Source organism: Haliotis asinina, chromosome 3, assembly GCF_037392515.1.
Source record: "Haliotis asinina isolate JCU_RB_2024 chromosome 3, JCU_Hal_asi_v2, whole genome shotgun sequence".
Lineage (NCBI taxonomy): Eukaryota > Metazoa > Mollusca > Gastropoda > Lepetellida > Haliotidae > Haliotis > Haliotis asinina.
Genome location: NC_090282.1, coordinates 38,458,513 through 38,528,927, shown reverse-complemented (window position 1 = coordinate 38,528,927; position 70,415 = coordinate 38,458,513). Strand labels below are relative to the sequence as shown.

The window sequence follows — 70,415 nt, the reverse complement described above, 5'->3', positions numbered from 1 at the left end:
TTACAAGTACTTGGCCTTCTCTTTGAAAGTTTAATCATAAAACTCCAGTTTTAAAGACTCGTGAATGTCCGGGTTAGAACACCCCATGCAGTAACACATGCTTGTCGTAAGAGGCGACTAACGGGATCGTTGACTTGTTGATACATGTCAAAGGTTCCCATTTGCGACCATCGATGCTCATGATGTTGAACACTGGCTTGTCTGGTCCATATTCAATTATTTACAGACCACTGCCACAAAGCTGGAATGCTGCTGCGTACGGCCTAAAACTGAACTCACTCACTTAGTTTCAAGGATCATTTGCGACTACTTTAAAAACTTTATAGATTTCACTAACAATGAACACATTATTTCAACTGGGCGAAATTTCGGGTTTGATCCACGGCTGCAGAAGGAATATGACGAGAAAAACATGTTTCCTAAAATTCAATTTGAAGGAAAACAAGAAAATGCACATGTATGTTTTACATCAGAATTGAGTGTTTAGAATATATACAAACTGAAATCTACAGAGTCATGCCAATGACGACAGACGGGAGAGGTGCCGATTATCAAAGGGGAGCTACTCTTGTGTTTCCAGAACGACGCTCAACTGAGAGAAACCAGTTTTTTCGGATTTTTGTCGGCTAAACCCAGACATTTTAGAGGCGAAAAACGACACCGGGACACAGATATCTATACAAAAAGGCATTAAAATTACATAAGATGCATTATGTATATACCTCATACAATGCCATTTTATAAGATATAGAGAAACAAACATTAATGGAATGAGAGCGCTTTATCATGTACCCGTGAAGATCTGGGTTAGCGTCTTGATCTGCAGTAACACGTGCTTGCCGTACACGTGAGGGTACTGACGGGATCGGGTGGTCAGATTCGATGACTTGGTTGCCACATGTCATCGGTTCCCATGTGCGTAGCTCGATGCACGTCATGTTGATCACTGGATTATCTGGTCCAGTCTCGATTATTTACAGAACGCCGCCATATAGCTGTCATATTGCTGAGGGAGTCGTAAAACCCGTAAAACTACGATCCCTCACTCACTCACTGTATCAGGACACGGATCGTATGCGTATCATATCATGACCTGATCGTATTGTTATACCTGTTTCAAAAACTTTAATATATCGACTGATAAAGAATATTTTGTCCCGACTGTAATCTGAATCAGATCATTAGATCCACTGGTGTCAAGAGGCAGCAGTGAGTAGTAGGTTAATGGATTCATAATTATCGAGAAGTAGTCCAGACTTTCCGGAAAAGCAAGTGAGTTTGGTTTTAGGCCGCTTTTAGCAATATTCCAGCAACATTACAGCGGCGGGGGACACCGGAAATGGATTTCACACATTGTACCCATGTCTTAGCCCAAGCATGTCTTTAGTTGCTGGTTTGTTGTTCAGTGTTGCATAGAGAATAATCCGGCTATAGTGTGGATCTGTAAATAATTGAATCTGCCTCCCCGCAAACAATGTGGTTATAGAATACATTAGACAGCTGTAAAACCAACCTAAAGGATATCATCAGCATGGGGATGATATCACACACTGCATCGTAACACAAAAAAACCACAATGCTGCAGATCTCCTCAGTGTTTTAATCCCAAACTTCTTCACCAACATCCTTGACATCTTCGACACTTGCTCGCCATTCTATCGTTTTCATCCTGTGTGTGTTTGCGCGCATGCGTGCGCGCGCGAGCGTGTGTGTGTGAACATATTTAAACATAGTAACTACTACATATTAACTACTGTTAGACATAAGCAAATGCACCAGGTGCGCCTGCACTGGAAATGTCGAACCACATTTCCCACAAACAATATATCAAATTATACAATACATTAGTCTGTTGTAAAGTACAGTCACTATCTTAACTAAAGTAAGAGGACAAAGGCACGAACTCTAGATATATTTTGTACATTTACGTGCTCATATATTAGAACACATATTTCATGTATTACTTTAGGGACTGACAGTCTGTCGATGTCCTGACGTTACAGCATATTTATAACAGCCACGTACTGCGCACATATAACAGTGAGAAATACTCATAAATAGACAAGTATCAAGCGTTAGATATAAATATTTACAAAGGCAGCTTTGGAGCGATGCGTATGCCAAGTCTATTGTACACTGTCAGGCAATACCGGTTATACATTGGCAGTCCATTCATCGTCTTTAGGAGAACGTCAGCGGCCTACAAAGAGGGGAGCTTGGAAGGTAGTTCTTGCCCGAACAGTTTGGCGATACTGATTACGAAGAAACGACCGATAAGACACATCGGTCCCTCTTTCCTTGTTCCGCGATAATTCTCGTTGATTCAGTTGATGAATTATCTGTAGTAGATGTCCAGTTGTACCCCGTTTATCAGCGTAGTTGGAGAATTCAGGGAAGGTGTCACTGCTGAACAGTTCCTGATCAAACGATGATACGTCATCGCCAAAGCCATGATGTGGAGCGCTGTTGACCAGTCCTTGCTGTAGTACAGAGCCAAGTAGCAGAATGAAAACGGGTGAAAACACGGTGCGCATCTCTTGCCTTCCTTGCCACCGAATGAATGCTGGAGAGAGAGAAAGGAAAGGATAGGTTATGATACTGGGCGTAACTGCAATTGCTACTGTAACAGTTTAGGGGCGGTGCGGTAGCCAAGGGTTAAAGCGTTCACTCGTCACACCGAAGACCCGGGTTTGATTTCGGACATGGGTACAATGTGTGAATCCCATTTCTGATGTCCCCTGTCGTGACATTCCTGGAATATTGATAAAAGCGTCATAAACCTAACCTCATTCACTAGAACAGTTTACTTTGCGGGCAAAAATACTTTCTTCCATGGAAATGTTAATATTGTACTTTTATCCACTCTGCTATTCCACAAGAATAATGCTTTATAAATCACACAGACGGCGTTATGTATGATAACAAATACCTTCCTGCATGTTATTATTTATATCACTGTGTAATTAGGTATTAGGATGTACAAATCTGTGACGGAATGAGTGGGTACGGTTTTACGCTGCTCATAGCAATATGCCAGCAAAATCACGGCGGGGATATCATAAATTGGATTCACATGTTGTACCCATGTAGGGAATTTAACCCAGATTGAACGTTAACGACAAAAGTACTCCTCCGTCCCCATCTGTTACAGACCAATCTTGATGTTACTATATTGAAAGTATTTATCTTATTAATTAGGCATTCCGTCTTTAGTATTCACAACATAACTCAGCCCATAGAATGGTTCTGTTCTGCTTTCCTTTAACACAACGAGCACCGTTAATCCAGCAAAGATATTTCTCAAACATCAATAATAAATAATACAGTACCTTTATGAAAGAGTATCGCTGCTTCTTAGTGGGCAAGAATCTGTGTTATGCTGCTTGTGGTGTATGTTGCTCTTTACCAGGGACAGTCATATACGTAGTGCTTGTGATAGGTACATCTGTTTGTTGACGTATTAATACAGTGATTCATGTCGCTTGGACAGTACAATTCACAGATAACATGACAAACTGTGACTGACACTTGGAAACTGAGAATTACAAACTGCGAAGTTGACACGTCATGCTGTTGGTCACTGGAATATTGCATAGTTCAGGGTTAAGCAATACTCAGTCTCCAGCCGGGATTAAATTTTACAGATGCCCATGATCTTTTTGCTGGATTGTATTACCGATATCCCTGTCTGACATATTTGTGTTCTCTGATTACCCACTGCATTGAAAAAACACGTCGATTCTGGTTCCATCAGACCATCGATGGCCGAAGTCACTGTCATATGCCTGACTGTACCATCGATGGCCGAAGTCACTGTCATATGCCTGACTGTACCATCGATGGCCGAAGTCACTGTCATATGCCTGACTGTACCATCGATGGCCGAAGTCACTGTCATATGCCTGACTGTACCATCAATGGCCGAAGTCACTGTCATATGCCTGACTGTACCTATGTGTACATGGAATTGCTCATGGCAGCCTGGGTGAACAAAAACAAAAAGAAAAAAACCCCACAAAAACAAGAAAAAAAGCAAAAATAACCTGTGAGGTAACTTTAGAAGTCTATAGGAGAGCATTTGGTCTTGTGTAACCTCACAACACCAGCTTAAGGTAGGTGCATCCGTCATTAAGTACAGAGAGTAACGCTTCTTTCGGCGTTTAGTGTACATGTGCCCGTGAATCAGTGCGGGTCCACATTGGTGATCATACCAGGTGCAGATGTTCGCGTACCGGTGGCACTTGCCATAAACGTATGCTAATTTCAGTCATTTGTTTACCTGAAACAATTCGGGAAAGTACGGTATGAGTCAAATTCTTTGTCTTTGCATCGAATTTGGAAGTTTCCTCCGCATGTCTACCATATAACGTCCTCAAATCTTAAAAAAATTAAAACTTCTTAAAACTGCCCCGTTACTAAATTACGCTCAAACTCTTTCTCTAATAAAGTTTCTCTAAATCACTTAAGAAATCATTGAATATATCACCAAGAAAGATACAGCACTGACATAGACATGAAACGCTTCCGACAGATGGACTCAAACATGTTGCCATGGTTTCAAATGTTATTGTCGACAGATCAGAACTCACACCTTTCGGGACACATCTATTAATTATAATTTCACAGTCGAATCCCTGGAGTACAATAGTATTTATTAGATATATTATCGGTATATATTCTGTGTCTAATGGAGCTCGATAATTGTCTCCGTCAGCTTGACGAGGTAAGGATGTCATCAACGGGACGACTCAACTCCCAGCTACATTTTCAAAACTCTGAGGGAAGTCAAACATTTAACGCCAGCAAAGTAGAACGCCTAACTTCATGAAGTTAAGAAGTTAAGTTTTAGTACAGACATATTTGGGCAGCCGTCAAGTGGAATTGACCATACGCGTCCTAATCATGGATAGGGGTGGTAGGGTAGTGGTTAAAGCGTTCGCTCATCACGCCGAAGACCTGGGTTCGATTCTCCACATGGGTATTATGTGTAAAGTCAATTTCTGGGGTCTCCCGCCGTGATATTGCTGGAATATTGCTAGAAGTGGCGTAAACCTAAACTCAGAGCTTAAACTCTTCAAAAATATTTGTAAACCTGGCATGGTATGCTTTACTGTCTAAAGTGAAATATGTAACACAGACTTATGTTTCAGTTTCGTTTTTAATTGTTCAGTGTTCATCATCAGTACGTGCAATTACTGCTGGCAAACATGTTGGCGACAATCATCTGGAAATCAAACAGGCAGCACAAGTAAAGTAAGTCCAAAATATCCAAAATGTCTAGTAGATTCTTTTATACCTAAATTGTGATACTCATATTCTTTTTCTTGTAGCTCTTTATTTACATAGTTAGAAAAATAACCTATGTGCTTCCTCTCAATATGGCTGCAGTATTAGGGATGCAAAACCCATGTGTTTGCCGGCTCATGGAACAGTCTTTGCCTGCATCTTCAAAGATGATAATAAATGTTTCATCTATTTTTTCTCTTTAGTCTCTTGGTGATAGTAGTGAACAGTGACCCATGTACTTATAAATTCCTAATAAATTCCCGTAGGTGTACTCAGATGCTTGGCTTGAGTGAAGTTTATTATTTATGTCGGCTAAACCCAAATATTTTAAGTCAATGAATGACACCTGGATACCTGGCTTGTTATTTATGTACCTTGTACCGAGCTTTATATAAGGTAGAGAAAATAAACAAATGCAATAAAAATGATGTTTCAGGTACCCGTGAAGATCCGGGTCAGATCTTCAGTGACCCATGCTTGTCGTAAGAGGCGACTAGCGGGATCGGGTGGTCAGACTCGGTTACAAATGTCGTAGATCGATGCTCATGTTGTTGATCACTGGATTTTCTGGTTCAGACTCTATTATTTACAGACTGCCGCCATATAGGTGGAATATTGCGGAGTTCGGCGTAAAACTAAACTTACTCACTTGCAGAATGATGTCTGTAAACACACCAGAAAGTGACACGACTGATAATTCTCTGATTTGGGGGAAAGTAGACATGGTGTGTTTGCTTTTGAAATACGTCTGATGTGTGTGGAAAATCACCTGCCTTTTGATTGGGTAATATGTTGAAGAAGTGTTATCAATTTGCTTCAAAGAATGGGAAGTTTTATCGTCTTGGTCCAAACATGTCTTTAGTTATTGGTCTGCGGCACCAAGAATATTCTATCTAAATGGTGGCGATCTGCAATAATCGAATCTGGACCAGACACTTCAGTGATCAACTTCAGTTCTCAGCAACATGGATACGATGACATGTGTCAACCAAGTCAGCGAGTCTGACACCCGATCCATTTTGTCGCCCCTTACGACAAGAATGTGTTGCTGGAGATCAGTTCTAGCTCAATGTATTGCATGGGCCCTTCGATAGACATTACAATCTATCTCCACTGGCTAAACCGACAGACGAGGATTGAATCCGGAAGCAGTGACAGTTGAGATGTGTTATATCCCACGGCGTCGGTGACTACACCCTATTCCGAGGTAGTTCTTTTTCTCAGAAGTGAAGGATTGAGGTATTCAGCACTTGGATCCTAAGGGCGTCGCTAAAGGACTTTTGATTCGAGTTCGTCAAACGCATACCGGTTTCAGAGTATATGGTTGAAGTAGTAGTTTTCTGCCAACAATAGACTGCGAGGGACCTGGCTCAAATTTCAAACTGGCCTGAGAATGATACAACTCTTATCTTCTATCCCCGATTTGTTTACTAACCTTGAGTTTAATATTGAATTCCGTTCATTTCGGGAAATGTATTTTGTTGTTGTCCAGTTTAAATCAAAACTCAGACTGGTGTTGCTGCACGAAATGAGGACCTGGTATGGCATTGTTGCATGCATCGACATTTGCAATGACACTTGACTATACCTGACCACCAGATCCACCTATAAAATCCATGTTAAATACCAGTTCTGTGTTATAAACAGTATACTGTTAAATCAAGGCATTAATGTTTCTCTGATGCTTGGTGTCACACCCGATCTCCATTCTATTGTTTTCATCTTGTATGTATGTTAATTACTATTACACTTCAATCCACACGTTGGACCTGTGAATGATATTGCCCCCCAAACAATATCAAATTATACAATACATTAGACTGCTGCAAAACCAACCTAAAGGATGTCAGTAGCATGGGGATGATATCACACGTTGCATCGTAATGTCAAAAACATAATACTGCAGATCTCTTCAGTGCTTTAATCCCATGCTTCTTCATCAACATCAACATCAACATCAACATCTCCAGGATGTACGTTACGGAAACGTATTATACCCTGATGCATATATGGCTGGGTCTGAGAATTACCTCCGCATTCTCCTAGTAGCCATTCAACTGAGTCGCCGTTACAACCAAATTTGCCAGTGTCAACAAAGATAACCGTCGCAATTGGGAAGGTTTGTTCGCAGGGTGACTCAGATTTAGGGTGAAATCATAAAGGCAAACTGACAGGTCTGAAACTTTGAAAAAGTACACGCAGGAACTCCTTCTATGTCTTTCAGAGAACCCATTCATCAATTAAGCTACCAAGTTCATAGTATATTTAAGAAGACAAAGTGAGTTGTGATTGGTAAGCTCAATCTCTGACTGGATAAAAGCCAACCAAGGGAGGTAATACAATCATCAGGCCGAGCAACTGATGCATCAAGGGTATAGTGGAGAGTTATCGGAAAGTATAGCTTGGACATTCTGGAGGATGTTTCATCAATAGATAGTGATATAAATGTCATACATGTTTATGTTAATACTAAAGACAAACATGTCTATATTGATAACAGGATTAAAATTTAATAACTGGGTGAACACTGGTTTCAGTCGAGCGTTTGATTTGCCAGTTGTATTGTATACTGTGAGTCAGTACTGGCTATACAATTGCAGACCATTCATCGTCTTAAGGAGAACGTCAACGGCCTACAAAGTTGGGAGCTTGGAAGGTAGTTCTTGCCCGAACGGTCTGGCGATACTGCTTACGAAGAAAGGACCGATGGCCCCCTCCCCTTTCGTTGTTCCGCGATAATTCACGTTGAATCAGTTGTAGAATTATCTGTAGTAGATAGCCAGTTGTACCCCGTTTATCAGGCTTGCTGCGGTCTTCAGTGAACGCTTCGCTGCCAAACAGTCGCCTGAGTCCCTGGTCAAACGATGATACGTCATCGCCAAAGCCATGATGCGGAGCGCTGCTGACCAGTCCTTTGTGTAGTTCAGAGCCAAGTAACAGAATGAAAACGGTTGAAAACACGGTGCGCATCTCTTGCCTTTCTTGCAAACTGAATGAATCCTGCAGCGAGAAAGATAAAGAAGTCCTGAGATAAGAGTAATATCATATATGCATCACATTCTCGTGGAATTAAGTGAAGACGATTACATTTAGTGTATACCACTTTCCATCACAATGTGCTTGTCAGTTTTACAAGTTATATTGCAGTCACATCCTACTGGTTAAGGGCGATCTTCCGGATGTTCACAGATGTGATCAATGTTGTTATGGGAACTAACTTCATAGTCAACTGGAACACTGTATATAGTTTCTCTTTCTCTTCCATGTTAGTTTTTCTTTGTTATTAGTTTGATTATTTATTTTCTAAACTCTCCCAAGTATCTGAAGTATATATACCCTCAGGGTCTGTTTTTAGTGGACGTTACTACAAGTACTATTAGAACAATTTAGGAGCGCTGGGGTAGTCTAGTTGTTAAAGCGTTCGCTCGTCACGCCGGAGACCCGGGTTTGATTCCAGACATGGGTACCATGCTTGAAGCCCGTTTCTGGTGTCCCCTGTCGTTCGTGATATTCCTGGAATATTGCTAAAAGCGGCGTAAAACTAACCTCACTCACTAGAACAGTTTACTTTAGGTGTAAAAATCCTTTCTTTCACGTAAGTGTTTATATTGCACTTTTATCCATTGTGAGATTCCACAAGAATAATGCTGTATATATCACACAAATAGTGTCATGTGTGATAACAAATACTTTCATGCATCTTATTTTCTATATCAATGTGCAATATGGAATTAAGATGTACAAATGTCATATGTGACGGAATGAGTGCTTACAGTTTTACACCGCTTTTAGCAATATTCCAACAATATCACAGCGGGGGACATCACAAATTGGATTCACACGTTGTACCCATGTAGGGAATCGAACCCGGATGCTCGACGTGACGACCGAACGCTTTAACGACTAAGTTACCCCACTGTTACAGGCCAACCACGATGTTACTAACTCAGAGTATATGGAAAGAATTAATTTTATTTTAGTGTTCAGGTATAAATTCATAGCAAAAAGTCACTCATAGAATCGTTCTGTTCTGCTTTGCTTTTACACGATGATCACCGTTAATGCGTCAAAGATATTTCTCAAATCTAAAAAAAAATATGTAATAAAGTACATTTATATCACTCACCGTTACCCCTGCAGAGATATTTGTCGAACATCAATATCAAATAAATAAATACAGTACCTTTATGAACGGCTGTCGCTGCTTCCTGATGGACACGAATCTGTCTAATGCTGCTTGTGGTCTGGCGCCACTGGGAACACTGATGTTGCTCTTTACATAGGACGGTTATACACGTCGTGGTCGTGATAAGTGCGTCTGTTTGTTGACGTGTGAATACTGTGATTCATGTAACTATGACAGTATTGTTTATACAGTGTAAAATGTGACAGACACATGAAACTATGAATTACAAACTGTGAATGCAGGGATAAAACACAGTACATACAAACACTCCCAAATGTTCAATTTCAATAACATGTCTAGTGTTTTCAGCAGCATACCCTCGCTCACGCGGATTAACAAACATCAGAGACATGCGTCACGTCACACCCGTGGAGACTCGGTTGATATTTTGCTACCATGACTTCAGTAAATATTGGATTGTGATTCGGGATGGTGCAGGTGGGGTGGACATACAATGCTGTTGCCAACGCCCTCGGATGCCATGGTACCATGGTTACATGAGTGTGACTTTAGTTTTACGCCGCACTCAGCAATATTCCAGTCGAGTCTGGACCAGGAAATCCAGTGATCAACTACATGAGCATCGATCTGCGCAACTGGGGACCGATGACATGTGTAAACCAAGTCATCGTGCCTGACCCGATCCCGTTTGTCGCCTCTTACGACAAGCATTGTTTGCTGGTTCTACACCGGGACCTTCACGGGTCATCACGGTTACAAGACTTCCTCAGCGGTACAGAGACACTAAAGTCAACGTAGACAGGCAAAGAAGAGGACGCCCACGCATCAATGTTCCAGTACACGATATTAGAATCACATGCTCCCAGAGCGGACACCTTATACTAACAACAGACGAGACAGACTTGTGACAGCTGTGACTGGATGACATAGATGTTTATGGTTTTGAAAAACACTTGCATCCAGTAATTAAAACTGACCACAATTTTAAGTATTTAGTGCTGTCATTTTTATTACCAAGACTTAAGCTGTTTCAAGTAGATGACGTGAGTCACGAAACTGGGTTTGATGTGTTCAGCTTCCGGTGCTTAGAAAATTCACCAGAAATTGTGTTTTATTGTAGTGAAAAGGCCTGACTGTACCCGTGTGTATGGAATTGCTGTTGACAGCCTGGATGAATTTCAAAAAAAATTATAAGGTTAGAAGTCTACGGCAAAACATTTAGTGTTGTGTAACCTCACGACACCAGTTTAAGCTAGGTACATCCGCCATTAAGTAAAGGGAGTAATGCTTCTTTTGGCGTTATGTATACATGTACCTGAGTATCAGTGCGGGTCCACATTAGTGATCATTCCAGCTGCAGGTGTTCGCGAAAAGGTGAGCCTGTCTAGATCCCCCGTGGCACACGTCATAAACGTATGCTGAATTTAGTCATTTGTTCACCTGTAGTAAGTCGGGAACGCATGGTATGAGTCATAATAGGGAATTGCATCGTGTTTGTCACTGATGTATTAAATTTAGAATTTTCCACATGCCTTGAAAGCTTTACGCCTAAAATTATCCCGCTGCGTGTATCAATAGATTACGTTCTGTCATAGAGTTTAAACGCTCTAAGAGAATTCTGTTATTGTATCACCAAGAATAATACAGCACCGAAATAGATACGAAACTTTTCAATTTTAACTGCTGAATTCAAACATGTTGCCATGATTTCAAGTGGTACTATCAACAGACCTTTCAGGATCATGAATACTAGTCATAATTCCAGAGCTGAACATTGAAACATTGAAGTACAGCACCAATCTGGCATACTGACAGTCTATGTTATTCTCTGATTCCATTTCTTGTCTAAAAGCGTTAATTGTCTCTACTCAGCATGACGTGTAAAGGATGTCATCAAGGGGATGACTTCCAGCTACATTTTCAAAGAGTCTAAGTAAACTTCGTCTCAGTGTATTTCGTTACACTCCACCACTGAGTCTAACAAAACCTTATGGGAGGTCAGTGGTGGAGTGTAACGAAAAGTACTGAGGATAAGTTTACTTAGACTGCATTTTCAAAACTCCAGGCTACATGAAACACGTAACGCCAACCAGGCAGAACGTCTAACGTCATGAAGTTAACTTTTAGTACAGACATACCTGGGTAGCCAACAAATAGAAGTCATACTTGGTCATACGTGTCTTAATCATGGACAGGGGTTGTAGGGTAGTGGTTAAAGCGTTCGCTCATCACGTAGAAGACCTGGGTTCGATTCCCAACATGAGTACAATGTGTAAAGCACATTCCTGGTGTGATATTGCTGGAATACTACCAGAAGCGGCGTAAAACTAAACTCAGAGAATTAAAGTGGTCTAAAATAATTGTAAACCTGTCATGCTATGCGTTTGTTCAGTGTTTATCACCAGTACGTGCAACTACTGCTGGCAAACATGTTGGCTCAAATCTGCTGAAAATCAAACAGGAAGCACAAGTACAGTGCGTCCAAAATATCCACTGTGGATATAGATCCTTCCATTCCTAAATTATGATATTCGTTTTCTTTTTCTTATTGTCCTTTATTTACAGATCTCGATCTGGCTGCAGTATTACGGGTGCAAAATGAATTTATTTGCCAGCTCATGAAACAGTTTTTATCTACTTCTTCAAAGGCGAGAGTAAATACTCTGACACTTTTCCCTGTGCCTTCCCTACAATAAACTTGGAGTTGAATATGAAGAAACTCCAATGAGTGGTTCTTGAGATATCTCGCTGGGTAAAAGGTTAAAGTCCCCTTTTGACCTTGAAATGAAGGTGAAGGTCACCAAATCTGACAGCGGCCTGTTTTTTTACTACGGTGAACCTAGGTACCAAATATGATCAGAATCCAGTGAATGGTTCTTAAGATATTCCGTACGGAAGGACGGACGGAGCCTAATACTATATCCCCCGATAAACGCGCGGCGAGGGATAATAAATTCAGCTAGGTGTACATGTTTTTCGAAACATGATAATTTACCGATTTGGCTCGTTATTTACACACAGCAGGAATATTGCATAGAACGCGACATACCGCTCTGTTCAAAGACTAACAATGAACGTACACAAAAGATAGCAGCAACGTTTAATTCAACAGCTTTTACATCATTTATGTGGTCTCCTTTATTGAACAGAGCCATGTACGGCATGCACAAAATGAAGTCGCCAGGAGCAGCCTCTTTACGACACAAATATATTAAAGGTGTAGGAATTAGAAACATTGAAGATTTCCTCTCCCAATTTGTCGATGACACAACTATTATTCTGTATGGAACTGAGGAATCTGTATATACAAATAAACAATACAAACAAACAATACAAATAAACAATTAATATACAATACAAATAAACCATTTTGGAGTAATGTACTTACTTTGACATTTTCTTTATGGATTAACTGAACATTGTAGATAAAACACCTTTTACACTCGGATCGGTACAAGAACGGAATAAGGATAATATTTACTGGATAGTGATTGAAAATATTTTGACTCCAATGAATTCGTAGCTATTTACAGTGCAATACCAACCTCCTATCTTATCAAAGTGTGATCATTATTTAAAAAAATAGGTTCTGGTGAGGGTAGCAAATTATTTTATATATACATGCACAAAAGTTAAGCGCCACTATTTTGATAGTGACTTGATTTCACCATTGATGAAATACAAAATATAAATGTTTATGACTGAATTAGCCTTCCGTAGATTCTTGAACCTAAGATTGTCAAGATATGACAAGGAAAACGTTCTGCCCTTGCAACTCCATTTCCCTACCATCTGAATCTTGAAAATCAAGTTTCACACACTTGGTTTCACCGGTCTGTTGTGAAATTTACCTTTCACTTTAGAGTTAGAAAATCATCCATGGTGAGGAGAAAATGAACTACCGCTGAGAGATGGCAGGTGATAGGCATGTCATGCAGGGCCATAGCAAGGCAAATGGGTCGTCATCACAGCGTCATCACCCGTTTAGTTGCCAAACATAATCAAACCAGTGATGTCAATGTACATAATTAAGATGGCTCCAAGTGAAACGTATTAGCAATGCTTTAGGCTCAAATGATACTTACATAAAATTAAACTCAGTGACTCATCACTGCGAAGCTATTGTATTTCGACATGGGTAATTAATATATTCACCAACTGGACATATTTTAATATGCTAGAGGTGAATAATACTAGGTTTATAAATAACGTTTTCGATATATGACAAAGAGACGGCCTACTTATAAGATATGATATTCGTCTTCAGCATCGTTAATACAGTAATGACAATGTGAGTGAGTGGGTGAGTTGAATTTTACGCCACATTCAGCAGTATTCCAGCTGTAGCAGTCCGTAAATAACTAGACTGGACTAGACAATCCAGTGATCAACCAAAGGGGCATCGCTCTGTGTGATTGGGAACCGATGGCATGTGTCAGCCAAGTCAACGAGCATGACCACCCGATCCCGATAGTCGCCTCTTACGAGAAACAAAGGGTTACTGAAGTCCAGTATTTTAATCCAGACCTTCACGGGTAAATAATGAGAAAGTCACTATCAAGGTGAAGTTTCATATTGCTCCATTGTTGTCTCTGTTATAATCATAAACATGTGAACTTAGTGAAAGCTTGACAGCGCAAGTCTTTATTTAGTAAACTCAACAATAATAACATATGTTTCGAAATGCGAATCCTTCATATAGAGATAGTTTAACACCTAGTTTCACTGATACTGGAGAGATTTGCTTTTAACATCTGTGTCTTTCTGTAAGCAGAGACTGTAGATCAATATACATAGATGTTCATATCTGTGCAGACTGTGTTTATGTACTTAATATAATTCATATTCTTTCTTGCTGTACACGAAAGAATGCAATTTCCAACCTTTTGTTGATTATATGCAACATGGTATCTGTCCTCTGAAAAAATTCACAAAATAACAAATATAGCATATTATAGAGCATGAATGAGGCATGTGCTACGACAGAAATATGATTGTTAAATAATGGAAACTGAATGTAACATGTTTGTATTTCCACAGGTGTCGCCGTTCCCGTGGCAATTAACGGGAAAGGAAAAGTGGACTTTGACTGTACCTTGGTGAACCAAGAACTCTCATATACAGTTGCGCAAGCATGTAACAAATGGTAAAGTATTTTGTGTTTCTGGAATTCTGTCACTAATATCGGCGTGCAGCTTCATCTGACATGAATATATACTGAAGGAAACAATTAAGGGAACACCACATTATGACAGTCTTAGATGGTTCTTTTTAGATTTCCTCCGGAGGCACTATTCGGGAACTTTTAAAGAAACATTTGAATTTTTATGTGTTCCTTCGTTTGTTTCTATTAGGATATTTACACACATACACATACACATATACATACACATACACATATACACACACACACACACATACACACACACACATACACACAAGACCACCCCACCTCACCCACACAGAATATAATCTGCACCTATGTATCTGATTTGGGTGTAGTAAGTATGGCGAGATGTTTCTTATATTACTGGTCCAAATATACCCCTCCATCATTGTGTTGGAAGTCTGTTTTCCGCTTTCCCATTTTTGACTTCTTCAGTCGCCTGAAACCAAACATTTACATATAACTATTTACATTTACACTGACAATACGAAGGCGTACACTTGTACATGTATGCACACATATTGCACATTTTGCCAACAGATTAACCACATCGGCTAATGTGATTAATACTATTTTAAAACAATATGTCGCCCCTTAAATTATCTTATGACCTTAATGTATTATTTGCCTGGAAAGACAAACAGATCAAAGAGGTGCCATGAACAGTAAAAGAAAGTAATAAGTTTCGAAAAAAATGAAACATCATCCAAAAAAAGCGTTCATGTTTATGTTTTCTATTTAAACGTTGACAAAAATGAGAGTTGCGTGTCTTTGGCTGTTCAGTATATATGTTTATTTGAGCAAATGGACTAAAATTGCACTAAATACTACTGGTCTCAGGATACTAGGAATATATATGCTTAATTTCCGTGAGTTATTTCTAGAACATCGTGATGCTACTTTTAAGCAGATAGAGAAAAAAAGTTAAACATAGTGTGGAGTTGATAGCACGTCTTTATCAAACTGCAGCAGACCAGTTAAAGAGAGCTTATAGAAAGCCAGGTACTAGTTCTATGGATATACATCAGCCACTTTTATGGGATAATGAGTTAGAGGAGATAAAGCACAAAATATACTCAGCCCTGAGATCTCATAGGGCAGTTGTTGCTAATACTGATACTTACATATATTACAAAGGGCATTAACACTAATTCCACTTACAGGAAGAATATTATTTTCAAACTTAAAGGAAAAGACTCAGTGAATCAAGGACTGATCCTAAGTTTTGGAAAGTGTTAAAATCATGTAAGGTGAATCTTTCAGCTTCTCCGGGCATATCTGTAGATAAATGGTTTAAGCATTTTAATTAACTTTCCGTTGGACCAAAGTAGATACCGACGCTGATATAGAGGATGAAGATTTATCTGCACTAAATTATCCTTTTTCAGAAAAGGAAGTATTTCTAAGCTTGAGAAATCTTAAAAATAGTAAATCACCAGGCCCGGGGGGATTACATGGGAAATTCTTTAAAGCTACTAATATCTTATCTCACCTATTTTAACTGAACTGTTTAGCAAACTGAATGATTGTTTAGTTTTTCTAGAATGTTGGGAGGAAAGCATCATATGCCCTTTGCCTAAATCTGTTGATAAAACAGATCCAAATAACTAGAGAGGAATTTCATTGATAAACTCCTTATGCAGATTGTTTTATATTCATAAACAAACATGCTTAAATGCTAGAAAAACAAGGTGGAACAGGTGTCTTCATATCAACTCATACTCCTGATGCATTTTCTCTATTATTTGCTGATGATGTATCAACTGTGTCAGAAACTGCCCCACAGCTCCAAAAGAAAATTAATAATGTTCAAGGTTCTGTGCAGACACAGGAATGAAAGTCAACCTGAACAAAACCAAAATTATTGTTTTAAGAAATGGTGGTCGTCTCCGTTCTTATGAGAAATGTTTTTAAGAGGTGGACAGACAGAAGTTGTGAATATGTACAGATATCTTGGGATTGTGTTCTCTCCTAAGCCACGGTGGACAGTATAGCAGCTCAAACAATTAAAGCTATATTCTCCCCCTGTAATTACCAAAATAATATATTTGGATGTATGCTCTCCCGATAATGAAACGCACATAGGATTTTCAAGAGTATTTTTATGTTTATTGTGAAACATCTTGAAGGCTTTACGAGCCAATAAAATACCGCGAAATTGAACACTGGGAATGCAGGCTTATCCGTCTTTTGCACTAACTCGAGGAAAGTCAGTCTGAGTGTCACATGGAGACGTGCGGTGGCGCTGAAGTTCTTCACAACCCGACAGACCCACCCTCGACAATTGAAACCTTTGTGCGACTATTTAATTACCCGTGACAACATGAATTATCTAGAAACATTAGCCACATTCCTATCCTCTGTATTAAAACTAAGAAGTAAAACCTCTACTACATCTAACTGACCCTGTATTTTAATCGTAACCTACACCCAGCATTTATGGATTCTATACATTTGCATTATGTTGTGTTATGGAGAGTGACCTACATCACTGAATAAAATGTCTGTCTGTCTGTTTATTGGAATGTTGATTAGAAAGTCCAAACAATATGATTCTATGTGGTGGTTATTGAACCACATAGCACATATATGCTTTAAATGAACATTTTCTAAAAGGAAAATAGACATTAGGGAGTTTTATTGAATCTTTTCATTTGAGTAATACAAGACACTATTACGTCGTGTTAAAAGAATTAAAGAAGTTGTCATCCATGATAGTGTCTTGTATTACCTCACCAACTTCTAAATGCCTTAGAAGAATTTTCATTTGAGGTCGCGAATCACGGTATTTTTAGACTATCAGTGTAAAATGAGGAAATGCCTGTGCCGTTTAAGTCAGTTTTATGGGTACACAACACAGAAAACCAGATGGTTCTGTTCTCACCATATCATTGTACACACAACTGTTCCGATTAGGACAAGTACGGTGAACACAACCGCCAGTACAATGACCAGAACAGAGGGAGTTCCGTCAACGGACGCTGAAAGAGTATAAGAAACACAACATGACAATGGCTTTATAAACACCCGCTTGCTGTTGCTGAGTGAGCACTCATGCACCCTACAACAGGAAATGATACAATCAGTGAAATAACACATAAACAATGAGATTGAGAAATTCCATGTGCCGAGAAAACCGAAATCAATATGTTTTGTGGCATTTGTTTTACAAATGTTTGTTCGTTGACGAACTGTTGTTATATTTACCCATGCTTTGTAAGCAAATAGCAAGTAAAAAAGAAAGATTTTACCTGCAGTCGTGTCAGCATTCTGTTGGACTGCTGTCGTGGACTGCTTATCGTTTCGTGGGACTGCATTCAAGGAAAAACAACACGTTAGGGTGAATTGTCGATTTATAAAATGGAAATATTTTAAAGTTGGTTATGGGAAGGGTAATCATCATCATCATCATCACCAGCAGCAGCAGCAGCAGCAGCAGCAACAACAACAGCATCGTCAGTCCCATCACCACTGGCTGCTTCGACTACACCACATAATGCTGATGAAATAGTGACATACGTTTATACACATTTTCTATCAGTTATAAAAGACTATCATTATCACCCTCATTGTGTTGTGTCCAGAGAAGGTCCCAGGGTAGAATAGGCCTTCAGCAACCCATCCTTGTAGTAAGAGGCGACTAACGGGATCGGGTGGTCAGGCTCGCTGACTTGGTTGACACGTCATCGGTTCCCAATCGCGCAGACCGATGCTCATGTTGTTTGTCACTGGGTTGTCTGGTCCAGACTCGATTATTTACAGACCGCCGCCATTTAGCTGGAATATTGCTGAATGCGGCGTTAAACTAAACTCACTCACTTACTCATCATGTTGTATATATTTAGACTACACTGCAATATGTTGAACAATTGCTACAAGACTATTCCTTGTTGGTAAAAGTTTCTTAGGGAAGGGAATATAGACAGTACACGAGGAAAACAGTGAATTTTGTAGCAGATGCTGTGCATGAACATCGTTATGACCGTATTGATACGTGCACTTATAATTCATTACGGTACCATGCACATTACCACTTTTGTGGTAATATTTAAATTCCATGTGACAGATCTGTGCTGATATTTACATTTTATGTGACGAATGTGTGGTAACATTTACATGTTATATGACAAAATTGTGGCGACATTTACAATAAACGTTACAGATTTGTGGTGACATTTCCATTTAATATGACAAGATTTGTTGCGAAATTTAGAATTAGAAATGCAAGTTTTTTCAACACTTTATACATTGAGACACATTTATAACGACATTTAAATTTAATGATACATTAGTGGCAACTTTTACGTTTTTACAGTGTAACAATATCTGGTTACATTTACGTTTAATAGGACAAAATAGTGGTGACGTTTACATTTAGTGTGACAGATTTTTTTACCTTGCAAGGAACAAGGATCTATCGTTCATGTGCACCAACCTTTCACCTTACAAGAGCAAGGAACTATCACTCATGTGGACCAACCTCTTACCTTAAAAAGAGCAAGGATTACATTGCTGTTACAAGGAACATGGATCTATGGCTAATGTGATCCAACTCCTTACCTTGTAACAAGGACCTGTCACTTATGTAGACCAATCTTTTACCTTACTACGAACAAGGACCTATGACTCATGTGGACCAACATTTTACCTTGCAAAGAACAAGGAACTATCACCCATGTGGACCAACCTCTTACCTTAAAAAGACAAGGATTTATAGCTCATATAAACCAGCCTTTAACGTTACAAGGAACAATGACCTATCACGCATGTGATCCAACGCTTTACCTTACTAGGAGCAAGGACCTATTACTCATGAGGGCCAACATTTTACCCTGCAAAGAACAAGGAGCTATCACTCATTTGGACCAACATTTTTAGTGAGTGAACATAGTTTTACTCCGCTTTTTCAGTATTCCAGCAGCATCATTGGAGGTTGGGGAGGGGGAGACACTAGACATAGGCCTTCAGCATTGTGTGACGAGTGAACGCTTCAACCACTAGGCTACCCCACCGCCCCTTCTAACCTTACAACTAACAAGCACCGACCTTTGAATCGGCTTGTTATTGCAGTTGGATAGTTGGGTGTGATAATACTCCAGCGTTGTGTAATGTGGAGTGAAACAAAATGAATATGAAACGGAATGTACCTGTCTTCGGGATTTCCGAGAGACAACATGCTCGTGTGATAGTATTTCATACTGCACTCATCGACTTTTACATTGTTTTGATATTGGGAAATAAAAGGCACTCACCCGTCACAATCAAACTGACGTCATGGAAGTCAGACGAGACCTCGTTCTTTCCAATACATCGATATATTCCTGTGTCCTTCTCAGACACGTTCTTGATAGTTACGGTGGTATAAGATATTTTCACACGAGTGGTGTCAGTTACTGGCTTGTTTCCACGGTACCAGGTGACAACTGGAACGGGTCTGTCAAATAATTACTAGACATATACTAACTTCAAGCTGAGGGGTTATTGAACAACAGTTGGAGGTGTACATCATTCAGCGCTGATCACTTACATGTAGTTAGTTACATGTAGTTAGAGAGCTGATCACATAGCTGATTACCATTCATGTACCCCCTCAGCCGATAGGGTGGTAGGGTAGCCTAATAGTTAAAGAGTACGCTCGTCACGCTGAAAACGCGGGTTCGACTCCCTGTATAATTTTAGGTTCAGTGTGTGAAGCTGATGTCCCTCGCCCTGATTTCCTCTAACAATATATGTCCGCGTCTTTCTGCAGTTGAATTACTTACATTCCAGTTGAATTACTTACATTCCAGTTGAATTATTTACTTTCCTTGGTATGTGTTTGTCACTCTTTGATAATGATTCAGAAAGTCATGTTTATGATGTAGTTTTGACGCTGCAAATAGGGGAATATCTTAGCAATATGGAAATAATTTATTTACATTTATTATTTTACCATCAGGACGAAAGTTTGAGTTATACAACCACTACATAAATGGGTTTTCTCTCAGAATCCTTGGATCTATAAATAAATTCATACCTTCCTCTGAAGATACACTGCTGTGTGACGTCATCACCAAGAGAAACATTTGTTGCCTCGGTCGAGTAGATGAGTTTGGGACTAGTTTTGTTGACGCGACCTGCAGACAGAACACCGTGGATAGCGTAGTATTACTATGGCCGCAATTGTGTAACATATTCTCCAGTCTTATTGGTTAACAAAGCAATAGAAAAAGTTAGACGTGACATACCATAAACATGTTAACGATGATGAACCTGAACTCACCTGAATTTGAATAAATCAATTTGTAGAAGGATTCGCACTTATTGTAAATGAACTTCTGATGTTACCTTTTATGGTGAATACCTTCGTAACTTAGACCTATCGTGAGAGAAGATCCTGATTCAAAGAAAGATACGAAGATCATAAAACTGAAACACGTTTTCGGGGTCCATTTCACTTCCTCGATCCACCAACCACATCAATGAATGCATTTCAGCTTTAATAATCCGATCCAATCCATCCCAAACTAGATATCACCACCGAAAAAAGTGAAATAACAGATTTCAAAAGGTCACATGCCACCCCTAAAGAGAGAGGTCGCTCACTAAACCCCAGGGTGTTCAATGGTCAGTCATGAATTACGTACCTTCCATGACGTTCAACTTGACAGGGTGGACAAGTTTCACCTCGCCGGTGCTGGCAATCCCGCATCTATACACAGCGGTATCCGACACATTCACGTACGCAAAGTGAAGATACCCTACAAAAATTAAGCAAACCTTTAGAAGTGATTACATACTCAATGAGGGTATACATGAGAGGTAATTGGTTGTAGTCAAAAAGACCGATAGACAAAAGGACCGAAAACAAAGTAAAAAAAGGCCGAGGATACAAGTCAAATGGGCCGAAAATGAAAACTCAAAAAGGCCGAAAAATAAACAAACATTATTTTCATGGCTGTGAAGAGCACTCCAGTTATACCACACCATGCCAGCTTGATCTGGGGGAAGCCACGAATCATTATCACTGTAGTGACACGGAAAAGATTCTGACATAACTAGAGACATGATCTGGACGAACCGGCATTCGGACCGTGGCCACGTTCACACGATTCTGCATTTGCAAGGGGACGTAACTCTAGCCAATCTTCAAGCATGTCCATTACTATCCCAAGGGACTTCAGTAGAAGATGGTTCGAACAGATTATTTCGGTAACTTGTTGGTAAAACGACAGACAGGGCGTTTGCATGTGTTTCTAACACTTTCCGTCGGTGTAGTAGTCTACTGTGAATGTATTCGCTCGTTCGCCGATGACACGGCTTCTATGCCACAATTCCGGTGTCCCTCGTCGTGATATTGCTGAAATATTGCCCAAATCGGCACAAAACTTAACACATTCACACATTCTTACGTTATGGAGAATATGTTCACAGTTTGCTCACCATGTTTGTCTATTTCTCTTCTCCCGTCAGCAGAGATCTGCTTACCGCCTATATACCAGCTGTGTCTACCTGGCACGCCACAAGACAGTGATACAGACAGACCATCTGTTACATTCTGTATCCTCTGTGAAGATGGATCTGCCACTACTGCTGAGATAATTGGGAAAAAGATAATACTCGTGGCATGAATTGGAGCATACAAGTTTAGACTAAATTATGTATTAGCTTTTCTACTGTGACAAGGATCCACCTTCTACACAGTCCTGGGTTATAGAGGGATGCTCTTGGTCACTGCGCCTGGAGAATGTCATTCGTCAGTGGCGGATCTGTGGGGTGGGTTCGGGGTGGAGGTGGGCATAGGTCGTGGTGTGTGTGTGTTGGGAGGGTGGTGTGGGGTGGGGTGGGGGGAGTAGTGGTGATGGTGAGTGAGTGTGTACTTTTTTCATAATGGCTAAAGATCACAATCACATAGAAGTTAATGTTAATATGTTATGCAACCATCGGGTTCGCAGGGGATCCCCGCCCGCGTTCAAAATTCCTTGATCTGCCTAGGTTCGTGGGACTGTATAAATATTGACATTTTCGTTCACATTTTATTCCAATATGGTATTTGTCCACTCAGTTCGTTTATGAACGCTCAAATTCCAAACTAAGTGTCATTTTTTTGTCTTGACTGCTTTTGATAAAAACTGATTTGAATCTGTTATTGTTCATGGCTCAATAGTGCCTTGCAAAGTAAACATGTACGCCGATCACTCTGAGGTCCACGTTCATTTACTCTGTGTCAACAGTGGAACAGCTAATTTTGAAACTCTGAAGACGTTAAAACCATCTCACCAACAAGATGTCCGGTCATTATTGTCAAAACAGTCCGGATCAGCATTGTTCCTCGCATTCTATAAAATACGAAATGTTATTCATACTGTATATCCATTTATGACCGATGGGTAATTACACATACACACATTATTTTATTCAAACTCCTGAAACCTTAATTTCGATTTCCAGTAGATTTGCAAGCTTTAGACAGTACACTCAGAGATAGATAGTCAGATAGATAGTTAGATAGACAGATAGAGACGAGAGAGAGGTAGAGAGGTAGAAAGAGAGTCAGGGGTAGAGAGAGAAGATAGAGCGAACAGAGAGAGAGAGGTAGAAAGAGAGGAGAGAGAGAGGTAGAAAGAGAGTTAGAGAGGTAGAGAGAGAGTGGGAGAGAGAGCGACTTACCAGCATAAACACGCTGTCACGCACAGACGCCTCTCCTCCGTTCACTGCTCCCCCACCCCTTACATACACGCATACGCACACATATACAGACTTACAGACAGACAAAACTGGATACTTACTTGATCTCTTGTAAGTTACGTTGGTCTAGTGTCACTAGGTTCACTCGCGGTCCATTACGCATGGAGGAGCTCGTGAGAAGTGATCGAAATCTTGAAATCTGGTTAAAGTTTCTGAGTGTTATCTCAATAGCACAAGTACAAGGAAACGTAACGTAAACAATGAAGTGACTGACACAGCCAGGCTTCCACTCACCCGCACTTGTTAAGTTAAGTAGTTTCATAGCATGTGCCTTGTCACCTCTGCCGAAATGAAACTATACCCTTTGAAATGCCAAATATCTGTCAACATTGCTATCCAGTGCCCTGTAAATACCTGCGTGTAAATGAGTGAGGACTGCCCGGTAAAGACTCGGTTATTTACAGACCAAAAAGCTAGAATATAACTGAGAAGATCTAAGAAACTAACATGGAAACAAGCTGAAGTTGATTCTAGTCTAGTTTGTCCATGCAAGGGCAATAACAAATTGATGTTACTATTTCGTTTCCTTGTGACCCGTGAAGGTCAAGGGGTAGAATAGGCCTTCAGCAACCCATGCTTGCCATAAAAGGCGACTATGCCTGTCGTAAGAGGCTACTAACGGGATCAGGTGGTCAGGCTGGCTGACTTGGTTGACACATGTCATCGGTTCCCAATTGCGCAGGTTGATGTTCATGTTGTTGATCACTGAATTGTCTGGTCGCGACTCGATTATTTACAGACCGCCACCATATAGCTGGAATACTGCTGAGTGCGGGGTAAAACTCAGTCACTCGCTGGTTTTCTTGTGTGACAACATGTATCCTCTGTATGTATGGTTGTCCTCTTTTAGCAATATCATGTCGGGGGACAACAGAAATGGGCTGTACCCGTGTGAGGAATCAAACCCGGGAACTGGTGTGCCGAGCGAACGATTCAATCACTAGGCTACCTCACTGGCCCCGAATATCTTCAAGGTACGCTCGAGCTAATAGTGTTGTAATAAGGATTTGTAAACTGAGTCGGTTGTTCATGTTACAACATGGTAATTTACAAATGATGTTAATCCAGACTAGATTAAACAGACACACGTGTGTGTCGTCTTTGCGTGCATGCGTGCGTGAGTACGATGGGTGAGTATGTGTGTACGATGTCTTCAGAAGAATACGTTACGGTTTGCTTCCGTAAAATACTGGTCCGACATGGAAATATTTGGCGTGATTAAAACTCGACATTTGCGGCATGAAACGCCTTGCATATAGAACATTCAAATGTTATCGTGCGCGCTGGAAATGAAACTTCCTACCTGTGGCATATTTGATCATGATTCTACCTTCTTGGAAGAAATACACCGACTGCTGGCGACACATTGTCCTCACAATCATACCATATTTAAGTACTGTAGGCGGCATATTTTTTTCTGAATGTCACGACAGTTTATGTAAGCTTGTTCAAGAGAAGAACAACTCCAGATAGGACCAAAGGACATATTTTGATCACAATACAAGGGTAAACACATTTCACCGTCTTCCAAACTGCGCAGATGGTCATGCTGTTGATCACTTGGCTGTCTCGTCCACCTAGATTATTTATTTAGTTGTATAGCTGAATATTGTTGTGTGCCGTGTTAAATAGCAAAGAAGGAAAGAAAGAAGATACAGCTTTAAGTCCATGATCAAAGAGATCAATGTTTTAACGAGAGAGGCGCATCGTGAGTGTATTGAAAATGCATATGTATAGGGTTGGAAGGTTATCTATCACACCAATAATAATCTTCAGTTGGCACCTTTGCTCTGAGAGAGAGAGAGAGAGAGAGACAGAGACCGAGAGAGACAGAGAGAGAGAGATTAGTTTTACATCGGTTATATCAATATTTGCAACAACATTCCATCAGCTCTTTAACCACTAAACAGGCTGTCTAAACTCATCCCAAAGGACCCATGGTACAAGTCTAATTTTGGAAGTGCATCGGACGTAATTTTTCCCATTGGCCCTTCAAATGTGGAACTGGGCACTAAACAACTTTTCAAAGCAGCCATGGAACCTTGATTGTTATAATCAGGATGGAACAGCTTTTGAACAAGATTCCCATGACATTCTTTGAAATCTTCACGGGAAGACCATGTTCGATTCTTACCCGAACAATTGTGAAATATGGACACCAAACTCGGGATTAGCTGGAATATTGCTGGACAAAGGGCCGGTTACCCATTGGACATTAAAAATCACCCACCTTACAAAAAGATTTTAGTTAGATTTAAGCATAAATATTTCAGTAATGTGCAATTATTCTCTGGGATGCGAGGTAATGTACGGGTCCGACACAGTATGGTTTAAATACGCCTTAATAGTATATCGGCAAGTAGAAACTAACAGATGATATGTCAGCATCTCTTTATATAACTGTCCAACGTTCTGCATTAAAGTTACATATTACATTACATTACATATTAGCTATATGTACATGTACCCATCATTATACTGGCAATATAAGACCATAACAGCTCCGTATACCGTTCACAACCCTTATCGTACCTCAAACATATTAAACGACGATGAATTTCCACAGCAGTAATTCAGTTCCAACTTATGTGAAAGTCCGCCTTAGGTGAGTGTCTAACTTGCACCCAGCCAAGCTTTCAACACCTAACGGAAACAGATCGAAACACATCCAGCCAAGACCCGTGAAGACCTGGGTAGAATTAGGCAATAAATTAAGTAACCCACGCTTGTCTTACGGAGTCAGGTGGCCAGACTCGATTATTTACAGAGAGGCGCCATCTAGATGGATTATTGCTGAGTAAACAACAAACCAACCAAAAATATCAGGTTACTATTGCCTTCAACAATCTCACTCACAGACTTGGTTGATCCATATGATCGTATCATGATAGTGTGGACAGATGCTCGAGATATCGGCCTTTGGAGTGTCTGGTCCCGACTAGATTCTTTACAGACAACCATCATATAGATGGGACATAACTCAAAGCACAAACGACCAGAGATAAAATGAATGTCACTTGTCAAAAGATTACAATATGCAATCCTGCATTTGCTAATTTGCTACCTAACGTCATTAAACAGTGTGATGAAATTTGGACTTGTATTGTGCGAACTATACAGATGCCTGTATTACTACTCTTGTAATTACATAGGATTGCTTTTCCTCTGTCCAAATTATGATACATCCTAACACGATTCCCCAAGCGTGACTGGTATGTTACCATCTAATGGAGATTCAATCACAGTCGGATCATGCAGACTGCCACCGAGTAATTCAGGAACATCTGTGTCAGGTTCCGAAAAGATAGTCACCCTTCTTGTGGAAGTCAGTGCAGGAATATAACCATTTCCCTGCACTAAAAAAATGACAAGTATTTCACGTTGTACTCGAAGCTTTGGTATACCTCGGTATCTGTTGGAAGTCATTGCAGGAATTTAACCATTTCCAGGCACTCCAAAACTGACACATATTTCATGCTGTACTCAGAGCTTTTGTATTTCTGAAAACCTCGGTGCCTGGTGGAAGTTATTGCTGGAATATAACCATTTCCCTTCAAAATGCAAAGCCCACACACTCAACATAAATATGCCTCGTGATGTCAAAAACGCTAGATGAATTTTTGCTCTTCTTAGCTTTTCTGTTGCCCCAGTCTCCATATTAAGCTGTCTCCGTGTTCCCCTCTCTCTGCATTAAACGTATCACCATGCATAATTATATATTTTCAAAGGTGCCAACCATGGTTATATATACAATAATTATTCTATAGATAATGCCAACCGACAGTTATCCTGTTTATTGTGCGAACAAACACGATGGATAACACCTTTTGTTGTGAGTGCGACGTTCGATACAATTTCCTGTACAGTTGTCAAGCAGAAATCATTCCTGTTTCATAAGCCTCTTTTCAAAAGTATAAATTTGATGAGAATATGAAACTACGTTTTATGCTTCATACATGGTATCAACGTTGCAAATGCATAAATATTAGTTTAAGTGACGGCGGATACATGTTTTCGAATATGGTGTCGGGATCTGGCCCACCTGTGACCGAGTGTAAAAGCCTTGTAGTCAACTTTGTGTGCAGACTCTTTCCGTGTTGTCACAACCCCTAGTGTGCAGTACACAACCCTGTGCACTTGAATACGTGCATACACCCAGTTTGCGGGTACAGAAACGTGCAGTAAACTTGGACAAAGTACTGTGACTATGTGCTCCAGTCCACCCAGCTGTGAATTGGGAACCTCGTCAGGATGAGAGAGCCACAATAAACTCGGTGCCCCTAGTGGCAGCAAGAGCTGTATACTCCCGAGGGAGTTGAGATTGATAATACGATGTGACGCTGAGACTGCCATCCAATGATCGAGCTGCATGGATATTGCGCTATATAAATATCCAGTGACAAAGAGGCGACTAACGGGATCGGGTGGTCAGGCTGACTGACGTGATTGGCACATGGCATCGGTTTCCAGTTGGGCAGATCGATGTTCATGCTGTTGATCACTGGATTGTCTGGTCCAGACTCGATTATTTACAGACCGCCGCCATATAGCTGGAATATTGCTGAGTGCGGGGTAAAACTAAACTCACTCATTCACTACTATTTCTGTTATGTCACATGGTATTGTCGTAACAGGGATTTGGGTGTTAGTAAACCTTCTTACCAGTTACCTGTTACGATGACCGTTCTGCCTTATTGGGGGTGCTGACATCTCTGGTGGCATACTCGCTTGGTCCGTCCGGGTTGCTACATCTAGGAATAAAAAAAAAGACCGGGATTTCTAACTAATACATAGCATTCATGTACTGGTACCGAGGCATACAATGAATAACTCAACACAAGTTTCTATGCTCACATCGGTTTACTCGATCCCTCTCTTCATAACAATTGGCCTTGGTCTGGACAGGGTAAGGCAAGCTCTCGGTATGTGAACGGTCTACTGTCTCTTCAACCCGCACCGCACCTCGCACCTTTTAAGTGCTGACGGTATCTTTTTAAGGCCTTCGAGCCTGCTCCACCCTTATCACATGGCCCTCTACAATCTCTCTGATTCGTTGGAAGTTACATCATTCCCTGGTCTCATGTCGTACCTCGTGATTGGAAATCTCCCTTAATTCTAATAAGTGACTCAGCTTTAATAGCTACTTGACGAATCTATTCTGTTCTGTTGTTTGACATTTATTCCCCTTTTCCATCCCTTAATATATTATCCAATAGTAATAGCATTGGTGCTATGCCGAACTAACCGCAAATCTCAGTGAAAGATGTATAAATCGTTTCTTGTATACGAATGCAATTTTCACCTTATAACAGTATCCCCGATCAGCATGGCAACGTCAAAATCTGTACGCTGTAATTGTGCACGACTTCATTACAGCCAACGATGTTGGGATGTTACCACGGCCTGCACGCTCCCTTAACACGTTCCTCATGTAACTCCTCTACAACGTTGTGCATCGTAGTGATCTTACAGGAAATCAACCGCCTCACCCGAGTAATCATTGACCTCCTTAGTCAGACACCAATGAAACCAGGCTTCGTGACAAACTCTGCCAGATTAACAATATACCTATTGTTCGTAGAATTACGTTTCAGGAAATATCCCATGAAAATAATGATCTCTTCATACTGCTTGCAAACCCAAATGACTTGTTTTTTAACCTCAGAGTCACCTGCTCCCCGAGCAGACATCCATATTTCAGGAAAGTCAAGCTCTTCTCCGGTTTCAGTTTTGTAGATTGCTGAAAGACCGGACACATAACATCCTTGTCGCAAAGTTTCAAATCACATTGTAAATACCTCTCTCTCAGTATGTTTGTCACCATTGTTAATGTTGGCTATCCAGTTTTCACTGCACCCCAAGCCACCGGATTTGTCAAAGGATTCATGTAATAAAATGTTCAAAATATTTGCCGAAGAGAATATTATTCATTGCAAGGGTAACTTAATTTATTTTATGTAATATACATGGGCGACTCGTTTAATGATATATATGTGCCAGAAGGTAATGTAAAACACGACAGATGTTGATATGTTTCATGCAAACTTTATTGTTCAACATTGTAAGATATATTTTAAACAATGGAAAGGTTACATTCAGTGTGTGTACGAATACATAGTCTACTTGTTCAATCATGGACACGTTTTACTTTTTTTAATTAAAGTGTACATTCAAAACATAAAACAAACAATCAAGTATAAACATATTGCAGAGATTATTGAATTAAACGTTACTCATGTCATGTCGTCTTGTCGACAGTGCTAACCTATCTGAAACCATAACTTGTGTATTCCATAAATGTAGGGGATAATCCATTTTGCGAGCATACCACAAACCAATGTTAATGCCTATGAGAAAAGGTAATATATACCAATATCAATACATATTGGGAATAATTACCAAATGATGAAAAACATTCTCCCATTTTCTCTCAACTTCTCGTCATCATCTGTTTCTTCAGTCTTGTAAATCAAATATCGAGTACCTAAATGAATGGTGTATAAAATCATAGACAATGGTAGACATTCTCTTCTTTTAAATACAAAAGTTATCCAGGTCTTAGAAACATGAATACATAATAAAGATAGGTTAAACGAAAAGTAACATTCAATATCTAAGAAGCGCACAACCCTACATAGTTCAGTATATACAATGAATCATTTATTTTACAATGAAAGTCGTCACGAAACTTAAAGCAATATGCAAAAAATGCAATGTTCCTTATATACATGGGGCAATATCAGAAATGATGGCAAACACGCACAAAGCTTCAGTTACGGGTTCCTGAAGGCAATCTACAAGGCCAATGAGTATTACATTGTTCATTTCATTGTTTTGTACAGCCGCGAAAGTTATAGTCGTACCTTAACAAGCCCAAACGATTCACTTTAAGTTTGGATCTGAATAGACTAGTGGTCAAAGCGTTGGCTCATCTAGCTGAAGACCCGAGTTCGAATCCGCACGTGGGTACAATGTCTGATGTTCCCCGTCGTGATGTTGCTGGAATATTGGTAAAGGCGGCGTAAAACTAAACTCACTCAGTCAGTTAGTACCGAGCGTAATATTAGCAACACTCTAACCATTTCAGAGGATCCAAAGGATGGCAGTTACAGCGGCGACCACACTTGTTCCTGATACCGTGCCACTCCCAGCCAACGCCACTTCCATCCCTGAAACGTTAACACAGTTAGTATTGTTTCAAACGGTCACATTTATATTTTAATAATGCTATTTAGTAATTCAGATAATGTTAGTTCGTGTTCACAATATTTAGTAACTGGCAACTTTTTTTTTCTCTTTTTTTGTTTTGTTTTTTTTCTTTGCATATGAGTTTCAATTGTAGAGAAGCTCGTGCATAACGAAACAAAATATCACTTTCCTAGAGACGTTTTCTCTCATGAATTTTATTTGTCAGATGTAAATGTCAGTTCTTTCAAACCGGCATAATTATAACCCCAGTCTGTCTGCATAATCACATTAAAATCATACCCTTGCCTGGATTGGGTTTCGCCGTCTCCATGTCGGTCTTCACTACTGCACGCGTTGTCTGCTTTGTGTCCCGGTAACCTATGAGGAAACAGAAACAAAATTCATACATGAATATTTTTCAGAAAAACTAACGAAGTGATACGTCTTTCGATTATGTTTGCTGTAGACAGCTTTCCTCCCTTAAATTAAGTAGCAGAGATCTCAGAGGAGGAATGTTAAGCGCAAAACGTCTTTCGTTATTCAACGTTTTAAAAGCGATTCCGTATTGAACAGAATAACCATACGTTAACATTAACGAGTTTAAATATTCTTCAGTGAAATTTTTCTATTATGGTTAATTATTGCAAATTTAAACCTACCTCTGGTTGAAGGTGGTACTTTATTTGGATCTGCGGAATATACACGTGCAGAACTTTTACTTATTTATCATAAGATGGCTAAGACGAGATTTAATGTAATGTACAAAGATGTTTAACTTCTACACTCTGAATACGATTACAAATCAACTATATGATTGATCTTTTAAGAATTTGTAAGAATAGGTGACCTGTGAAAATCCGGGTAAGAATAGGTCTTCAGCAACCAATGTTTGTCGTATTAGACCAGTAACGGGATCGGATGGTCTGGCTCAAGTTACTCAACAAGTAAACCTAAAGTATGCGTAACTTGGATATCTACGGTAACTAAGAAACTGTTGCTTACCTATGACATTCAAATTCATAGTTGCATACTCTTCTCCTCCACTGTTTTTTCCGGTGCAGTTACTCAACAAGTAAACCTAAAGTATGCGTAACTTGGATATCTACGGTAACTAAGAAACTGTTGCTTACCTATGACATTCAAATTCATAGTTGCATACTCTTCTCCTCCACTGTTTTTTCCGGTGCAGCTGTATATACCTGTATCTTTCGCAGACACCTGTTTTATTAAAATTAAGCCACCTGAGATGGTCACATTATCGGCGCTAGTCAGCTTTCTGTTATCGCGAAACCATGAAACAACCGGGACTGGCCTGTCAATGAGAGAAAATAATCAAAATAAGAGACTCGGTGTAAAAAAACTCTAAATGGCATATTCTATGTTGGAAGCGAGGTAGGGGTCGAGCGATCCTATATATTATATGCTACAGGTTTCCACAAAACTCGCTTCGCACTAACAAACATAACCCATTTAGCAGGGGTCCTGCGGGGTCCAGCCAGCTGACTTGCTTGACACATGTCATCCATGTCCAACTGCGCAGATCGATCCTCAAGTTGTTGATCACTAGATTGCCTGGTCCAGACTCGATTATTTACATACCGCCGCCATATGGCTGGAATATTTTTGCGTGCGGCGTAAAACTAAATTCACTCGCTCACTATAACGCACATTTTCACACAGGCACGGTGCCATCCACCTTACGTGGTATTCTCCACTGCAACTTCAACCGTCGTTCAGGAATTGATCGTGTTATATTTAGCAGCGAAAACAAGTTTACAATTCCACTGTATATTCATTACAGAATCACTACGTTTTTTGCATAGAGTGGTGGAATTTGGTTTTTCGTCACCTTCTGCAGTATTACAGAAATGTAACATACCAATATATGGAATCAAACCCAGTCCTTTCCCATTTTGAACAAACTCCGTAACCACTAAACTACCCAGTATCCCTTAAAGAACATTCTTTACCTCAGGGTCCCATTGAAAGCAAAAGCGTACCTGCCGCTGAAGATACATTCTAGTGTCACGTCTTCTCCCAGGTTGGCATTGGTTTCCCCACTAGATCGCAAGAGCTTAACTGGTATATTGCTGTTGTTTACACCTGGTATTAAACATTGAACACTGTACCGACTTTTCACATAATCAATTAACGATAACAGTTTTAGATGCATGTTAGAAACTGAATTAGGTAATGGGAAAATATCATTTTGTTGACATGATTACACAGTTCTAACACTATAGAATCCTGGGCCTAGATTTTCGAAGTTGTCTTAGCGCTAAGATGCCATACCTTAACAGTAACTTAAGACTGTCTTAGCGCTAAGATGCCATACCTTAACAGTAACTTTCGACTGTCTTGGTGCTAAGAGAGCTTCGAAAATCTGGGCCCTGTATCAGGTAATACGTGCTACACCTTTCAGTGGTCCAGAGTAACCTACAGGTAACAATCTCGAGCGACATCGTGAACCGTTTGGTCAGGGTGTGAGCAGACCGTCTCTCATAATGTATAAAGCATACAAGAAGTTGATCACCCACTTCTATCAGTTGCCTATTATAATAAATATATCTTTTGGACGACCAATATACTAGTTTGGCTCTTCGTGGGCAACCCGTAGAGATCTGGGTTAAAACTGGTCTCCAGCAACCCATGTTTGTCGCAAGAGGCGACTGAACAGGATCGGGTTGTGAGTTTCTTTGACTTGGCTTGACATTTGTCATCGTATCCCAAGATCGATGCAGTAGTATACTCAATAACGGTATGGGCTCACTTCCAAAATAATGGTAAAATAAGAAGGAAATAAGAGGTGAGTTCGTGAATCTGAATATATAGAGACACACTTTGTCTCGGAATACGTTTTCCATGGTCGCTCAAACACCAAGACAGGTATTCGGGAAACAAAATGGAGTCAAGCGCAGAAAAAAACACCACAGTATGTCGATGGCCAGACAATAGGGGAATGGGCACGCACAGAAAAAAAATAATTATGTGAGGCTTAAAATGTGTAGGGAAACCATGAGTTTCGGCAACCAAAATGCAATGGAACCAAAGAAGCCCCTGTCCATGCAACGAACACCTACGTTCCGGAAGGAATCTACAGGCACAAACAGTTTGCTGTAGCGAAATACGGAGAGAAGAACCGACCCTTGCTGCTACACGATTCGCCAACGTCTGGAGGAGAAACAATTCCGGTCTACGGTTACCAGATACCATTCGAGACGGCGGTGGAATAGTACGCCCTCCGATTGGTGGGCTGACTGTTTTTGTGCAGACTTGGCAAAATCTGATGCTCGCCAATATCGAACAGAAAAGACGATCGAGAAGTCGAGATGTCACTGCCAGAGACCGATCAAGAATAGCTTCGAGTTAGTCCACGCATATACACTTTTTTCAACGCATACGCGAAATGTAGGTCAAGTTTTGAGTTGATTCCACCATTTGCACCCCCTTGCCCCCAACGTTCTGGAAATATAAACGAGTCTCTTCTTGTTCTTGCTCGTGCTCCTCGTCGTCTAGACTAGATAAGACATCGACCAACATATTAGCGATTTGCCGCCTCGCACGAGTCGCGATCTTCCCCACGCGGTCGTAGAATTCCTGGATGGTTGGCATCTCTACATACTCAGTGTCTTCACTTTTTTGTCTTTGTCTTCTAATGTTATCATTATTCTGGAAGTGAGCCTGTATCGCTAATGTGTATGCTACTGATGCTCATGCTGTTGATCACCGAATTGTCTACTCAAGGCCACATTAGTTACATGCCGCATCATACTGATGCAACATTGCAGAGTGTGGCGTTTAACTACAAACAAACAAATCCTTTTGAGAACATATACCTTCTTTGACGTTCAACTGGAACGGGCTACCGAGTTGTATTTCGTTAATTTTGGACCTTCCGCATTTATACCGACCGGTGTCCGTTACTTCCACGTATGCAAAGTGAAGTGTCCCTGAATCATAGCATTGATACAGAAAATCACTGAATTGAACTGACTATAGCAAGGTGAATATGTAAAAATTCGTCATATTTCAAGGTGAGTTCAAATCTCTGTCAAACATCATTGTTCCCAGGGACGTAGATAGACCAGGGAGGCGGGATGGGGTGGGGTGGGGTGGGATAGGGATTGGAGGGTGTTACTTTCATGCATCAAAGTATTGACATAAGATTCTTTTATAGCATTTGTAACATTGATAGTGCCTGGTTCCTCACCCTCTTCATCTGTTTGTCTTCTGCCATCATCTGAGATTTGTTCGCTTCCGTCTGGGGTTATTTTAAACCAGCTGAGACTCCCACTTGGGGTATCTCTACAGCGTACTGAGACAGACTGCCCGTCAGTTACGTTCTTCGTTATCAGCGGGGCATTAGATTGGCTTGCTACGAAATAGAGTTGAAGGGAGTTGACTAGGCAAACACGAATAAACGTTTTTATGAATCAATTATGAAGTGATCTACATTATCATAAGAAAATCGGATGCCTTCATGGAATATATAGGTTACTCTTTAAAATAATAGACGAAGTGCAGATGCTTCATGATTGAATCTGGAATTGTAGTTAATTGAAGCAAAGCTAGCAGGTATGGTGTAATCTTTTACAGTCGTAAACAAACGTAAATATGAGTAACATTCATGAAATGATTCACATATGCACATCCTGTCGAGTCGAATAATCAGAAGGTATCCATTGTAGGAGGAACTACGTTTATCGCCCCTTTAAACACAATTCTATTCACATAGTGTTAGCGTTATGGAGTACATGCCGAAGTAATCTGCCTTCAGAACTTTATTATCTTGATTAAATGAGCACATGTGTGTCGCTGACAAACCTACAAACATCGAATTCCGAAACGAGGAGACTAAATGCACAGGGAGGTCATTGTCGTGATTAATTCCTTGTCATCGAAAGCATGAATCGCTGAGAGAGAGAAAGAGAGAGTTAGAGAGGTAAAGAGAGAGTGGGAGAGAGAGCGACTTACCAGCATAAACACGCTGTCACGCACAGACGCTCCTTCTCCCCTCACTGCTCCCCCATCCCTTTCAGTTCAGTTTAACGTCAGTTATATCAATATTTGCAAATATGGAACTGTGCACTTAACACGTTTTCAAACCAGCCATGGAACCTTGATTATTATAATCAGGATAGAACAGCTTTTGCACAAGATAGTATGCTGATCCAAAGCATGATAAAGGAAAGGATATGAATTATCTATCATTTATCTTACGACTTCTATCAAATCAACTTAACTAAACTGTCCAATATTCGACATAACAGGTATCACCTTTTCACTTACAGCAGTTCCTAAACATATGAGCTGATATATCTTACCTCCAATTTGATACATGTACAAAGTTGTCATGGCAATCAAGGTCAGTTTCAGGTTCAGTTTCCCCATTTTAGCTTAGATTCCTATAAATAGAGAGAAGGTATTGTATTGTATACAACATATATATCCAATGCCCTTGTCCCGATAAACCTGTGATAAAAATAATGAAGTACCAGTACAGTAAGTTTGGCTAAACCAGAGCGACATGTCTGTGATATTGTAGATATGACTTTCAACCTTAACTCACTCAATTACCTGGAGTACATCGTGTAGTGTTCAGGAACGTTTGACAGGAACGTCCATTTGACACGAGTAACATCTGTGGTACACTCACTAAGACGTGCTGACCCATAGTCAAGGAAAGTCCGAAATCACAATTACAATATAGTTTGGAAAATGTATTGCCACCCATCTACTGTTTAGGCATGATGTGTTAAGAAGCGGTCAGAGCCCACAGTATCGACTCAAGTCTGATTTGAGGGTTTGACAAAACCCGAAACAATTTCCCAGAAGACTTCTCCAGAATTTGCTTTGAATATAACTAATATTCTCGAAAGAAGCCATCGTTTGGATCTGCGGAGGAGTTGGGGGTTCTAAATGTCCCACAACGTTTACAGTTCATGAACAGCAAGCAGTTTCCTTTGCAGATACCATCCATGGTGTTCAGTAATATCAACAAGAAGGACTTGGCAATCAATGTTACAAATGGCTGCCAACAGTGTGTGTACCGAAAGATACTGTCTACCTGCAGTTACCTTGCGTTAGTGGTGTCAGTGAAGGGAGATGAATCCTAAATGCACTCCTAAAGTTGTAACATCAGTTCTTGTTCGGAGGCCAGGAGAAAGTAAGTCGGTACAGAAAAAGGGACGGAAATGTTTTTCCGAAAGCGGAAATTATTTCTCATCATCGTTCGAAACGTAACTAAACACATATGTCGACGAAACACCATTTTGAACCGACAAGTTCATGCCGTCTATACCTCATTTGGTGACACATCAAATAAAGGCGGAATGCGTGGGTCTTTGTATGATCAGATCAAGTCCCACATCAAACCGAGCGAAATTAACATGATGTCATCCTGCTTGACATGGTTATAACATGTTGTTCACGGAATTGGTTTTGTTTTTGTTATCACTGTTAAAACGAATCTAGGTTACATATTAGCCACAAGATTACACGGGGAAATTAAAATATATATCTGAACTTCGTGTGTTAACACATAAAGTTGTCAAATAGATTGAACGTACATTCATGTACGTTTTGTGCCGTCAGTGATTTCAGCATCGGCATGTGCAACACATTTGTGTAAGTGCATCTCCATAAACTGTGTGGAAGACATACAGGTCAAGATCTGCTGCAGCTTTGGTAAGCTTAATTGTTTGACGTTTGTGATAAAAATTAACAGATAATGAATGCAACGACTGAAAACGTTTATTGGGACGGTCAGTGGGTCAAGGTCCCAACGTCAAGATATGCTCAGAGCCTGCCACCGAAACACACTTCAACTAGCGCTGTTTATATGTTATTAGAAAAAGAACGACTCAGTGAGTGAGTCTAGTTTCACAGCGTATTCAGCAACATTCCAGCTATATGGTGTCAGCAACATTCCAGCTATATGGTGGTGATCAGTACATCATCGAGTCTGGACCAGACAATCCAGTGATCAGCAGCATGAGCATCAGTCTCAATGTCAGGGAGCCTGATCACCCGATCCCGTTAGTCGCCTCTTACGTACGACAAGCATGGGTGACTGAAGATCAATATTGTAACCCAGATCTATACGGATCAGAACAATAACGAAGGAAGGACAGATGGACATTGGTGACCTATCGTGACATATGTGCAGTGACTGCACTGTCCAGACAATTTCAGGATTTGGATTGCATCTTTGTTGGATATGACCACTTCGACCTGCCACCCGACCTCTCCGCAAAACCGTCAAAAGTGGTGCCAAAATCAACTTCGGTCGTCCGAGTTTATATATACTTCTCATCAAAAGTTTAGACCCACTTGTGTAAATACAGCCACTTGCTCGAGGCAACTCTTCTAACCTAAATTCTGTACTGTTTACGCATGATCTGATGTATTGTAATACAAATTCGCCGCGGTGAAAAGAATACTGTCATGAGTTCAGTAAATGATGAAAATCAGTGCAAATTGGCGAATTCTTAACCACACTTTACGCCATTACAGAGCTGTTTACATGTACGATATTTGCAAATGCTGTTCAGCAATTTGATGCATGATGCTCGTCAATTCGGCTGCATAAAGTTTGCAGTTCCTGTTTTCCCCAAGCTAGTGGAGAAATCAATCTTCGATGTAGCCATATATAGCTGCATAACATATAGTGAGTGTTTTACGTGAGTCTAAACTTTTGAAGAGAAGTATATATCATTTCTACTTGTGACACAAGTGAAAATGTTTTCATATGGCTAGGAGAGCGTTATGTCCAAATCCAGTATCATGGGAAGTGACACTTTGAGAGTGGATCCATAATGATGCGCAGTGTGTTAAGTACATGTCAGTAGAGCCCTTTCGTTGTTCTTGAGGGCAGATTGGGGGCTTTCAGACCAGTGGCAAGTCCGTTCTTCAACGTCATTTCCCAGGATAGACATCAAACTGAATAAGGCCCGTCTTCACACCGCTAGTGTTTCCAATGGACCTTCTTCAACAGCACACTGCTCACGTACTGCCTTACCCTGACTTTCTCACCAGATCTCCCCCACAGAAATCACGCGTGGAAGGAAATGGAGAAACCAATCCACACGAATTCCATGCATGTTTAATTAGCTCTGTGCAATCAGCAATGTACTGCTGTCCTCTCTACTAATCGTTACTGAAATTGCTGTTTGACCCCTGCCTCACATTTGAACTGGGAATACAATGTCATAGATATTACATGTGTTACATTGTGTGTGTTAATATTCCAGCTATATGTAGATGATCCGCATTTGGAATACGATGACACGTGTCAACGACTGGGTGTGACCACCCACCAGCTGTATGAAGACATGGGTATCGATCGCACGGCCGCGAAACAATCCGCCTTTAAGTGCTGAGTGTAAGGGTACACCACGGGCTGCACGAAAATCTCAAAGAGATTTAAACGTAAACGTAACGACGTCAATAGAAATTTTAAAAATATATTGTAATGACAGAAATGTGTACAAGAACTGCTGTAGAAGATTTAAATCGGACCTGAATAAACGAAATATTGATACCTTAACAAATCTAACTAAAAGCCGGACGTCATCTTGGAAACAAGTCAGATATTTCAGTTGAAAAGATGTAATTCCGAAAGCCAAATGGTTAAATCATGTTTAAAATGTATTAATTTTCAGAATGCAACATTGTCATAAAGTACAAATTCTAGTACTTTTTTGTTGAGTCCCATCCGGGTATTTCATAATCTATCTTCTATCAGATTCTATCTTTAATGATGCTTTTGGTGATAGTCCTTTGCTAGACGATGTAACACCAGATAGTTTATCTGCAAAATGTCAGACGTAGAATCACTTGTATTAGACTCCCTTATAACAGATAATGAAATATCAGAAGCGTTACTGCATTCGTAAAATGGAAAATCAGCTGGCCTTAACCTTGTCGTGGTGGAAATGCTTAGTATCACAGTTTGTTATCATGCCCCATTTGAATAAGTGTTTTAATACATTGTTTGTAAATGGTATTTTTCCCGTTGTTGGGCGCGATCAGTTATTGTTTCCTTACATAAGAAGGGTGATGTCACCAATACAGATAATTATAGAGGAACTTCCTTTAAGGGTATTCTAGGCAAAGTCTTCACATCTGTTTTAAAAAACAGACTGACTAAATGGTCACGTATGACAGATAAACTTTCGGAATCTCAAGCAGGTTTTAGACAGGAATATTCAACTACTGACCGTATCTTTACGCTATTTGCATTAGTCCAGAAATGTCTGTCCCGTCGTAAGCGTAACCTATATGTAGCTTTTGTTGATTTACGTTCTGTCGGTCGTTCTAAGTTTTGGTAAACTTTACGTAATGCTGGCCTGAAAGGTAGAATGTATTCGATTTTAAAAGCAATGTTTGCTAATGTCAGAGCTTGTGTACGTTGTGGTGATGATAAGACTTATTTTTCGACTGTCCATTAGATTGAGACAAGGATGTGTTGTAAGTCCAATTCTATTTTCTCTGATTATCAATGAGTTGTACTACGATATTATCGCAAATGGCATCCAGATGTTTCCAGATGTCTTAGAGCTTTTTATTCCTTTATTTCCTTATAACGTAATTCTTCTATCACAATCTGTAGTTGGACTACAAACCTTGTTGAATATTTTGGAACTGAAACATGGGATTTATCCGTTAATCTGGATAAAACTAGTGTTACATTTAGAAAAGGTGGCCGGGTATCTTCTGAAGAAATATGATTGGCCTTTTAATATCCAACTTATAATTATTTCTGAATATTACGCTATGAATTGCAAAACATCACTGACTAGCACTAAGAGAGCAGTCCTTCATCTGCCTTGTATACAATTGGTGTGTTGACGCCTAGCATTTACGTCAATCTATTCGATTCTCCAATATATTCTTCTTTTGTACGGATCAGAGACTAGAGATTCCAGTCATATGAATGCATAGAAAAATACATCTGTTAGCGTGTAAAATGTTTAAATGTTGGACCGTCTACAACGAAATGTATGGTGCATGATGAATGTGGGAGGTATCCCCTTATACATATTCGATGTATAAAATTCTGATTTAAGATATTGTGTGTGCAAAAACATAGACTACCCAAAAAGGCTTATAACATGTTTGGTCATTCGGACAACGTTGGTAATGTGACGTGGGCATCTTGTGTAAGTAATCTTCTGTGTACACATGGTTATTGTTTTGTACGGTTATGTCATCCCGTTGGTGATGCACGTTTGCTTTCAACTCAGTTTCGAGGAAGAAGTCTTGATATGTTTAATCAAGAATGACATTTGTTACGAGATTGTGCTTTCTGTAATTTATATTACTATTGATTAAGTTACAGTTATTATTGGGTCACCATGTTTACGGTTTTGAGTGATAGTTTTTATGGGTGACATTTCGTATCATCCGTAATAGTGTTTTAGCGGTACGCCTTTGATGCAGCGCTTTAGAGCAGTCTCCCTTTGGTGTGTTTTGACTGGTGGTAAACACACGGCCAATCGCGAAGGTTCCATACTTCTCTGGAATGCTCAAGAATCAGTGACTGTGTATATATAAAGCTGGTTTTTGTTTTGACCACACACACACACGGAGCACTATTGGAGTTGTGCCATCATTCAACTACATCTGTCTGTCGCTTCGTCTCATTATCAACATCGACTTACATCCAAGACCATCGCTCACTGTGTGACATTCAATATAACTGTTTTCTCAAAGCAAGACTTTGATGAGTTGATATTATACGATGGTTGGCTGAAAAGTTCTAAGCCTCACTGTGAAAAAAAGTTACAAAGTCCACGTTTGTAATTTATTTTTCTACTTAGTCCCCTTCCAAGTTCACACACTTTTGCCAGCGATGCTGCAATCCCCGAATCCCGGTCAGGAAGAAATCTTCTTCAGCTACCCTAAAAAAATCAGTCACATCGGAAATGACGTCATCATTACTTGCAAAATGGCGACCGGCGAGTTCCTTTTTCATTTTGGGGAACAGGTGGAAGTCAGAAGGAGCCAAATCAGGTGAATAAGGAGGATGGTCAATGCGTTCAAAGCCACAATCGCGGATTGTTGACATGGACACCACCGATTTGTGAACAGGCGCATTGTCTTGGTGGAAGAGGACACCTTTAGCGATCATCCCTCGTCGTTTGGCTTTGATTGCTTCTCGCAACTGGTTCAGTAGATCAGCATAGTATCTGCCGTTGATAGTTTGACCTTTTTCAAGATAATCAATGAGCAGAATACCCCTGGAATCCCAAAAGACTGATGCCATCACCTTTCCAGCTGAAGGAACAGACTTGGCTTTCTTCGGAGCTGGTGAATCAGGATGCCTCCACTGTTTTGACTGTAATTTTGTTTCTGGTTGAAAGTGATGTATCCAGGTCTCATCCATGGTTACAAATCGTGCCACAAAATCATCGGGATCTGCTTCAAAATTGTCAAGGGACGTCTGGAACCTGACACGTTTCTGTTCTGCTGTCAAGAGCTTTGGCACCCATCTTTAGGGTGCAGAAACTTTAGTCATTCCTAATTCGTTGGTGATAATATGCTCAACCCTCTCATGAGAGATGCCCACTACACTAGCAATATGTCGAGTAGTCAATCGTCGATCATCCATCAACATATCGAGCACTCGCGCGATGTTTTCTGGAGTGGTTGCTGTTGAAGGCCTTCCTGAGCGTGGGTCATCATCAAGGCTTTGTCTGCCGCGCTTAAATTCTGTTGCCCACTTCTTTACTGTGGAAAATGAAGGAGCATCATCCCCTAGAGTGGAGACCATGTCAGCATGTATCTGTGTTGGGGACATCCCTTTCTTTTGCAAGTACTTGATGACTGCCCTGTATTCAGTTTTGTCCATTTCCGATGATTTCAGAGAGTAGGTTTACCAAAAGAGCTGTAGTTGAGATAAAACTATTAGTACGTTTGTAGTTCTTGTGTCTATGATTCACTAAATGATTGTCCTCATTGGTGGCAAACACCTGTCTCTACCTGGTGGGGAAAAAACACTCAGGATGAGAACTTTTCAGCCAACCCTCGTATTTGTGACCCAATACTTTAGATCTCACTCAGCTGCATTGTACTGGAAACCTCTATTCTGAAACGTTGTATCTTGCTATTTATGTGCTCAATACAAAATATTGAATATTTTAGACTTGTCTGCGTAATAGTTTGCTGGTTCATAGGGGATTTCTTACACCTTTTGTCACGGCAACTTGTTAACCGTAACACACTCAACAATACATAATAGTTCACGGTATGATTCAAATAAAATATACAAATCGCTTCTCCAACCGGACAAATATCTGTCATTTTCTACATCGAAGAAATTAAGATATCCATACATACGTTTTAGATTAGGTTTCATAAACTTAACGGTAAACTAAGGAAGACGTGTTTGTACTGAACGATGTAAGAGAATGCGCCCTCTTTGTAATTTAGATGTAGAAAATTAAGTCCACTGTTTTACTTCTATGTCCTTTTATACAGATTTTCACACGAAATGTGTAGCTGAATATTACCTATGTAAGCCACCTCCATTAGCTTTTAAACTACGTCTTTCATTTACTAACCAGCATGTAATAATAACGCACTTATTATATCAGCTATGCTGTTATTAAACGTAACAATCTGATATAAAGTTTTGTAGATCCATTGAGCTTCACTGCTTGTGCATAATTTACTGTTTGATTCATGATTTGCTGCTTGGATCACTAATTACTACACATTGCACCATATGTTTAACGTATGCGTATAACTCCAATGTATATGGACCGGAGGCTTTTTGTACAATGAACATCTTTGATTTTTCACTTGAAAACGATATTTAATCAACCCTAATCAATTAATCAAACCATATCTGCGGAAACGGTCCAGATATTACAGGTTGATCGACCTGTCAGATGAAGGCAAAGAAAACTCCGAGATTGCTTTAAAGTGTCAGGTAAGTTTATTTGAAACATATTTGACCTTGAATAAATAGGAAAACTAGAGATTAGTAATACAAATCAGGGAAGTTGTATTTTTCTTTTCGCGAACTCGCTACCTCTTCGTAAGGTAGTTAATAGATACTGATATTTGTTTTTTGAGCTAAGCACAATACGTTGAAGATGCGACAGCTAATGAAACTACCCCAAGGCACACAGAACTAATGCAGCAAATTCTTCCTTGTCCCCACTTTGATATGACTTCGAAACGTTTGTTTATATTCGTCCAACTAAAAGGAACATATTAACATATCATCATCACTTTCCTATCCCTTGTAACCAACTGCGCAGTGTGATCAATATTAAAACTCAATAAAACCCACTGTGACTACTACTGTTGTTATTGCCTTTACCATTACTACTTCCACTATACCTGCTGTTGGAGCAGCTACTACTACTACTACTACTACTACTACTACTACTACTACTACTACTACTACTACTACTACTACTACTACTACTACTACTACTCAACCTTTACTAATACTGTTACCATTTCTTCTCGTTGTATATTTCAGGTTTCGAGTCTCTAATTTGCGTTATGTCAATTTCATCATACTGATGGACGTCCTGTTTGCGGTCCTTTCTGCGCCTGAAATTAATATTTAATCGTATCATATGTACTATATATGTATGTAAGATCGGAAGTTCAGCCTCACTGAAAGCACTCACTATATCTTATATATATACACGTGTGTGTGTGTGCGTGCGTGCGCGTGTGTGTGTGTGTGTGTGTGTTTATACAGTGACATATGGTTACACATGGTTACATCGATGATTACATCAATAATGGATTTCTCTACTAACTTGGGGAAACCATCTACAAACCTTATGCAGAAGAATTGCACGAGGAACATGCATCAAATTTGCTGAAAGGCATATGCAAATATCGTGCGTGTGAACAGCTGCGTTTTGGTGTAATGTTTTGTAAAAGGCCACATGCAACGAAAAAATCAAACAAAATTAAAACACAACTATCACTTATTCATGATATATAAAATGCATTGCTGGTTGAGAACACAAAACAACTAAACAACATAATAAGCGTGTAGTCGCAAATCAAAAGTGCAGTACTATCGAAACGAAGCAGCCGCGATACCGAACCCAGAGTGTGCTCTCAAGTGCAACGAAGCCTTTTCATTGGCCACTGGTTCAACTGCCGATACGTTTAGCTGGCTCTTTGTTTATGACTTGTAATAATATAATAACGTGTGCATTTATATTGCGCCAAACTCCACTCACAGCTCATAGCGCTAACAGTCAAACAGGCATATTATCCCGGATTACCCAAGCTGCCTGTTACTCGCTAGAAGGTTATAGTCAGATGACTTATTCCACCGGGTACCCATTTTCTGCCGAAGAAAAGTATCAGGAGTTAAACTGTTGGTCACCCATCCTAGCACTGTCCGCGTCCATCGTTGCTCAACTTCACCTGATTGTGACCTGAGCTTTATGCAGAGGACCACACGCGATCACTCGGACTTGTAAGCATGAAAGGTGTCAATTTCAAATTGCTTGTGGTCAATGATTGAAGTTGTGCATATTGCCATCAGCAGAAGGCAGGAAGACATAGGTGTCAATAAACAAGAAACTGAGTTTTCTCTGTGACAGAGTCTGCTTATCACAATCAACATGTTTATTTTTTATGTAACGAGTAGGTTATTTCCTTGTTTATGCACACAACCAAGATCAGACTACGGCTCACGACCTCATAGCCCGGGCAGTTATACTGTTGCAGTTATAACCCGCGAACCTATTCATTGCGCATGTGTTATGAGCGCAGCGCAGCAAACCTGTTGAAACCACTTTTCCCCCAGCGCTGGGGGAAAATTAGTGAATCGTTTGAGCTACGATTTCGCAGGCGTTTTTCTATGCGTTTTTTTTCAACGATATAGCTTGAATTGGTTTTTTTGAATATTTGTTTCGGTAAGTGCATACCGAAAAGTATCAGAATCTGCAAAGTAGTGTTTAACGTTGCATGTAACCTTTAAGAATTTCTCATTTTTCATCATTTATTGAACTCATGACAATAATCTTTTCAACATTGCAAGTTTGTTTTACGATACATCATTTCATGTGTAAACAGTATCTTTAAACAGAATGAGATATTTGGCAAAATCTAGTATGTTTCCAAATTCAGTGTAGAGGGCAGTTTGTGAAAAAGTAGCGGTAAACGTACCTAGTTCTTCTCAGTAGCCAGAACATCAGTGCGCTAATAACCATGATTCCAATAATCAGGGAAAACACAAGTGTTGCTGTATGAATACCACTAGTCGAGGATGCTACAATGTGAAATAGATTTATTGTGAACCATGGCGTCAATGCGTCATTTTGTGACCGTGAACCTTCTTTACTGTCTACTCTCATTTGGTGGATATGTGAAAGATATCGAACTGTGAACCTTCCTTACACTATGACTGAGTGAGTGAGTTGGGTTTTACGCCGCACTCAGCAATATTCAAGTTCTACGGCGGCGGTCTGTAAATAATCGAGTCCGGACTAGACAGTCCATTGATCCACAGCATGACCATCGATTTGTACAATTGGGAACCGATGAAATGTGTCAGCGAGCCTGACCATTCGGTCCCGTTAGTCGCCTCTTACCACAAGCATAGTCGCCTTTAATGGCAAGCATGGGTTGCTGTTCTACCCCGGACCTTCACGGGTCCCATACTCTCTACTTACATTTGATGGATATGTGAAGGATAGCACATGTGAACTTTTCCTACTCTCTACTTACATTTGATGGATATGTGAAGGATAGCACATGTGAACTTTTCCTACTCTCTACTTACATTTGATGGATATGTGAAGGATAGCACATGTGAACTTTTCTTACTCTCTACTTACATTTGATGGATATGTGAAGGATAGCACATGTGAACTTTCCTACTCTCTACTTACATTTGATGGATATGTGAAGGATAGCAGATGTGAACTTTCCTACTCTCTACTTACATTTGATGGATATGTGAAGGATAGCAGACGTGAACTTTCCTACTCTCTACTTACATTTGATGGATATGTGAAGGATAGCAGATGTGAACTTTCCTACTCTCTACTTACATTTGATGGATATGTAGTGAGTGAGTGAGTTTAGTTTTACGCCGCACTCAGCATTATTCCAGCTATATGGAGGCGGTCTGTAAATAATCGAGTCTGGAACTGACAATCCAGTGATTAACAACATGAGCATAGATCTGCGCAAATGGGAACCGATGACATGTGTCAACCACGTCAGCGAGTCTGACCACCCGATCCCGTTAGTCGCCTCTTACGACAAGCACAGTCGCTTTTTACGGCAAGCATGGGTTGCTGAAGGCCTATTCTACACCGGGACCTTCACGGGTCATTGATGTGTAAAGGATAGCTGACAGTGAACCTCCATTGCTCTCTACTTACGTTTAATTGATATGTGAAGGATAGCGGAGCTTGAACCCTCCTCGTTCTCTGCCGTACAGTTGTACATCCCCACGTCTTCCACAGTGACGCTCTCGATAGTCAGGTATGCAGTAATGTTCCGTCTGTTTGCATGATCAGTTAATACCCTACCTTGATGCTGCCAAGTGACATCTGGTATAGGCCTGCAATGAAATATAGTCATTTCATAGGCAATGTAATCCACAGCATGGAACTTGTAAATATTTATTCACTCATGCGTTTGTTCATGATAAAGAGGCATATATTTTAATACTTGAAATATGAGGCTGAACTAACGAGGTCGTTTTAGGGGAAAGGTGTATTGAATAAGAGTTGACATCATTTAACTCGTAAACAACAATATCTTTTTCAGTTTCAACAAAACTAACAAACGAGTTATGCTACCAGGTTTCTGGTGCATCATTAGATTGACTACTGGATGGCTTTTCGACATTTATCAAGTTTCCCATATTTATGAATTAAAATAAGTCACTTGTTATATGCATGTAGTTTCCGACTAACGCAATGCATGTGTGTATGCAACTCTATCCTGTGTGGGGGCGGTGGGGTGGCCTAGTGGTAAAAGCATTCGCTCATCACGCAGAACACCCGGGTTCGATTCCCTATATGGATAAAAGCAGTATCCCGGACAAGGATAACACGAATATGCGTCAGTATACTGGTTTAGAATCGAACCCGACCTGACCACTGGCTGCCTTAGATCTCCTCCCATGTTATTTCACAACGTTGATGACGGAATCAAGTACCTGCCGGTGAATATACATTCCAGCTTGACGTCTTCTCCCAGTCGAGCTGTGGTTATCTTGCTGTATGATGCCAGTGAAGGTGGCGCTGATGGATAAACATCGCCTACAACACAGAATACATGTACATACGGATTATGAACATCGGCTCTCCCAAGATGGTTCCATAATTACTCGATTCTAAAGACTGATGATAGTCAAGGACATTGTAACCTGGGCTAGAACCGATCTTCAGCACCTGATGCTTGTCGTGAAGGTCGACTAATGGGATAGGTAGGAACGGTTCGCTGATTCGATTGACTTATGTCAACTTATGTCCCAGTTGTGCAGATTCATGCTCATGCTGTCGATCACTGGATTGTCTGGTCCAGACTCCATTATTTACAGCTGGAATGTTGCTGAATACGGTGTAAAACAACACACAAAACATCGACAGTGGCAGACTGCCCAATTGCATTTATTCGCTAAAGGAAACGGTTATTTTCCATCAAAAGATGGAAAACATGAAGCCAGAAATTAGTGACCCGAGTTCACAGCGTTCATATGTTCATTTAGAGAGTCAGATCAGTTTAACACCGCTTCAAACAGTATTTCAGTTATTCAAGAGACGCAACTCTGCTTTGAAGACGTCGCCGTGACGTTACCAAGATAATATGATTGTCTCGGTTGCAACATTTTTTACATCAAAATTTCAGAAAGCGGTCACATGATGGATACAAACCACGCCGTTCTGCCACAGTAACGTTTACAGGACTCCCCAGGAATATTGTATTCTTGTACTGAGCGCCACACTTGTACTGACCGGCGTCACTTACGTCAACGTAGGCAAAGTGAAGCGTTCCTGAATAAATGTGTACACACCATACTTAATGTCGATGGATCTCTTGTGAATATGTTATGTGAGGCGACACGGCTGATGAAATTCAATGTAATAAATTTAACGTGTTTCAATCGTTATATTTACAATATGATTAAGTGGAAGTATCGATGGTGTTGTCCTCACCTTCCCTGTCTATCAGAACTCTTTTACTCAAGTCTACGAGTTCAGCTTTTGTGCCAGACTTGTACCACCTTAGTAACTCCTTTGAGTAGGGAGGGTTCCGACAATGGAGAGAAAGTCCTTCACCTGCCGCTGTTTTGGCATCTATCAGAGGAGCGTGCCAGGTGTTTTCATTCCCTTGAAATTATGATTTCAAAACAGGCTACAAGGAACTTGTATATGCATATTGTATATTGTATAACTTGTAAAAACACACCATCATGATTATGATTATAACGGTGTAAGCAAAAGGGGAGATTATCCCGTCCCACTCGTCATTATCACATGCAAAGCTTTGTTACGGGTTCATCTTACAGGACAACGGAACGAAATGTACATTCCAAGTATACCAAGAGAATTGCATCGAGACATTTATATTTATTGAACACTGTCCGATGTTTCGTTTTGTGCCCTCTCTGAATTCAATAATGCATATCCTTCCATAGCATCATAAGGAAACATTTATCCCATATTAGTATTTAATAAATTTCATTCAATGCAAATTTACTTTCACCATCACTGAATATACAAACCTTCTGTCCATGTGGTGACAGCGAGTGTAAAGAGCCCCAGTACTTTCATCAACATGTCCCCTACAAATATATTATACACTTCCCGTGACACCATTGCCTCGATGACTTTGCTGGAATGTAGGCACATTTATTAAATAATTATAAATTATACGTCTTTCCTTTACACGTAAGCACATCCTGCATTTACCCGCTGTATCTGATTGTAATTGCACTCGTGCAGATCCGGATTAGAGTTGGTCTTCAATAACCCAGCTTGTCGTTAGAGGTGACTAACACGATCGGGTTGTCGGGGGCCGCATCACATGGTTTACAAATGTCATCGTATCCTATATATTTGCGTTGGCATCGACACCAGCACCATATTAGAATTGGCCTTCAGTATCGCCATGAGAGGCGACTAACAGGATCTGGTGTTCCAGCCTGCTGACTTGTTCATGCTTGCAATCTTATCCCAGAAGGTAAATGCTCATTATGTTGATCACTGGATTGCCAGGTACAGACTCAATCATTTACACACCGCGCCAATATAGCATGAATATTGCTGAGTGCGGCGTAAAACAATGAATCCACCAACTACCATATTTACGTCCACGTGTATTCTTCGGGGCAGTGATATAGCAGTGTATGAAATTAGCAAGAAACCCAACCAGACATCAGGGCTGTTAACTTCAAAATGTTACCAGCCTGAAATGAACTTAACCAGGTCAAACAACAAGATAATGTGAATTTACTCAAGGGAATGTAGCATGTAATTTTTATACCAGATCATCGGACTACTGTACATTTAGTCCGTCCGTCAGAAATCTAGCCTGTCTCTGGGGGTAGAACGGGCCTTATTTCAAACACTGGATGCACCTGGACTCTCGTTTGTGTTCAACCAAACAAGTACGTGCAAACTTAGGAATGACATGCCTAAATGAAATTAGTGATAGTGATAGGTGTGGAAATTGATAAATCACGAAAGCGATACGTTCTGTCAACATTGTATCTGATTCCTTCTAAAATAAGCATTTGAAATGTAAATAGCATCTTACACTCCCTATCCCTTCACATCGGAAACTACCGTGGCTCGTTTGAGATGCACGTTTAAACTAGCTGTTGATTTTGGGAGACACACAAATGTCCCATACACGGAATGACTAAGTAAATATTGTATATTAAGGAGAAGATGTTTAGTCGACATGAATTTCAATGTCTCATACACTGAGCAACGAAGTAAATATTGTATATTAAGGGTAAGACCTTTAATTGAACATGAATTTCTCATGTTACTTGTATATGAGATTTACTCCAGCCGAAGAAATATGTGTCTTAACACCCGACACTGTTATCGAAATTCTTTCATATGAAAACTTTGCTATGTATCCAACAACTAAGAGAAACATGATCAATCACTGGCATGCATGATTCATGCAATGAAACATTACCTCTTTTATTAGTCTATCGCCTCATTACGGAATAGTCTGCCAAGGCCTGTATGTCATAATGTATACGTGCGTAATGTTATTTCGTGGGTTGTACTATGGTTTTATGGAGTTGTTATAACCGCCTCCGTGGTGTAGTGGTGAGAGCGTCCGCCTGGAAGGTCGCGGGTTCGACCCCCTGCCGTGTCATACTAGAAGATGGTACTTGTTGATCCCTGCCTGGTGCTCGGTACAACAAGAATTGGTCGGCTCGGAGTCAGTGGAGTATATATTGCTAAACAGCGGAATGGTATCTTAGTGAGTTAGCACTATAAAACCAGCTGAAGTCTGGGCTAGTACAAGCAGGCACAATGCACACGCATGCACGTCCTCACATGAGCGAAGTAGTGTTAAGCACGAAGTTAAACCTTATTTCACTTCACTACCACATGTCATGTAAATGAAAACAGCTTGACTTACTGTTACTCGTATCGGTTTCAGTTCTGTTGGACTGTGGATAACGGCATGTGTCCGTGTATCTGTGTCCGTTAAGTTGTAGTAACTGACACATTGTGTTGCCTCAATATAATCATATTGACTATATTGTTTACAGTGTGGGTCGGGTTAGCCTAGTTGAAAAACTTTCATTCGTCACTTCAAGTGTCTCCTTTCGATTCTCGAAAACGATGCAATGTGCGACGCACAGTTCTAGGGTTGCCGTTATACTCTTTCATCCATAAAATATTTATGATTTTGCCAAGACCAGAAGGTTACCCAGGAGTGAAGGACAGGACCATTGTGATGCAGGTTATAGTGAATGAGTGAGTGAGTGAGTGGGTGAGCCGCACTCAGTAACATACCACCTATATTAACGGGGGTCTGTAAATAGCCGAGTTTTGACCTGTCAATCCAGTAATCAACATCATGAGCATCGATCTACGCAACTGACATACGATGACCTGTGTCAACCAAGTCAGCGTGTCTGACCACCCGATCTCCCTTAGTCGCCTCTAACGACAAGCATGGGTTACTGACGATCTATTCTAACCAGGATCTTCACAGGTCACGTGAGCTAACACCTATCTGAAAAAGGACCAACATATTTTATGATACTTAACGGACGTCACTATTTGAGCCCTGCATGTTTAGTTTGTGGTTATGGCACTATATCCAGGATTGCACTATAGCCAGGAGGGCACTATATCCAGGATTGCACTATAGTCAGGAGGGCACTATAGCCAGGAAGAATGTTATAGGCCCTTTGGCTTCAAGGAAAACAAGCCATTACTTTGCTGATCACAGCTCATGTACACTCACACATACATGCAAAATACATTTTGTTCTGATGACTAGTACTCCACACATCAAACAACTGAAACTTTGATCCATATTATTCTATCGCGGTTTAAAGAAATCTTCAACTTATGTCTGCTTAGTATGACAATGGTCTTGTGGAGTTTGAAACATTTCAGAACATTTTCGGTCAGATTGTTCATATCCAGTCTGCTGGACTTCCAGCACCCATGCACCACCCTCGATCAAGTAATGCAGAACGTTTTCAAGGAAGGTTGTGATGGTGGCGTATTTAGTTCATCAATGTCAGAAACATCCTGGGAGCATGAATCAGTTTCGTGCTTTCGAAAGCAAACATTTCCAGCGCCTATTGTTTCAAGTTTCGTTGCGCCACGACCAAGGAAACAGGTCGGTATTCATACGGAAACAAGCCACGTTAGGGCTGAATGTGACCTGTCATCATCTCGGCGTGAAGCTTCCCTAAATGACACAGCACGTTACATGACAGAACATCTCATCTTCCATATTGAAACTAATTTAAAATCAAGGATTAAAAAGTTGCAAAACAGTTGAGTGAATTTTATTAAAATTAACGTGCCTGCATATGCATATTAAATGATGTACAAGTGACATTTGCATGTGTTTGTAAAGAGTGGCCCTGCTCTTCATGTGTACACTTAAAATATCTGAGCTTATCTTGTATATATTTTCTGCTTATACACCTACATAAATCGCATGTTTATATATATGACGTAAGATTTAAAACTGCACAAAGAAAATACATCATATAAGACAAGATATAAGTACAGCGGAAACTGTCTAAACCGGCACTCACTGGGACTGAAAAAATAACCCAGTTTAGACAATGTGCCGGATTATGGAGCAGATGATAGATGTGGAAGCCACGGGTGGGACTGAGCATTTCTTCCGGCATCAATGAAAACTCGCATATCAAAACAGAGCATTTAATCTGACTGAAAACCTTTCACCTCGTTATATCATTGCCATAATTGTTTATTTGCAAACGAATACGAACAAATACTGAGCAAAATATTCAGAGGTAGAGTGAGTGAGTGAGTGAGTGAGTGAGTGAGTTTAGTTTTAATTCCACACTCTGTATGGCGGCAGTATGTAAATAACAGTGTGGACCAGACGATCCAATGCTCAACATCATGAGCATCGGTCGCAAATGGGATACGATGACGTGTCAACAAAGTTGACCCGTTAGCTGCTTCTTATTACAAGCATGGGTTACTGCAGATCACCTGTAATCCAGATCTTCACGGATATGCTGCAGTTGAGGTTAAATTGTTTTGAGAAATTGTACTATTATGGCAAACCTTTTAGAACGGTCTCTCACCGTAAGTACTTGGGTATGTTTGTTTCCTCTAGGTTTATTTGGACGGCAGCCTGTGAAAGTTTAGCTGCACAAGAAACGAAAGCGTGTACTCCTGTGTATAAACTATTCAACAGAAATTATTTTTGGTTTTTACTATAGTTTCTAAAATGTTTGATAGTAAAATTGCCCCGACTCTTTCATATGGCTCCGAAATTTGAAGGTTACAATATCATTCTTGCATTGAAAACGTTCAGACTTCATACATTAAATATTTTCTAGGTGTTGGTGATTATGCTTCAAATATTGCTATGTTAGGTGAAACTAGTCGGCATTATATGTTTGTTCAAAACCGGAAACGAGCTGTTAAATATTGAATAAATTGTTACGTGTGGATATGTTTAGATACCCTGCTCAGTGTTACTAATTGCTTAAAAGAGGAGACGAAAGAAGGTAAACGGAACTGGGTAATATATATTAAAAGTGTTTTATGTTATGTTTTCATGGCATTTCATAAAATTTATATGGAATTATCAAAGTGAAGGTGATGCTAGAATTTATGCGCCAGTTTAATTAAAGATTACATGTTGTTAGTGCAGAAGACTGGTTTCTAAACTGTCGTCATCAACATACGTGTACTTCAAGCATTACTCAAATGTGAAATCCTGACTTAACGTTGAACGATATATTCAATTTTTGGAAGATAACTCTTTAGGATGTGTTTTTTTTTGTTTTTTTGTTTTTTTTTGTTTTGTTTTGTTTTTTGTAAATTAAGCATAAGTTTCCACTTTACGTAAAAAGAGTAGATTTTCAAAATGACATTTGTAATTACTGCAGTAATGGTCTAATTGAGACCAAAGATCATTTTGTGTATGTGAGTACTATAATGACTTACGCTTGCCTTACATTACCGAACTCACAAATATATTCCATGGTCAGTTAATTTAGCCAAATATACTCAAATGCAAAAATAAAACTGTTATTAAAATCACTTCTGTTTATATACAAAAATTGTTTATATCAAGAAAATCGTGACTAAAATGTTATTCTTAATTCAATATAACATCTGCCACCTTACCGAATATAGTCTCGCTGCAGTGGAGGTCCCATCTTATATGTTATTTCTGATGATTGTTTTAACTTGAACATTTCTCAAGGACGTTGTTGCTTGTGAAACAAACATAGTGATAGTCAAGAACTATCATATATAAACCTATAAAGTATTTATAGTTTGGTCCTTTCGTCAGCAGCTAACAATAACACTGAATGTTTTCACGAACTGGTAAAGGGAGAAAATATGTTTGAGTAATTTCTTTGAAGAAATATTAACATGCATATATACAAATATTTACACATATCCGGCCCGCATTCCTTTAGTACATGGAGCGTCTATCGCATAATGGAAGGTCAGCAGGCATATCAAATGACGTTAAATGATAGTTGTTATCGTATAGGATGCTGACTTGGTGGTAAAGAAAGACGAGTTTTCTCAGAATCAGAGTGATCATTGATAAACTGAGGCAAAACAAATTAAAATAAGAAATGGAAAAGTGAATGAGTGAGTTTAATTTTACGCCGCACTCACTGCGAACAAACATTACGCATCAAAAACCGTTTCAAGAAAACATCACCTAACTACGCTTGCATGACCAGGGTGTACTGTTAAGTGATTTAGGGATACAATAATTAACGAATTTAACAACGTGCATTAGCTTATCTATCTACAAATAAAATGTACAATCAGTCTTTGCTCAAAGTGCGTTGCAGATGGTGAGAACGGTTTGTTTCGCTGATGTAAATTGAAATTGTTCTTTATATTAAAGATACCATAAGAATTTGGATTAAGGCTGTGACTGCTATTACACAATGTGTGCATTTCTGTAAATGATTTAACAATGTACTTGGAATAACAGACATTGGTTTTTGAAAGAATGTGGACAGATGGTTCAAACAGTCTGTCGACGCTTTGCCTTCTCCTCAAATGTGGCCTTGTCATCCTTCTTCACTCTCAAAGTTACCCTGTTCATTTGTCGTCGACGCCTGCAACGTGAAGAGAGTGAGTTTAGTTTTACACCGCATGTAGCAAACTTACAGCAACATCACTGCGATGATCAACGGAAATTGGTTTGTGGGGAATGAAGCGAAGACATGTCTTCGGCGTGATGAGCGAACGCTTTAACCACTAGGCTACCACACCACCCATCCGTGCGAAGATATATTGAACATATACCTTGGATGTTTGTCTCCAAATATCTGTACATTTCTGTGGTCATTCATCTCAGCTGTCCTGTCAGTGTTACAAACAATCACGGCCTCGGTAGAGATTTGATGGGTTCTTATCATTAGAGGGAATCTTATCATTTGACGTGTCATTTTCATAATACGACTTGTAGCACATGTTCACGACTGTTTTCAATTGAACTGACTAGCCCTTGCATGTATTCATGATCCGTGGCATTAATGGGACACCAAGGAAACCCCAACTCTTCGCATCAGGTATATTGTTTGATATTGATTCATAAGCACTTGTTCGTGATATAGAGAGATTGCACAATCGACTCCCCTGTTAGTCGATATTTCTTATGGATGACGAAACGGTTTAACGTTTTAAAATAAACGTGATTGTATGATCAATTGCGTTTCTTGGACGTGGTTCGAATTCCAGTATTTATGATTCAAGTTGTGTCAGCACCATTCCAACGCCTGTCCTTCACAAAGGGAGTCAAACGTCAAATGTCAGAAGACAGCCAGTTTCGAGTATCCGCTTCCCCATATAGGTACAAGTACAATGTTCGAAACCCATTTCTGGGGTACCTGCCATGGTATTGCTGGAATATTGCCAAAACCGACGTAAAACTAAACTCAATGACCAATAACGCTTCTCAGTTGCTAAAGGCATTATTTATAAAGTGTAACTACATTACTACATTACTATTATTTATAAAGAAATGAAACGAGGCTGCGTAAAACCAAACTCACTCGCTCACACCATGTACTCACAAATGTTCAAGGTACTGCCTACAACTGAACATGTTGATGTTATCACGATACATTGTGTGACATTGACAGAGGACATAGCAGACTGTCCCATTATCATCCCTGGTCATCATCATCTTTGACCATTATCATCTCTGACCATTATCATCTCTGACCATTATCATTCATGGCCATCATCACCCCTGACCATTATCATCTCTGACCATTATCATCTCTGACCATTATCATCCCTGGTCATCATCATCTCTGACCATCATCATCTCTGACCATTATCATTCATGGCCATCATCACCCCTGACCATTATCATCTCTGACCATTATCATCTCTGACCATTATCATCTCTGACCATTATCATCCCTGGTCATCATCATCTCTGACCATTTTCATCTCTGACCATTATCATCTCTGACCATTATCATTCATGGCCATCATCACCCCTGACCATTATCATCTCTGACCATTATCATCTCTGACCATTATCATCCCTGGTCATCATCATCTCTGACCATTATCATCTCTGACCATTATCATTCATGGCCATCATCACCCCTGACCATTATCATCTCTGACCATTATCATCTCTGACCATTATCATCCCTGGTCATCATCATCTCTGACCATTATCATCTCTGACCATTATCATTCATGGCCATCATCACCCCTGACCATTATCATCTCTGACCATTATCATCCCTGGTCATCATCATCTCTGACCATTATCATCCCTGGTCATCATCATCTCTGACCATTATCATCTCTGACCATTATCATCTCTGACCATTATCATTCATGGCCATCATCACCCCTGACCATTATCATCTCTGACCATTATCATCCCTGGTCATCATCATCTCTGACCATTATCATCTCTGACCATTATCATTCATGGCCATCATCACCCCTGACCATTATCATCTCTGACCATTATCATCTCTGACCATCATCATCCCTGGTCATCATCATCTCTGACCATTATCATCTCTGACCATTATCATTCATGGCCATCATCACCCCTGACCATTATCATCTCTGACCATTATCATCCCTGGTCATCATCATCTCTGACCATTATCATCTCTGACCATTATCATTCATGGCCATCATCACCCCTGACCATTATCATCTCTGACCATTATCATCTCTGACCATTATCATCCCTGGTCATCATCATCTCTGACCATTATCATCTCTGACCATTATCATTCATGGCCATCATCACCCCTGACCATTATCATCTCTGACCATTATCATCTCTGACCATTATCATCCCTGGTCATCATCATCTTTGACCATTATCATCTCTGACCATCATCATTCATGGCCATCATCACCCCTGACCATTATCATCTCTGACCATTATCATCCCTGGTCATCATCATCTCTGACCATTTTCATCTCTGACCATTATCATCTCTGACCATTATCATTCATGGCCATCATCACCCCTGACCATTATCATCTCTGACCATTATCATCTCTGAACATTATCATCCCTGGTCATCATCATCTCTGACCATTATCATCTCTGACCATTATCATTCATGGTCATCATCACCCCTGACCATCATCATCTCTGACCATTATCATCTCTGACCATTATCATCTCTGACCATTATCATTCATGGCCATCATCACCCCTGACCATTATCATCTCTGACCATTATCATCTCTGACCATTATCATCCCTGGTCATCATCATCTCTGACCATTATCATCTCTGACCATTATCATTCATGGCCATCATCACCCCTGACCATTATCATCCCCGATCATTATCACCCCAATATCATCTCTGACCATTATCATCCCTGGCCATTATCACCCCTATTATTGCTGGCCGCTACCATCTCTGACCATTATTTTCTCTGCACATTATCATCCCTCCCCATTATCATCTCCTACCATTAACGAGCAATGGCGAACGTACAAAACTGTACAATTTCACAACAAAATTGTACTAAATGACTAGCAAACCAGTATCTGGTCAACCAATGTCAAAGCACATACTTCCGTTTTACATCCAGGACGGTAACTGTCAGTAATGGTCTGAGATCCACGTCCCGGACCCAAACAGAAGTAACTGAGATGTTCATTCAACAGACCGTTATTTAGTCAGGTAAGTCTGGATTACAAAGCATTGTTCTCATAGCAAACTGATTGACTGGCCTGTTATTTTAGTTGTTAATCCGTAATCGAGAGAGTCCGTATTGTGGAGAAACCGGGATTGCACAGAGTCCGGATTTGATAGATTCCTCTGTAATGGACAGAAGAATGACAAATGTCCGGCCAGGAAGTACCAAACACACCACTACCACCTTTGACGTAAAAAGATCTCATTACAGCTGTCGGTCAGCTCTCAATTTGTTGCGGACAATCGTGATATTCAAATACCGAATTTCAGCCGATATAAAGTCTAGTTTCACACGGCATGCTGATGAAAAATAGGGACAATAACTAGGGTCCGTTCAATGCCTGATTCGTGGTCAGTTATAAAGAAGTGAAAGAGAAATCTGAAGTTATTAAATAAAATGAGCAAATCTGAAAATTCAAACTCACCACAAAACGAAACCAACAACCGCAGCTATGGCGAGTATGAACGTCACTACTACAATGGCAACTAGTGACCCGGCGGAGCTCGAACCGGGACCATGAGCTGTTTGGAATGAAACATGTCTGATTTAACGAATCGTTTTGATATAAATTTTATTTTCGAAAATCAGATTAAGTGAATGTTCTTGCAATGTGCTTGAGAGCATATAAGACCACGCGGACATGTACGTGAATGATTATGATAACCTTTCATTCGGCTTGAAGTCTTGTTGTTATTGAACATGAGATGGGATATGCTCTGGGAATACGGCCCAGTTTAGTCATTACGATACATGACACTGGGAAGATGCTGGCTCACCATTTCCTGCAGGTCTTTGTGTCGTGAACTCCCAGGTCGTCGTAGTGGTTGGTGGCAGTTCGCTGCTGTCATCTGAAACATGGTAAAACAATTCAGAGGTTTACTTAATGCACTTAAACACCACTGCAATGTACATAGTTTTCAATTTAAATATACAAACATGTTTCAATAAGTACATGCCATATCAATACATTCTAACAAAACATTCATTGCCAAATTTTAAAAATATTCCTTAAGTCTAAACATTTCTGTATTGTGTGTTATAAGGAGCATGACTTTGTATTTGTATAATTCGTTGTTAGCACCCGGCAGTATATGGCAATGTACATGTTCACTTACTGACGACTCTGAAACAGGCTGTCTTGGAGATGTAATCGATGTTGTTGCTGATGGAGCAGTGTACGCAGTCGTTGTCTCCCATTGACACTTTTTGAAACGTTACTTGGGATTTGTCAGGACTTACGGTCGCCTCCGAATCTGTTGAAGAAAGCGAGTTGATATTTATACCAAGGATGTACTTAAATTCTCACTCTCTCTCACACTGAACTGAACCGCTCTGCACTACTGCACTGCGCTGCACTACTCCATCGCTGAAAGGGTGATCAACAAATAATAATAAAGAAAATCAAAGATATCTTGGGTTGGTGGATACTCTGCTCGTCTCTGAAGCCCCAAAATACACACATTGTGCTGTCGGACCAACGACCATTATCCATCAACTAAAATGAAGTTGTTGGATCACAGAATCGACATAATATAGGAATACCAAATTCTATATTGCACCCTATATCCAGTTTTGCATTGGACCTTCATACCGATGTCAAGCATGGCAGAATAATGTAAACAAGATACAGAATATATATGGCAGGAGAAGGATGAACAGTTTAATCAATCGGCAAACATGAGAAAACTCGCCATCAGTAGGTTCAAAATGGAAACACTATTTTATGAATAAAGAGAAAACTTGACGAGGAAGCTATTTCAAATTAAGCTGATACTCACTAACGTCGATCCAAGATGTCACCAAATCAGACGTGGAACCAAGAGCCCTTGCCTTGCACATGAACGTCACATTTTCTCCTTCCAACACTACCTGGGAGTTTGGTGCATTCAGCCAGAGGGGACCAGCTGCAAGTAAGAATCGCCATTGAGCAGATAGCGTGTACACATGTTTTAAACAATTGCTCCTTCTGTGGATTGTGAGTGAGTGAGTGAGTGAGTGAGTGAGTTGAGTGTTACGCCGCACTAAGCATTAACCCAGCTATATGGCAGCGGTCTGTAAATAATCGAGTCTGGATCAGATAATCCAGTGATCAACAACATGAGTATCGACCACCCGATTCGGTTAGTCACCTCTAACGACAAGCATATTCGCCTTTTATGGCAAGCATGGGTTGCTGAAGGCCTGTTCCACCCCGGACCTTCACTGGTCGTTTCGGTTGTGGTCACGGTCTGATCCGCGAAGATCCGCGTTAGGATTGATCTTAAGCAACCCATGACAAATGGAATCGGGTGGCCAGGACATGGTTGACATAGGTCATTGTATCCCTATAGCGTAGATCGACGCTCATGATGCTGATCACTGAGTTTTCTGGTCCAGACTCGATTATTTACGTGCCTCTGCCATATAGCTGGATTATTAAAGATTGAAGTAGGCAACCTTTTGGTGTTGAATGTTTTCCGAAAACGGAGTTTCAAATATGCTATGGCGTACATAGGTTTAGAAACAATTGACAAGCAATTGTGTTGATATTAACTACATGCCACCAGTATTAAACAAATGAAAACATGAATGCGATAACATCACCAAGAATATCATCATTATGAAAAAAACATTACTATAAACATTGATGAAACTTTAGGATTTGATAGCCATCATATTGAAATATTCCATCCAAATGCCAAAAATATCTATGTGAGTTTTGAGGAATCAAACTTACAAACAATGCTCAACTTGATCTCAATCTGCTTGGTGCCAACAGGATTTCTGCCTTCACACTTGTAGGTCCCCTGGTCTTTTTCGTCATTGACGGGTATCCTCAGAATACCGCCATTGGGGTTATCATTTCTGTCTGCCAAAGTCGTGATATCTCTACCGTCCCGAGTCCACTTGACGACAGGAACAGGTCTTAAAATAGACTTCATATCTAAGCACCCCGTCAGATAAATGACTCCAATTGGCAATATATTTCGGGTTTTAAGGGACATATACTCATCCACCCTCGATCATCCACCCTTCACCATCCATCCTCTTTATCTCTGGATTTGCATTTCGGTAAACTTATACTGACACCAGTTTTCCATTCAAGTGGTTCTTGTGACCGTGAACTGTAAAGGTGCTCTTCTTAAAGCTAAATAAATAAAGAACATTGCGGCAGCAATGCGGCAACAGCATCACATTTATTGTGTTCATTCCACATTATGTGTCCATTTCAAATTTTGTGAAAGAAATTTTAAAAATTCGAAAGAGATTTGTGACATAACTGCAAGCATGCAACTGTAAGCATCATTTTGTGTATATTATTCTGTACGCGGGCCAACGGCCTTATTACAGAATAAAGGAAATGAATTATAAAATTCCACATTTGAATTCCAGTCACCCTTCCTTCACTACCCATGTTGCAACTGTTCGCCTACGGACATTGAAACATTCACCGTACGCAATGTATGCAGCTAACATTTGTACAATAGGTTTTGGCACACAATGCTGAGAGGTGAGTGCATGCAAGAATAAGATTTCTTACTTTCCGCTGAATATGCACTCCAGTTTCAACTCTGTAGCTAGCACGGCGGTCGTATCCTTGCTATACCACATAACCTTGGGTTCAATTTGAGCCGGTGCTGAAATATTCCAGTGATAAATTTATGACACTGACAGACAACTTAACTGAAGAAATGACGTTGTTGAGACTAGTGACCACAGACTGGGAAGATAAGGAAACCATCATCGTTCCTTGTTACCATATTAAAACGAGTCTTGTAGAATTTATGAAAAAAAATAATGCTTAAATATATAAAAGATATGTTGGCTACCTCCTCCTCCTCTGACCATGACCTTCACAGGACTGCTAAGCTTTCGAGTGTCCAACCGTCTATTAAATATGCCGCACTTGTAGAAACCACTATCTGTTTCTTTAACGAAAGCGAAGTGAAGTGTTCCTGCAAGTATCACAAAGACGGCTGAGTCATTTTGAGAGGCAAAAAATGCGTTGAAGATATCATTTCCTTTTAAAAGGGTTGTCATATAGCTCATTATTTCAATGTTTTGAATCAGTTTCTTGAGAGTTACAGATTGAGTTTAGTTTAACGCCGCACCCAGCAATATCCCAGCTACATGGCGACGATGGTCTCACAGTAATCGAGTTTGAACCAGACGACCCAGTGATCATCAACAGGAGCGTCGATCTGTGCAACTGGGAACCGATGACATGTGTCAACCAGGTCACCGAGCCTTACCGCCGAATCCCGTTAGTCGTCTCTTACAAGCATAGTCGCCTTTTGTGGCAAGCATGGGTTGCTGAAGACATTTTCTACCCCAGGCCTTCACAGGTCCTAACAAGTCTTCTATCAACTACAAATAACACCGAGTATGTGTACTAGCACACACACACACGCACGCACGTATGCACGCATGCACGCGCTCACGCGTACACACACACCTCCGATTAGTCTTTGTGCGACAAGCATGAGTTACTGCTGATCTATGTCGGATCTTCACGGGCCACGGGTTAGTTTCTTAAGGCGATATTGGAAATTGGTATTCAAGTATAACACGAAATATTGTGAATATCAACATTTAATAGGCGAGTTTGAAATCCATATTATTTTGTCTTATTCATGTTTAAGCTTGTATTCATACCTTTGCTATCCATCAGTACCCTGTCGTCCAAGCGTACGTCATGGTATTTTTCAGAACTCTTTTTGAAACTCCAGACGAACTTTCCGGGTGGGGCGCTATAGGGAGGGTCCTTACATTCCAGTGACATGTGCTCTCCGGTGGACTTGGTAACCTGTGTTTCGGGATTATTCCACTCAGTGTGAAGTGCTGTAAAATGTAAATCCATGTGCCATTAGCGTTTTCTTGTATGAACGCCAATTTGAAATGGTCTAGCACTCATGTTTGCGTTTGTGACGTTAAACGCCAACTATATAGACCTTGACGTTTTCGCAAATAAAAGTTTGCACATCTTTTCAAAACTCGTGTGTGCGTGTGTCTGCCGCACGACCTGGTCAATGTCAGTGACAACCCATGCAAACACCATATCGGAATTTCACAGGCACCTGTGATACGTTTTACTGTTCCTTGTTTAGGCAGGGTACCATATCTTAACGTTAATTGTATGATGAAGTCAGTCGGATGGAACACAGTACACAATGTCAGTACAAAAGAATACCTAGTCTTACACAGACTATCCTCAGTAACAGTATATTTCAGTTCGGTGTATAGAGGACATATACTTTTTTTACGAGGTAAGGACTATCCACTCCAACAAAGAGCAACGGGCGAAACAATTCAAAAGTATAAAAGGCATAACTGGGAAACTTATAATCTCACCCTTGCCAAAGAATAGTCTTTAAATAAGCCTATTGGACATTGATTATTGCTAGCGTAGCTCTGAGTGAGTGAGTGAGTGAGTGAGTATAAATCTTTCTGCTGTGACTCATTTTAGTGTGGCACCTGTTGAATACTTTTATTTCAGTCACCATGACGTATCAATTTTGTGCGTGAGGATGCCTCACAGCGTCCGAGTGAGTTTAGTTTTACGCTCCTTTTAGCAATGTTCCACCAGTGTCACAGCGGAGTACCCCAGAAATGGGCTTCACACATTGTACCCATGTGTGGAATCGAATCCGGGTCATCGGCGTGACAGGCGAAAGGTTTAGCCACAAGACCATCCCAACCCCAAGGTCGTTTAACAAATCATATAACCCCCAGCCAACCCAGGTCACATACAGGTATATGATCTAGATATAGACTCTTACTTGCTTGAATCAAGGTGATAACTGGAGAGATGGCATAGCCCCCGTCATTGACTACTTTACACGTGTAGTTGCCATTATCACGCGAATTGAAGCTCGAAAATGTCAGGGTCCCATTTTCCGAAACCGAAAGATAATTGGTCTTCGAATCGAGCTGCTCTCCATTTCGCATCCATGTGTAGCTGTGGAGAAAGAGTATGTACAGAATGAGTAAATGCGTGTATGTTTACGCCGCTCTTAGGTATGTTGCAGCAATATCACGTCGCTGGACATCAGAAATGGGCTTCACACATTGTGCCCATGTAGCATATCAAACCCTGGTCTGGGGAGCGAACGTTTTAATCATCAGACCAAAACATGAGTCTCATTAACCTATTGACCTACTTTTCAGCCGATCCGAATTTTTCCTGTGAAAGTGAAAATAGACATCACAAACAACTCTGGTTACACTGAATTCCAATTCCTTGCTTCATAAGAAAATGATATTTACAAATGAATTTTAAATTTAGATTTTAATAACATCGTATTTCTATATTATATGGCGAGGTGTAGGCAGCATGACCTTAACTAAGACGTCACAGACTGTCCCTGTTTGATGAGGTCGTAAAATGATTCACAATGCATCTGGTTCACTGGTTGCACCTGCTCGGTGTTTGTTTGCGTTTATTCAGTTTAGTTCTGTAATGCACAATTAATGAGATTGATGTAGTATCGGTTCCGTACCAGACCGCTAAACGTTTCTAGTGTAAGAGCCTCGTTTTGAGATTTCCATGACTCGTTTGTCGAGATGTTCGTTTGTCAGGGCTCGCTATACGACGTGTTTGCTAGGATTAGGAGGAGCGTAGTGTTGCAATATCCAAATTCTTAGCTGTATCAGATGATGCAGATTACTATTTATGTATCCAGTTCAATGAATTAACTTTAAGAATCTGAACTGGTTATTGCATTAAGTTGCGCAATAGGACGGAACCCAGTCAACAGGAAACGAGACTGTTTTGACTTGTGGCTACTCCACCGTCCATATATAGAGGGGACTAAACAATACAGGAAATGGGACAAAGCGAACAATACTGATCGTTACATCCGTCTGTTTTCCGTTTGTTATAAACGGGGTTTGCTTTACATATCTTGTTACACCATTGTTTCTCTCCTACCTAGACAACAGACACCACATGTACCACATCGTGCGTCCTACATAACATTGCATTAAAAATGGAAACAAAAACATTTGTTACCCCTGTGTGCATTATATTCAAAATATACAAAATGGATCTGGTTTTTGAGATCAAGATAAAAACTTAACACATCTAGTTTGACGTTTGGGGTTTTCTAAAGTAAAAGCTCAATAGAATTTAAGTTTTAACATGATAGAGATATGACGGCATCCATGGCGATCCCTCTTTATCAAATGGAGATGCCACCGGGTTACTGCTCCGCTGTGAGAAACCCAACTTACAATTCGGCGTTCTGTATGATGTTCAAGGACGCCGCGGGGTCGCAGTCCTGGGTCCGCTTTCACGAAGCAACCTTTACTAAGGTTAATCTTTATAACTGCCATTGATTAACATTGCACTATGGTTACCATAGTGACTCACGATCACCTTAGTGCTTTGTGAAAGAGGCCTTGTTGTCATAGCTGTTTTGAAAGCGGCATTAAAACTAAACTACGTCACTCATTGAAATGAAATTCGCCTCAAATACCTTAGTGGTGAGTCACCATCTGCCACGCATCGAACTTCGAATGCTTTTCCGAGAAGTGGATACCGAGTGCCTCTTATTCCTGGCTCAGTAATAGCTGGTTGAGAGGAGGCTGGAAAAAAAGTCATTCATGTATTTTATTTCTTTGCGATTTTGTTTTGGCTTTTTTCCTTTAGTACTTTGTTTCAGCGATGTGTTTGTTGTCTGGACAGAGAACCATTCGTAATTATCAAAGTGATGAAAAAAATGTGTTTAATGCTCACTAAGATGTACTAAAGCATCACTTTAGTAGTGGCTTGCTGAAACGTATTTTAAACAATAAAATACTTAAATCGGAAATTTGCAATTAACAGCTCAAGTATCTTTGACCAACACTTCCATTTACAAAACCCCTCGCCCGAGCATCAGGTGTATACATATTTGCAATCATTTAGGCCTAAACAGTAGTGAGTGAGTGAGTGAGTGAGTTTGGTTTTACGCCGCTTTTAGCAATATAGTGGGGGACACCAGAAAATGGGCCTCACACATTGTACCTATGGGGGGAATCGAACCCAGGTCTTCGGCGTGACGAGCGAACGCTTTAACCACTAGGCTACCCCACCGCCCCGCCTACACAGTATGTGTACCAACCGCTTCAGTGGGCTGGCATTCATATACCAACAGAGTAGACATTAACAACAATCATACATTTCATTATGTCTAAACAACGGGCACATTTGTACTAATGATCAATAAGGAAGTAAATTTATGCTAACATTCTTGTCCCCGCCCACACTGATAGAATAGTTGTCAAAGAAATGGATCAGCAATTTAATATTATGTTTTAAACGTATGTCGGTTGGTCGGTTTGTTGTAAACCTCAGCAAAATTCCAGCTATATGACGGTGGTCTGTAAATAATCAAGTCTGGACTAAACAATCCAGTGATGAACAACATGAGCATCGATCTACACAACTGGGATACAATGACATGTGCCTACCACGTCAGCGAATCTGACCACCCGATCCCACTAGTCGCCCTTTACAACAAACGTGGCTCACTGAAGATCAATTCTACCCCGGGTCGTCACAGATTATTTAAAGTTAACGTATTTACATGCATGTTATTAAAGTACATAGTATGTTCGTTAAGTGAACAAATAAGTAATGTGAGTCAGTCAACAAAAAGTGTCTTTCACTTGCTATTGGACACGTGAAGGTTCCGGGGTAGAACAGGCCTTCAGCAACCCATGCTTGCCACAAAAGGCGACTATGCTTGTAAGAGGGACTAACGGGATCGGGTGGTCAGGCTCGCTGACTTGATTGACACATGCCACCGGTTCCCAATTGCGCAGATCGATGTTCATGCTGTTGATCACTGGATTGTCTGTTCCAGACTCCAAATTTACAGGCCGCCTCCATATAGCTGGAATATCGCTAAGTGCGGCGTAAAACTAAACTCACTCACTCACTTTCTATTGACGCAAGTCAATAGACATGAGTCATCAAAACTCAATTCGCGTGTGAGTTTAAAAAACTCATATTTCTGTGACCATGACGTGTTTGTGTAATTTTACTGTTTTCAGTTTCCGGTTATCGACACTGTTTATGTTTCGTGAGCAATTAAAAAGCCTTAAGGGCATTTCACAATTAAACAGGATCAAAGTTCTCCAGCTGCTGGGAACAATGATTACTTTACATAACGGTACCATGTTTACTCCCAGCGGCTGGGAACAGTGATTCTGTTATATACCGGTACCATGTTTGCTCCCAGCGGCTGGGAACAGTGATTCCGTTATATAACGGTACCATGTTTGCTCTCCGCTGCTGGGAACAGTGATTCCGTTATATAACGGTACCATGTTTGCTCCCAGCGGCTGGGAACAGTGATTCCGTTATATAACGGTACCATGTTTGCTCCCAGCGGCTAGAAACAGTGATTCCGTTATATAACGGTACCATGTTTGCTCCCAGCGGCTAGAAACAGTGATTCCGTTATATAACGGTACCATGTTTGCTCTCCGCTGCTGGGAACAGTGATTCCGTTATATAACGGTACCATGTTTGCTCCCAGCGGCTGGGAACAGTGATTCCGTTATATAACGGTACCATGTTTGCTCTCCGCTGCTGAAAACAGTGATTCCGTTATATAACGGTACCATGTTTGCTCCCAGCGGCTGGGAACAGTGATTCCGTTATATAACGGTACCATGTTTACTCTCTGCTGCTGGGAACAGTGATTCCGTTACATAACGGTACCATGTTTGATTCCCGTTGATCTGAACAGAGACACATTCCCTACTCCGCTTTTGGGAACAGTGATTCTGTCATATAACAGTAACATATTTGCTACAGGCTGCTAGGAACAGTGATTCCGTAAATATAACCGTTGCAAATTTCTTTCTCCGATACTGTGAACAGCGATTGCGCTTTATAATGGTAACATACTAGTATTCCCTTCTCCGATGTTAGGAATAGCGAATCCGTTATATAACAGTACCATGTTCGCTTAATACATGAGAAAGACTGGTGTCTGATGTATGATGCGTTGACTACTTTGGTGTAATTTGCGAACATGATTATATTGTTCGGAAACCTACAAACACAAATCAAATCGAATCGTAAATTAAAACCCACGGCAACAGCTCCCTGGTGTGGTGAAGGCAAGTAATTCTGCAGAGTTATCTTTTTTTATCAGACGAAAAATAGTAGGCATCCAACAGCCACGAAACTACTAGTGCATAATAAAACCATATGTATAGGTGTCTCTGTTTTACGGGATGTTTACTTTAAAGCCCTCTCGGTATTATTGCAGCAGGATTTATTTTTACTTTTTAACAAGTAATAGTCAAACTTGATTGCCACGTAAGCGTTAGTATATAATTTTAGTATTAACAGATCAGTGACAGTTAGACTTCGTGTCCCAGTAGATGTCCAGCACTACTAGTAAACTATCGACAGCCAAAGGTTAGGTTAGCTTCCGGCATTACTTTGTCGAGATGTCTATCAGTTATCAATGATCATATGATTGACGGATCGTCCCAAGACGTCGTTGGTATCAACTGCCGTTGGGCAAAAGCTACGTTTTTGGATAAATGGGTGTACAGTGTTACAACAGAGCTTCATGAAAGCGGAAGAATCGTTTTCGAGCCGTTTTGTAAATAGTATATGAATGGTTTGGGGATGACGCAATCTGGGCGTGGATTTGGATCTCTGTGACTGGTAGAAAAGAGTTAAGAGTGGTATTCATAGACTCGTCATTCGGCAATTTTACCATAACGCATGGTGCCATTTGCTAACCAAAATGAACGCCGTTTTGTGTTGCAAGATGCCAAGTGAGATCACACAGAGCTCATATGGTACCGCCGAACAAGAGAACAAGCCCGCAGAAATATATATATAAAAGTGGCAATTATCGAACACAACACACGTGTTTCGGTCAGTCTCAGAGCCCCGGTAGTTCCGAAAGTGTCGTGAAAACACCTATTTGATTAAGTGAGTGAGTGAGTGAGTGCGTTTACCTTCACGCCGTTTTTATCAGTATTCCAGCAGTATCACGACCCGGGCTCCACACATTTACCATGTGGGAAATCCAACACAGGTCTTCAGTGTGACGAGCGACCACCTCAACCACGAGACCACCCCACCGCTCTCATTCACATTAGTAATCATCATATAAAGTAGAACACGGAAACCAAGTACGTACCTGAATGCGCTATCACAAACGCCAATAGTGACGTGAGAGATCCCCCGAGCATGACGACGTTGAAGACGAAGGTACACTTGTACAGTGATGAGGCGATGGCAACTCGGATTTGTGTCGCTTATATGTCCGGTAAGCTGTCGGCACCTTTCAAAGAATCAGTCCCATCACAGGGAAATAGTTACTGGGTGCGTTGTATCAAAACTTAAATCGACCTTTGACATTGTTTGTTAACCCGTATATCTGCACTCTACTCTTGCCAATTATGACCTTATTGTGTCAGTACAGTGACATATCTGACATATCACACTCACGCTTTACACTCACACTCACACTCACACTCACACTCACACGCACACTCACACACCGGCACATGGATGACTTTGCATGACCTCAGACCCACTGGCTAATCTGCATATCACGTGACATATGACGTTTCAACTTGTTTGTAAACAAATGAGCTTATTCCGCTGTTGGTCTAGATTAACGCAAGCCGTCCTGGTTAGTTTTCGTATTGTTGCGCAAAGTAACACCGTGGGTGAATGAGTACGGTCTTTACGCCGCTTTCAGCAACATTCCGGCAATGTCACGACAGGGGACACCAGAAATGGGCTTCACACATTGTTACCTATGAGGGGACGTGAATCCGGATTGCCATTTAGAAGTTGTCAATACTAATGTAGAACTTCGTGGTTAGTTAGTAACTCTCAGACAGTTCAAGGTGATTTCATACACTTTGTTCAGCTTTGTCATGGCATAAACCAGGGTATTAACAAAAGTACTGCAATACTTTTGACATACATATTTTATTGATTATCACAACTCAAAAAGGTCATATTAATGTTTTAAGTACCGTAATGTTATTAA

General features: G+C 40.3%; 3 protein-coding genes across 3 annotated transcripts; all 3 read right to left on the bottom strand.

Moving 5' to 3' along the window:
- Nucleotides 1-14,960: 14,960 nt before the first annotated feature.
- On the bottom strand, nt 14,961-36,687 carry LOC137278871 (peroxidasin-like). The gene is made up of 19 exons (XM_067811373.1): nt 36,593-36,687; nt 35,840-35,920; nt 34,726-34,890; nt 34,352-34,465; nt 32,516-32,618; nt 31,646-31,827; nt 31,175-31,204; nt 30,816-30,893; nt 30,413-30,496; nt 28,999-29,067; nt 27,997-28,078; nt 22,860-22,918; nt 22,023-22,169; nt 21,227-21,340; nt 20,617-20,716; nt 19,853-20,034; nt 17,852-17,911; nt 17,485-17,581; nt 14,961-15,039 (listed from the first exon to the last, which is right to left on the bottom strand). The coding sequence occupies exons 2-19, from the start codon at nt 35,904-35,906 to the stop codon at nt 14,961-14,963; spliced, it is 1,812 nt and encodes a 603-aa protein (XP_067667474.1). The 5' UTR covers nt 35,907-35,920; nt 36,593-36,687.
- Nucleotides 36,688-43,439: 6,752 nt separating this feature from the next.
- LOC137276810 (contactin-5-like) lies at nt 43,440-51,212 on the bottom strand. Its single transcript, XM_067808455.1, has 8 exons — nt 51,135-51,212; nt 49,252-49,311; nt 48,683-48,856; nt 48,401-48,520; nt 47,683-47,785; nt 46,898-47,079; nt 45,675-45,777; nt 43,440-44,087 (listed from the first exon to the last, which is right to left on the bottom strand). The coding sequence occupies exons 2-8, from the start codon at nt 49,304-49,306 to the stop codon at nt 43,985-43,987; spliced, it is 840 nt and encodes a 279-aa protein (XP_067664556.1). The 5' UTR covers nt 49,307-49,311; nt 51,135-51,212; the 3' UTR covers nt 43,440-43,984.
- Nucleotides 51,213-54,830: 3,618 nt separating this feature from the next.
- LOC137277963 (contactin-4-like) lies at nt 54,831-69,965 on the bottom strand. The gene is made up of 12 exons (XM_067809982.1): nt 69,552-69,965; nt 65,871-65,979; nt 64,173-64,351; nt 63,049-63,234; nt 62,223-62,348; nt 61,934-62,030; nt 61,130-61,317; nt 60,192-60,317; nt 59,529-59,666; nt 59,190-59,261; nt 58,838-58,934; nt 54,831-55,323 (listed from the first exon to the last, which is right to left on the bottom strand). The coding sequence occupies exons 1-12, from the start codon at nt 69,601-69,603 to the stop codon at nt 55,230-55,232; spliced, it is 1,464 nt and encodes a 487-aa protein (XP_067666083.1). The 5' UTR covers nt 69,604-69,965; the 3' UTR covers nt 54,831-55,229.
- Nucleotides 69,966-70,415: the final 450 nt, after the last annotated feature.

Bases quoted from the DNA above. Each gene is read 5' to 3' on its own strand.
- LOC137276810 (XM_067808455.1), bottom strand. From the start codon at position 49,306: ATGTTGATGAAAGTACTGGGGCTCTTTACACTCGCTGTCACCACATGG. The intron at 48,521-48,682 runs GTGAGGACAACA...ACATTTATTCAG, and splicing joins AGTTCTGATAGACAGGGAAG to GAACGCTTCACTTTGCCTAC. The intron at 47,080-47,682 runs GTACTTGATTCC...ATTTCATTGCAG, and splicing joins GAATGTATATTCACCGGCAG to GCCTATACCAGATGTCACTT.
- LOC137277963 (XM_067809982.1), bottom strand. From the start codon at position 69,603: ATGCTCGGGGGATCTCTCACGTCACTATTGGCGTTTGTGATAGCGCAT. The intron at 63,235-64,172 runs GTAAGAGTCTAT...TACATTTTACAG, and splicing joins TATCACCTTGATTCAAGCAA to CACTTCACACTGAGTGGAAT. The intron at 61,318-61,933 runs GTAAGAAATCTT...GTCTATTTTAAG, and splicing joins GAGTGCATATTCAGCGGAAA to ACCTGTTCCTGTCGTCAAGT.
- LOC137278871 (XM_067811373.1), bottom strand. From the start codon at position 35,906: ATGGGGAAACTGAACCTGAAACTGACCTTGATTGCCATGACAACTTTG. The intron at 34,891-35,839 runs GTAAGATATATC...TCTATTTCGTAG, and splicing joins GTACATGTATCAAATTGGAG to CAAGCCAATCTAATGCCCCG. The intron at 17,582-17,851 runs GTAAAATCTTTC...ATACTCTTTCAG, and splicing joins GAATGCTGACACGACTGCAG to CGTCCGTTGACGGAACTCCC.